This window comes from Oncorhynchus keta, chromosome 14, assembly GCF_023373465.1.
Source record: "Oncorhynchus keta strain PuntledgeMale-10-30-2019 chromosome 14, Oket_V2, whole genome shotgun sequence".
Lineage (NCBI taxonomy): Eukaryota > Metazoa > Chordata > Actinopteri > Salmoniformes > Salmonidae > Oncorhynchus > Oncorhynchus keta.
Window position 1 is genome coordinate 50541781 of NC_068434.1, and position 72089 is coordinate 50613869.

General features: G+C 43.6%; 2 pseudogenes; both read right to left on the bottom strand.

Annotated features, from left to right (window-relative positions):
- Window positions 1-9181: 9181 nt before the first annotated feature.
- LOC118394114 (spindlin-W-like) lies at window positions 9182-10922 on the bottom strand (annotated as a pseudogene).
- Window positions 10923-30946: 20024 nt separating this feature from the next.
- LOC127907377 (putative nuclease HARBI1) lies at window positions 30947-35190 on the bottom strand (annotated as a pseudogene).
- Between the last annotated feature and the right edge of the window lie 36899 nt (window positions 35191-72089).

Sequence of the window (72089 nt, forward strand, 5' to 3'; positions counted from 1 at the left end):
CCTGGTTCGGAGATGCGAGGGGGATGAGTGGAAGACAGCCTTCAACACAGCCAGTGGACAATATGAGTACCAGGTCATGCCATTTGGACTCACCAGCGCCCCCGCTGTCTTCCAGGCTTTGGTCAATGATGTGCTTCGGGACATGCTAAACCGGTTTGTGTTCGTCTACCTGGATGACATCTTGTTTTTTTCCCGATCTGCACAAGAACATGTACTCCATGTCAGACGGGTCCTTCAGCGCCTCCTGGAAAACCAACTATTCATGAAAGCCGAGAAGTGTGAGTTCCACCGCTCTTCTATGACCTTTCTGGGATATGTCCTTGCAGAGGGTAATGTTCAGATGGATCTTGGAAAGGTGAAAGTAGTGGTGGATTGGCCTCAACCAATGTCCAGGGTGCAGTTGCAACGGTTTCTTGGGTTTGCAAACTTCTACTCCCGTTTCATTCAGGATTACAGCACCATGGAGGCCCCCCTCTCGGCACTCCCCTCTCCCAAGGTACCGTTCAAATTGTCTCCAGCTGTCGACAAAGCCTTTGTGGACCTAAAGCATCGGTTCACAACAGCACACATCCTCATCCATCTGAACCCCTCGCGTCAATTTGTGGTGGAAGTGGATGCTTCGGAAGTTGGAGTGGGGGCCATCCTGTTCCAGCGATCTGCCCAGGACCAGAAGCTTCACCCCTGTGCCTTCCTGTCCCATCGTCTCAATCCTGCTGAGAGGAACTACGATGTTGGCAACCGAGAACTCCTGGCAGTGAAGATGGTGTTGGAGGAGTGGAGGCACTGTCTGGAAGGAGCAGAACAGCCATTCCTGGTCTGAACCGACCATAAAGCTTGGAATATCTCCGTTCAGCCAAGCGCCTTAACTCAAGGCAGGCCCTCCTGTTTACCAGATTCAACTTTACCACTTCCTACCGTCCTTGATCTAAAAATGTGAAGCCTGATGCTCTCTCCCACCTGTACAGTTCCTCTGCCACACCCTCGACTTCCGAAACCATTCTCCCTACCTCATGCCTTGCTGCCACTGTGGATTGGGGTATTGAGAACCTGGTTCTCACAACAAATGATTTACTTAAAAGTCATACAATGTGATTTTCTCGATTTTTGTTTTAGATTCCGTCTGTCACAGTTGAAGTGTACCTATGATAAAAATTACAGACCTCTACATGCTTTGTAAGTAGGAAAACCTGAAAAATCGGCAATGTGTCAAATACTTGTTCTCCCCACTGTACGTTACTTTAACCCACTAATTAAGAGACTCAGGAAAAAATACAGGAATTTATATATGAAATCCAGTCTTTATGAAAATCCGCTTGGAATAGCAGGCCTTGCTTCTTAGATATTTCATGTTGTTCTATTTTTTCTAGTAGTTGTCATATATTGCCTCCAATGTATCAACCATGTAAAAACACTGCCCAGGTATTCGGCCCGAGGATGAAATGAATGACGGTACAGACTAGGCCCGAGTCTTTCGTCCCAAATCTGGCAGCCTTAACTGAGCCAAAGCTAACATTTTAGGGACAGAAACGACCCAGCAATGGCCCAAATCTACTCCATTCAAGCCTCCTCCCCCACATCACAAATTTGAAATATTTCCATTTGTTCGTTCTTGATCTCGGTGAGCCTTTCCTGTGGGCCACTTGTACAAGCTCTGATTTTCCACCAGAGGTCACAATGTCCTTCTTAGTTGTCTGGTCTCCACTGGGCTGTTTCCTAAGAACAGCTATTTAGCTGTAACCGTGATTGTCTGAGACTGGAGTTTCCTTCTCCTCTTCCTCTAGTAGATGGTCAAAGTTCCAAACTTAACATGCGCAGCTGCAGACTGGCGGTGTCCTGGTCTGGTAAGTTAATTTTCTTCACCTCGTGTTGAGAGTTTGAGTTTCTAACCATTTCACATATGGACCACGGTCTCACGTCTTTCTGGTCTGATATGTTAATTCTTAGCCTGTCCTTTTAAGCACGAAGCTTTAGCCTGGCCAAAGGGGACGGCTTCGTCCGTCTGACACATCCTTCTGGCCTCATTCGGGGTGTGGCTACTTAATGTGCAAAGTTATCTCTTATGACTCCTAAAATCACATTCCTGTATTAACAAAAAAAATGTAATCCATTTTCATATCACATAGACAACGTATTGGATGGAAACTTGACAGATAAAGGGGGTAAACTTCCTAAGTTACAGTATTTGGTTCATACAGTTTTTAATAACATCACAAAATGAAAAGCATTAGTTTTCCACATCTACCCATTGACCATTTGTCACGCCCTGACCTTGGAGAGCTTTTTATGTCTCTATTTTGGTTTGGTCAGGGTGTGATTTGGGTGGGCATTCTGCTATTTTTGTCTATGTTATTTTCTTGTATTTCTTTGTTTTGGCCGGGTATGTTTCTAAATCAGGGACAGCTGTCTATCGACGGAACCATACTTGGGTAGCTTTTTCCCCCAAAATTTTTTGTGGGTAGTTATTTTCTGTTTAGTGTTTTCTGCACCTGACAGGACTGTTTCGGTTTCATTTATTTCTTTTTGTTATTTTGTTATAGTGTTAAGTTACAATAAAAAGGCATGAACACTTACCACGCTGCGCTTTGGTCCGATTCCTCTTCTTCAGACGATGACTCCCGTGAAACCATTTCCCACATTCGGATGTTTGTTTTTGGCTTGTAAAAGTCTGCGAACAACGACATTCCTTTAGTTCATACCAGAGACACAGAGACTCCTCTGCTGTATAAAATTCACGACCGCTGTGCGGAGGTGTGAAAAAGTGGCCAAGCCCTCCCCCACTCCTTCTTCTGTGGGTGAGAGAGGGCCTGGTTATTTGTCAATCATTGCCAAGCTGATCTGATCCTCACGTGTAGTCATGACAGTAATACTATTATATTAAATGTAGTAATATTGCAGCTATCAAGAGAACTATGAACAACATAAACATAAAAAATACATTTCATTTTAAAACTTGTATTTAAATAGATGAAATTGACTTTGTGTGGCTACCATCCCTCACCAGGTATTATGTATGTACAGTAGCATCTACAATTGAAGTCAGAAGTTTACAGGTTGGAATCATTAACTCGTTTTCAACCACTCCCCAAATTTCTTGTTAACAAACTCCTCCTTCCGGTGCCGACAGAGATGGCCGCCTCGCTTCGCGTTCCTAGGAAACTATCCATTTTTTTTATTTTTTTTATGTATTATTTCTTACATTGGTACCCCAGGTCATCTTAGGTTTCATTACATACAGTCGAGAAGAACTACTGAACATAAGAGCAGCGTCAACTCACCATCAGTACGACCAAGAATATGACTTTTGCGAAGCGGACCCTGTGTTCTGCCTTTCACCCAGGACAACGGAATGGATCCCAGCCGGCGACCCCAAAAAACGACTTCGAAAAAGGGGAAAACGAAGCGGTCTTTTGGTCAGACTCCGGAGACGGGCACATCGTGCACCACTCCCTAGCATTCTCCTCGCCAATGTCCAGTCTCTTGACAACAAGGTTGATGAAATCCGAGCAAGGGTAGCATTCCAGAGGGACATCAGAGACTGTAACGTTCATTGCTTCACGGAAACATGGCTCACTGGAGAGACGCTATTAGAGACGGTGCAGCCAGCTGGTTTCTCCACGCATCGCGCCGACAGAAACAAATATCTTTCTGGTAAGAAGAGGGGCGGGGGCGTATGCTTTATGGTTAACGTGATGTGGTGTGGCCAAAACAACATACAGGAACTCAAGTCCTTCTGTTCACCTGATTTAGAATTCCTCACAATCAAATGTAGACCGCATTATCTACCAAGGGAATTCTCTTCGATTATAATCACAGCCGTATATATTCCCCCCCAAGCAGACACATCGATGGCTCTGAACAAACTTTATTTGAATCTTTGCAAACTGGAATACATATATCCAGAGGCTGCATTCATTGTAGCTGGGGATTTTAACAAGGCTAATCTGAAAACAAGACTCCCTAAATTTTATATCGATTGCGCAACCAGGGCTGGAAAAACCTTGGATCATTGCTATTCCAACTTCCGCGACGCATATAAGGCCCTGCCCCGCCCTCCTTTCGGAAAAGCTGACCACGACTCCATTGTGTTGATCCCTGCCTACAGACAGAAACTAAAACAAGAAGCTCCCGCGCTGAGGTCTGTTCAACGCTGGTCCGACCAATCTGATTCCACACTCCAAGACTGCTTCCATCACGTGGACTGGGATATGTTCCGTGTTGCGTCAGACGACAACATTGACGAATACGCTGATTCGGTGTGCGAGTTCATTAGAACATGCTTTGAGGATGTCGTTCCCATAGCAACGATTAAAACATTCCCAAACCAGAAACCGTGGATTGATGGCAGCATTCGCGTGAAACTGAAAGCGCGAACCACTGCTTTTAATCAGGGCAAGGTGACTGGAAACATGACCGAATACAAACAGTGTAACTATTCCCTCCGCAAGGCAATCAAACAAGCTAAGCGTCAGTATAGAGACAAAGTAGAATCTCAATTCAACGGCTCAGACACAAGAGGTATGTGGCAGGGTCTACAGTCAATCACGGATTACAAAAAGAAAACCAGCACCGTCACGGACCAGGATGTCTTGCTCCCAGGCAGACTAAATAACTTTTTTGCCTGCTTTGAGGACAATACAGTGCCACTGACACTGCCCGCAACTAAAACATGCGGACTCTCCTTCACTGCAGCCGCTGCAGGCCCAAACGGCATCCCCAGCCGCGCCCTCAGGGCATGCGCAGACCAGCTGGCTGGTGTGTTTACGCACATATTCAATCAATCCCTATCCCAGTCTGTTGCTTCAAGAGGGCCACCATTGTTCCTGTTTCCAAGAATGCTAAGGTAACTGAATAAATATCCAATAAATGTCGTTCCACTTCATGATTGTGTCCCACTTGTCGTTGATTCTTCAGAAAAAAATACAGTTTTATATCTTTATGTTTGAAGCCTGAAATGTGGCAAAAGGTCGCAAAGTTCAAGGGGGCCGAATACTTTCGCAAGGCACTGTATATCCACAGTAAAATGAGTTATATAGCGAGTTCTATATGACCTGAAAGGCCGCTCAGCAAGGAAGGAACCACTGCTCCAAAACCGCCATAAAAAAAGCCAGACTATGGTTTGCAACTGCACACGAGGACAAAGATTGTACTTTTTCGGAGAAATGTCCGCTTGTCTGATGAAACAAAAATAGAACTGTTTGGCCATAATGACCATCGTTATTTTTTAAGGAAAAAGGGGGAGGCTTGCAAGCCGAAGAACACCATCCCAACCGTGAAGCACAGGGGTGGCAGCAGCATGTTGTGGGGGTGCTTTTCTGCAGGAGGGATTGCTGCACTTCACAAAATAGATGTCATCATGAAGGAGGAAAATTATTTTTAAAAAAAATAAAATAAAAATTATGTGGATATTTTGAAGCAACATCTTAAGACATCAGTCAGGAAGTTAAAGCTTGGTCACAAATGGGTCAAATGGACAATGACCCCAAGCATACTTCCAAAATGGCTTAAGGATAATAAAGTCAAGGTGTTGGAGTGGCCATCAAAAGCCCTAACCTCAATCCTATAGAAGATTTGTGGGCAGAACTGAAAAAGTGTGTGCGAGCAAGGAGGCCTTACAAACCTGACTCAGTTATACCAGCTCTGTCAGGAGAAATTGGCCAGAATTCACCCAACTTATTATCGGAATCTTGTGGAAGGCTACCCGAAACGTTTGACCCAAGTTAAACAATTTAAAGCCAATGCTACCAAATACACTCCATTGGTATTTAAACTTCTGACCCACTGGAAATGTGATGAAAGAAATTAAAGTTGAAATAAATCATTCTCTCCGCTATTATTCTGACCTTTCACATTCTTAAAATAAAGTGGTGATTCTAACTGACTTAAACTTGACCCCAAAAAAACATATGGGTCAGATGGTTTAGACCCTTTCTTCTTGAAGGTTGCTGCCCCTATCACTGCCAAGCCTGTCTCTGAACTTTTTAACCTGTCTCTCCTCTCTGGGGAGGTGCCCATTGTTTGGAAGGCATCCGCAGTGTGTATTTTATTTAAAGGGGGAGATCAAGCTGATCCTAACTGTTATAGGCCAATTTCTATTTTGCCCTATTTATCAAATGTGTTAGAAAACTTCAATAATCAACTGACTGGCTTCCTTGATGTCTATAGCATTCTCTCGGGTATGCAATCTGGTTTCCGCTCAGGTTATGGATGTGTCACCACAACCTTAAAGGTCCTAAAGGATGTCACCATTGCCCTTGATTCTAAGCAATGTTGTGCTGCTATTTTTATTGACTTGGCCAAAGCTTTTGATACAGTAGAACGTTCCATTCTTGTGGGCCGGCTAAAGAGTATTGGTGTCTTTGAGGGGTCTTTGGCCTGGTTTGCTAACTAACTCTCTCAAAGAGTGGAGTGTATAAAGTCTGAACATCTGCTGTCTTAGCCACTGCCTGTCACCAAGGGAGTTCCTCAAGGCTCGATCCTAGGTCCCACGCTCTTCTCAATTTACATCAACAACATAGCTCAAGCAGTAAGAAGCTCTCTCATCCATTTATATGCAGATGATACAGTCTTATACTCAGCTGGCCCTTCCCCGGATGTTGAGTTAAACGCTCTACAACAAGGCTTTCTTAGTGTCCAACAAGCTTTCTCTGCCCTTAACCTTGTTCTGAACACCTCCAAAACAAAGGTCATGTGGTTGGTAAGAAGACTGCCCCTTTTCCCACTGGTGTGATTACTACCTCTGAGGGTTTAGAGCTTGACGTAGTGACCTCATACAAGTACTTGGGAGTATGGCTAGATGATACACTGTCCTTCTCTCAACACATATCAAAGCTGCAGGCTAAGGTTGAATCTAGACCTGGTTTCCTCTATTGTAATCGCTCCTCTTTCACCCCAGCTGCCAAACTAACCCTGATTCAGATGACCATCCTTCCAATGCTAGACTACGGAGATGTAATTTATAGATCGGCAGGTAAGGGTGCTCTCGAGCAGCTAGATGGTCTTTACCATTCAGCCATCAGATTTGCCACCAATGCTCCTTATAGGACACATCACTGCACTCTATACTCCTCTCTAAACTAGTAATCTCTGTATACCCGTCACAAGACCCACTGGTTGATGCTTGTTTATAAAACCCTCTTAGGCCTCACTCCCCCATATCTGAGATACCTACTTCAGCCCTCATCCTCCACATACAATACCCGTTCTGCGAGTCACATTCTGTTAAAGTTCCCCAAAACCCACACATCCCTGGGTCATTCGTCTTTTCAGTTCGCTGCAGCTAACGACTGTAACAACCTGCAAGAAACACTCAAACTGGACAGTTTTATCTCTATCTCTTCATTCATAGACTCAATCATGGACACTCTTACTGACAATTGCTTTGCCTGATGTGGTGTTGTTTCTACTACCTTACACTTTGTGCTGTTGCCTGTACCAAATAATGTTTGCACCATGTTTTGTGCTGCTACCATGTCATGTTGCTACCATGTTGTTGTCATGTTGTGTTGCTACCATGCTGTGTTTTCATGTGTTGCTGCCATGCTATGTTGTTGTCTTAGGTCTGTCTTTATGTAGTGTTGTCTCTCTTGTCGTGATATGTGTTTTGTCTTATATATAATTTTTTTTATCCAATTACCCGTCCCCGCAGGAGGCCTTTTGCTTTTTGGTAGGCCGTCATTGTAAATAAGAATTTGTTCTTAACTGACTTAGTTAAATAAAGTTTCAATAAATAAATGACTTGAAATAGATAAGATGGTGGCGTACACTTTTGGATTACTTCATGGGGCAAAAAAGTATTTATTTTAATAACGGAGCATTTTCTAAATTCAAACAGATCCCCTGCAACTGGACATGGACATTTTGAGACATTTCCATGAATCAATGTAGAAAATTCTCTGTTCTACACCAAAGAGTACCTATCTATCAAGGCACCAGTCAAGACCCAGGAGGCAGATGGTTGGAGTCTTACAATGTTTAATAATCCAAAGGGGTAGGCAAGAGAATGGTCGTGGACAGGCAAAGGGTCAAAACCAAATCAGAGTCCAGGAGGTAAAGAGTGGCTGACAAGCTCGTGGTCAAGGCAGGCAGAATGGTCAGGCAGGCAGGTACAGAGTCCAGAAACAGGCAAGGGTCAAAACCAGCAGGACTAGAAAAAGGAGAATGGCGAAAACATGCTGGTTGACTTGACTAAACATACAAGATGAACTGGCACCGAGAGACAGGAAACACAGGGATAAATACACTGGGGAAAATAAGCCACACCTGGAGGGGGTGGAGACAATCACAGGAACAGGTGAAACAGATCAGGGTGTGACACCTATCCTGTAAATCCCAGTAATGGATACCAAAAATCGTTGGTTGAATCACATTATCTGTTGTAACAGTCTGTAGCTACAGATCTCTCCACTGAGACACACTGAACACAGATTTTGTTTTGTATGTTACTTTTACCATATAAGATTTTTGTTGAATACACAGTTCTCTTTTTGATTTAGCATTAAGTGTTGTACACTGGCCTATATTTTAGATGTTGACAAATACACATTTCTTGGATATATCTGAATGTCTAACATCTGTCTGGTGCTACAGAGCACTGTACAGCTTATATAAATATATTCTGTGAATCCATAAAGGCAGACTCATTTTGAGGTTTGATCAAAGATACTTTACTTCATGGTCCTTTATCCGGCTTCGGTACACTGGAAATGGTGTTTGGCATGGTGGGCTATGGAAACAGAGTGCTTGTGGCGGACAATTAGGGCCATTGGGAGCTGCTTTGAGAGGAAAGATATGTCAACAAAGTGAATTGAATGGGATGGGGGCTGCAGAAGTTGTGAAAAGTCTGTAAAAAACAGTTCTTACACAATATGTATTGTTACGTATGAGAGATTGAGGAGAAATGGGACCTTTTCATCGTTCTCATACACAACAATACATACGGTCTCTAAGCACAACCAAAACCCCCTTCCTCATCTCAAAGAATTATCTGTAAACCTCCCCAAGCCCATTGACTTTGACAGATCGTTCTTCTCAATAGTAGCAGGGGATTTTTGTAGCCGTTTCTTTGTATTGTGTTTTGAGAATCTGCAGAGAGAAGAATGAAGTGGTTGTGTCATTAATGCTATAGTCTTGATTTTATATCTTTCAGTGTCCATTGCAGTTTTTGTCCCACAATCTTCTTGTTCTACATAAGGTGTGTCCCCTCCCGCATGCGTGTGCAACCAAAATGCTGCCTCTTTGGGGCATTTTTCAGCAGGGCCTGTGGAAGGACACCAGATAACCTGAGTTTTACAGGGGGGGTAGACTAAATTGATGACATGTTCTGGAAGGTACTCTGTAGTCCTCAGGCTACATCGAACTAGCTGTAATCCCATAATACAAACACAAACCCATACAAACACTACCAAATTCATGTGTATACCATGCTTACTGTAAATCTCAGCCGTCAGCTTGTAAATAGTGTAAATGTTTTTGCCAATTTACCTTCACCTTGATTAGGTACCAGCTACAGTAACAGTCAAAAGTTTGGACGCACCTACTTATTAATGGGTTTTCCAAACGTTTGACTGGTACTGTACAACAAAACACACAACAATACACAATTTAATCCCCCCACTATTTGTATTGATCTCTATTAGACTGGCTAGCTTAGCACACCTAACATGGACATTTCAATATTGTCAGCTTGCTGTTAGATAGTTAGCATCACTAAATTGGCAGCAAGATTGCGAGCCAGCTGAGAACCAACTAACCAACCATAGACAATTTATACACATTCATCATTCCTACCAACACACAGAGAGTGAGTTAGCTAAATCAACTATTCTATTTTTATTAGCATTCCAGACATGGGTGGAATAGATGGCTACCAGATTGAGTTCATCTGATTTAACGTTAGTCGAAAACGAACAGACAAACATGTTTACTCTGCTGAATGTAGCTACCAGTCTAGTAGTGACTACCATGGCACAGGTGAAATTGATTGACAGTGTGTATCCAAAAGATAGATAGATATATGATTTAGCTGATAGCTTTCAGAGTTCAATACAGGACGGTAACGTTTGATAAAGTAGCTAATTTAACTAGTCCAGCTAACGTTACGTTTCCTCTAATCAACAATCTTCCATTTTGTTGTGCAGGGAGAAAACAATGGTATCACAGCACTTCTAAGCTGTCATCTAAATGGATTCCCTATCCATTCAGCCTGAAAATCCCTTTGATAATATTTGGTCACCGTAAGCATCATTCTTGATAGCCACAAACCACTGGCAGCATCAGTGTAAATCTCTGGTTGGTAGAACGGTGAAAGATTTCTAATTTTCTTGCTTGTTTGTAATGAGCACAGACAGACAGAACCACACACGGGCATGATGACAAACTTGAGTGAAAAACAAACAATTTTTTCCCCCAGATGTCCACATGTAGCAGGCGTTTGTGTTGTGCTTCAGCTAGGATGCGGAGGTCTTCGTCCTTATAGTCATCCCAGAGCTGGTACATGTAGAGCACAGGGTCCTTTTCATATGTGATGGGCCATCTTGATATGTGACAGGCATCATGGGCCATCTTGATCTTGTTGTTGACAACTTTCACTGTTAACCTATAGGTTGGACACTCGCTCATCATTGAACAACTAGATGCCATAGACGCAGTGGAAGCTGTCGTATTTGACCATGTAGAGGGAGGTGTTGACGATGCCGTTACACTTGGTCAGGTTGCCCTTTCCCTCCTGTTGTGCTCAATCAGCAGGCCCAGCAGGTTTTTAAGGTCCGAGGTCGATGACAGAGACAAATAAACTCTCACTCAGCCTCTTGGACGTAATTTCCATGAATTCACACAATCCCAGGTAGCCTAGTTTCCAGTGAGTAGACCACTTGCATTGTTACCTTGTAGTCCTACCAACAAACAATGTCACCCTCTCCTTCCATAACCTCTTTCAACTGCTGCCAGTGCAATTAGCTTTGAAATCATGTTGCACATGTCGTGACATGACTATCATTGATGTGATGACATGCTATTTATAGAATAATTACCTAACGTTTATTTATTACCCAATTAAATTAATCATGTAACAATTAAATAATTAGGAATCTGGGCACCACGGGAAAAGTTTGTTGAAGGAGTTACTGTTTCCCAAATTAACTCAAGAATATATCAGAATATATCGATATTATTACAGTCAATAATTTATAATTTCCTCATATCAGTCTCATTCTGAACATTGTAGACTCCATAAATCTGCACAAACCGGGGTCTCATTGATCATTCAGTACCACACAAATTGATTTGATTATTTATTTGCTAACAAGCTCAATTATAACATAAGATACACATACACACACAGTATAGGTTATTGATTAGAAACCTATATTTACAACAGGTCCCTACAACAGGTCCCCAACACAATATGACACGTTTTACACAAGATGGAGATTTAAAGCGAGGTAGAGCAAGAGAGAAAGAGAAACAACACTTGGATACATTTATAAACTACACTTAGTTTATCCCTAATACCTTGCCCCGAACTGCCGCTCTTCTGGGTAAGAAGGTGTCCGCCTCCTTCGGGTGGCCGCCTCCTTCGTTCTCAGGTGTAAGTCTCTAATTGTCCACAAGTTGTCACAATGTCCTTTCTCTTAGTTGTCTGTTTCCTTGTAGTTGTTCTGGAAGAGTGGTCTTCTGAGGATGGCTAATCAGCCATGTAGATTATCCCAGCATGGGGATGAAAGCAGTGTAGACGAACAATAACTTGAAAAGAATAACCTGATGGTCCTGCTTGTGTTGTCTTATTAAGGGTCAAAAATGTTCCGCCACTATGTTTCACAGCAGAGAAAACCCCCTAAATTATATTTTTTTCAACTTGAAATTGGACTTTTCCCAGTGACCCCAACATTAGAAAAAGTTCAACATTGCCTTTGCTCATATTATTCATGAAAGCTGTACACCACCAGGGTACAAAGATTTTTGACCCAGCAGCAATAAAATAATTTACACACCACAAAAACCACAAAGACACACACACACACACACACACACACACACACACACACACACACACACACACACACACACACACACACACACACACACACACACACACACACACACACACACACACACACAATGAGAAATTGAGATTGTGTGCTACTGATTGAACTCAGACAAAACTAAAAATCTCTTATACATGTGCAGCATCTCCACTTCATGACCCTACTCATGACTCAAGTTCACAGACAAAATACAAACAATTTCAGACAAAATTAACATTTCTTGAAAGCATTTTTTACTAATGGGGAATGCAGTCAGGGGCTATAAAGGTGATGCAGATGACAGTCCCCCAAGTTCTCTCTTTGCTGAAGCCATGAGTGCACGTTTCAGTGCCCAACAGGTCGCAGATCTGTTTTTTTCAGATGTCCAGGAGGAACAAGAGAACAATGATTTAGAAGGGAAGGAGGTATCTGAAGAAGAAGATGGAGAAGAATACAACCCAGAGCACGATGCATCATCTTCAGATGAAGAAGAAATCCCTCAAGCTGAAAGAGAGACATTTTTGTCAAAGAACAGCAAAATAACATGCTCTTGTCACCATATGACAACCAGGACAGGATGGCAGCACATGTCATAAGGATGACCCCAGGGCCCACAAGACATGCAGTTGCCCATGCCCAGGACATCGCCTCAACATTCTACATGTTCATCACACCAGCCATCAAAAAAATCATCCTGGAGATGACTGGAAAAGGATGGATGAGATTGACCTGCGTTCCTACAGTGGTTCCTCCTTTAAAAGTTACGAGCTTACATCTCAGACTTAGAGGTACCCAGCGTCACGGCTTCATTGCTCCAGACCATCACAATAGGGGTTAGAGCACTAATTATGCATTTGGGTCCCAAGGTTTTTATTTGACCAATCATATCGAGTGGTTCCAATGATGAATTTTACACGATCCACCCGTCCCTGGTGACTTTCTTCAGCAAAGATGGCTGACAAAACATTACGGGGGAAGCAAATTTAAGTAATTATAACATCATAACGAGTCAATTTAAAAATGTACAATTGAGAGGAATATATTAGTTAATGTAGAGACAAAAGATTGTGCATATTTTTTTGTCATGAAGTTAATTTACGAAAATCGCTATTTAGCTGACTAGCTAACATGAGCCAGCTAGCTAAATGGTGTAAAGACATGAGTATGACATTGTAATTCATGTAGTTTGTTTTAGGGACTCCTGAGAAAACCAGCAAACCAGGCTGTCGTCTTGGGAAACAGTGGATGTAAAGAATCTAGCTAGCTAAAGCATTTACTGCAAATTGAATGTACGATTGTGTAAGCTTGCCTTGCAATGCAGCTGAAGTAACATAGCTTGCTAACTATTTACTTGCTTAGTGTGTAGTGGAGGATAAAACAACTGTATGCCTATGGATGTGTAGCTAGCTACAGTATATAGCCGATCTGTGTATGGACCCTAAAACGTTTGGTATGAATGTTAGTTCAGAACCTATGAACCTCAGCTATCATAGTTGTTGTATCAACTTCAAGTCTGAATGGCATTAATTATGCCTATGGATTGAGTAGAATATAATAACTTTGTGCCAAGGATGCAAGTCCTATATACATGTACTGTATTTATTACCACGCATGAGATACCCACATTGTAGCCTTTACATTGAATATATTCACTGATCATGTACTCTTCCTCTGCAAAAAAATGTTTGGTTCAGGTATGAATCTGAGACGTTCTTTTTCAGTCATATCCAAAAACAGGTGTATCAAAGTCCATTCTTTGAATGATGCTGTGTCTGCATTACAATTACACACTTAAACAGTGTTTACCACTCCTGCTCCCGGGACATCAATGATTACACATTGCAACTATGCAATAGACTAGAAACATGATTGAAGTAAAGGCTGATTTGTAAATCATATATGCAGAAAAAACTATGCATATCTAACTCCCTTCATCTGCATTAATCTGAGGACACAGAATAGTACTTCAATGAGATACTTAATTTCAATGAGTGGAGAATGTGAAACGCTTTATTGAAAGAAGTTCATTATCCAGCTGTTATAAATACATAATACATGCATTATAATTATGATAATTGTAATATTATAAATACATGTTCAATGCACATATGGTGTACATTATAAAACAAGGAAGAAAGACGAGTTGGGGAGCGAGGTATAAAAGACAGAGGGAAATATGTAAGAACAGAGGCAGACAGCATATCATTCATGAATTACAGTGCTACCCTACTATTCTCTCCGTTCATCACAATTACAGTGTCTCTAGCGGTGTCTCCTAACCAGCCTTGGGTCCCCAGTTGGCCTGAAGGTTATCTTAAGAACGGGTGAGATGGCAATGATGGGACTGGCTTCCTCTCTCACATCAAAACATACCTGCAGATGAGAGACAGGTGGATAGAGAGAGCATGATTAAGCCTTATTTTTTTTATTCTAACAGGTCAGTCATCATAATCATCAGGAGGTGAAATGCAAAACTGATCTTGGATCATTAACTCTGGGACTACTACATCTCTATCTGTATTTGTGTATTTGTGTGTAGTGCTAAGACAAAAACAATAATGTGCACAGGTGTTTGGAGCATTCCGATATGCCACAGCTGGTGAGGTGTCAGGTTCGCCTTTGTGCTTAAAGGGTGATTATTCCAACTCTCTGAAATGCTGCAGATCTGCCCGCAGACGAGGTAGGAACACATATCCCACACAGAGGTGGATAGAATTCGATAGGTCAAGGTATACTTCTTCCTCCAAACTCTACTACAAGACAGGCAGAGAGGAAGAGAGAAAAATAACAGAACAGTTTAATTACCTCTGGTTGTGGATACTTGCCAGTAATAAAGCTTCCAAGGCCTGTTCCTCGGACAGTGAACATCTAGCAATATCTACATTTTCGACCCCTTGATCAGCTCACACTCTGAAAGTAAAGAAAATAGCTATTTTTTTTAGATATGAAAACGATAACTGAGATTTGTGTGATTTGGATTAATCCCCTCTACCACACGGAACCCCACTAATCTACTGACGGAACGCAAGAGGTGGCTGGCTAGCTGTCTAAATTGCCGTGACCCCCAACCAACCTCTCCACTCACTGGACCCTTTTGATCACTCGACTAAGCATGTCAATGTCAATATGTCTTGTCCATTGCTGTTCTGGTTAGTGTTTATTGGCTTATTTCACTGTAGAGCCTCTCGTCCTGCTCACTATACCTTATCCAACCTATTAGTTCCACCACCCACACATGCAATGACATCTCCTGGTTTCAATGATGTTTATAGAGACAATATATAATAATATATGCCATTTAGCTGACGCTTTTATCCAAAGCGACTTACAGTCATGTGTGCATACATTCTACGTATGGGTGGTCCCGGGAATTGAACCCACTACCCTGGCATTACAAGCGCCATGCTCTACCAACTGAGCCACAGAAGGACCACTATATCTCTCTCTTCATCACTCAATACCTAGGTTTACCTCCACTGTATTCACATCCTACCATACCTTTGTCTGTACATTATACATTGCTATTTTATCGCCCCCAGAAACCTCCTTTTACTCTCTGTTCCAGACGTTCTAGACGACCAATTCTTATTGCTTTTAGCCGCACCCGTATTCTACTCCTCCTATGTTCCTCTGGCGATGTAGAGGTGAATCCAGGCCCTGCAGTGCCTAGCTCCACTCCTATTCCACAGGCGCTCTCTTTTGACGACTTTTGTAACCGTAATAGCCTTGGTTTCATGCATGTTAACATTCGAAGCCCCCTCCCTAAGTTTGTTCTATTCACTGCTTTAGCACACTCTGCCAACCCGGATGTTCTAGCTGTGTCTGAATCCTGGCTTAGGAAGACCACCAAAAATTCAGAAATTTTAATTCCAAACTACAACATTTTCAGACAAGATAGAACTGCCAAAGGGGGCGGTGTTGCAATCTACTGCAAAGATAGCCTGCAGAGTTCTGTCCTACTATCCAGGTCTGTACCCAAACAATTTTAACTTCTACTTTTAAAAATCCACCTCTCTAAAAACAAGTCTCTCACCGTTGCCGCCTGCTATAGACCACCCTCTGCCCCCAGCTGTGCTCTGGACACCATATGTGAACTGATTGCCCCCCATCTATCTTCAGAGCTCGTGCTGCTAGGCGACCTAAACTTGAACATGCTTAACACCCCAGCCATCCTACAATCTAAGCTTGATGCCCTCAATCTCACACAAATTATCAATGAACCTACCAGGTACCTCCCCAAAGCCTTAAACACGGGCAGCCTCATAGATATCATCCTAACCAACTTCCCCTCTAAATACACCTCTGCTGTCTTCAACCAAGATCTCAGCGATCACTGCCTCATTGCCTGCATCTGTAATGGGTCAGCGGTCAAACGACCTCCACTCATCACTGTAAAACGCTCCCTGAAACACTTCAGCGAGCAGGCCTTTCTAATCGACCTGGCTGGGGTATCCTGGAAGGATATTGATCTCATCCCATCAGTAGAGGATGCCTGGATATTTTTTTTAAATGCCTTCCTATCTTAAATAAACATGCCCCATTCAAGAAATTTAGAACCAGGAACAGATATAGCCCTTGGTTCTCCCCAGACCTGACTGTCCTTAACCAACACAAAAACATCCTATGGCGTTCTGCAATAGCATCGAACAGACCCCGTGATATGCAGCTGTTCAGGGAAGCTAGAAACCATTATACACAGGCAGTTAGAAAAGCCAAGGCTAGCTTTTTCAAGCAGAAATTAGCTTCCTGCAACACTAACTCAAAAAAGTTCTGGGAATAAGAACACCTCCTCCCAGCTGCCCACTGCACTGAAGATAGGAAACACTGTCACCACTGATAAATCCACCATAATTGAGAATTTCAATAAGCATTTTTCTACGGCTGGCCATGCTTTCCACCTGGCTACTCCTACCCCGGTCAACAGCACTGCACCCCCAACAGCAACTCGCCCAAGCCTTCCCCATTTCTCCTTCTCCCAAATCCATTCAGCTGATGTTCTGAAAGAGTTGCAAAATCTGGACCCCTACAAATCAGCCGGGCTAGACAATCTGGACCCTTTCTTTCTAAACTTATCTGCCGAAATTGTTGCCACCCCTATTACTAGCCTGTTCAACCTCTCTTTCGTGTCGTCTGAGATTCCCAAAGATTGGAAAGCAGCTGCGGTCATCCCCCTCTTCAAATGGGGGGACACTCTTGACCCAAACTGCTACAGACCTATATCTATCCTACCATGCCTTTCTAAGGTCTTCAAAAGCCAAGTCAACAAACAGATTACCGACCATTTCGAATCTCACCATACCTTCTCTGCTATGCAATCTGGTTTCAGAGCTGGTCATTGGTGCACCTCAGCCATGCTCAAGGTCCTAAACGATATCTTAACCGCCATCGATAAGAAACATTACTGTGCAGACGTATTCATTGATGTGGCCAAGAATTTCGACTCTGTCAATCACCACATCCTCATCGGCAGACTCGACAGCCTTGGTTTCTCAAATTATTGCCTCGCCTGATTCACCAACTACTTCTCTGATAGAGTTCAGCATGTCAAATCGGAGGGTCTGCTGTCCGGACCTCTGGCAGTCTCTATGGGGGTGCCACAGGGTTCAATTCTTGGACCGACTCTCTCCTCTGTATACATCAATGAGGTCGCTCTTGCTGCTGGTGAGTCTCTGATCCACCTCTACGCAGACGACACCATTCTGTATACTTCCGGCCCTTCTTTGGACACTGTGTTAACAACCCTCCAGGCAAGCTTCAATGCCATACAACTCTCCTTCCGTGGCCTCCAATTGCTCTTAAATACAAGTAAAACTAAATGCATGCTCTTCAACCGATCGCTACCTGCACCTACCCGCCTGTCCAACATCACTACTCTGGACGGCTCTGACTTAGAATACGTGGACAACTACAAATACTTAGGTGTCTTGTTAGACTGTAAACTCTCCTTCCAGACCCATATCAATCTCCAATCCAAAGTTAAATCTAGAATTGGCTTCCTATTTCGCAACAAAGCATCCTTCACTCATGCTGCCAAACATACCCTTGTAAAACTGACCATCCTACCAATCCTCAACTTTGGCGATGTCATTTACAAAATAGCCTCCAATACCCTACTCAACAAATTGGATGCAGTCTGTGCAATCCGTTTTGTCACCAAAGCCCCATATACTACCCACCATTACGACCTGTACGCTCTCGTTGGCTGGCCCTCGTTTCCTACTCGTCGCCAAACCCACTGGCTCCATGTCATCTACAAGACCCTGCAAGGTAAAGTCCCCCCTTATCTCAGCTCACTGGTCACCATAGCATCTCCCACCTGTAGCACACGCTCCAGCAGGTATATCTCTCTAGTCACCCCCAAAACCAATTCTTTCTGTGGCCGCCTCTCCTTCCAGTTCTCTGCTGACAATGACTGGAATGAACTACAAAAATCTCTGAAACTGGAAACACTTATTTCCCTCACTAGCTTTAAGCACCAACTGTCAGAGCAGCTCACAGAGTACTGCACCTGTACATAGCCCACCTATAATTTAGCCCAAACAACTACCTCTTCCCCAACTGTATTTAATTTATTTATTTATTTTGCTCCTTTGCACCCCATTATTTTTATTTCTACTTGGCACATTCTTCCATTGCAAAACTACCATTCCAGTGTTTTACTTGCTATATTGTATTTACTTTGCCACCATGGCCTTTTTTGCCTTTACCTCCCTTCTCACCTCATTTGCTCACATTGTATATAGACTTGTTTATACTGTATTATTGACTGTATGTTTGTTTTACTCCATGTGTAACTCTGTGTCGTTGTATCTGTCGAACTGCTTTGCTTTATCTTGGCCAGGTCGCAATTGTAAATGAGAACTTGTTCTCAACTTGCCTACCAGGTTAAATAAAGGTGAAATAAAAAAATTAAAAAATATGACCGTTCAATCTAAAGTAGCAGATGTCATTTTCAGGATACAGCACAGAAATCTTAACACCAGACTGGTATTGTGGTTGTTCATTAGGTGATTGGAAATATGCAATATGTATACAAAATAATATACTTCCCTGTTGTATCTTGAAAAAAATCAGTTGAATTAGACGTGAAATTTTTACCTATTAACCTGCTTCATTGTTTCTTTATTATCAGTTGATGGAAGAACAACTCCAATTTCATACATCATTGAAAATTTGTCTACGAATAAGAATAAAAAAGTTAAAATAACTTCTTAGATTTGATGGAGACATTATACATCTTAGTTCCTTATCAATTTAAGATTTGTATCAATGTGGACGAGAGACAGGGGAGCAGGAACAGAGTATTTTTCGTTGCAATGAAGCTGGATCATTCTGGCAATGATACCTGCACCATCTACACGCTGCAAAGACTCCCTAACTCTTCGCCTGTCACAATGTTCGTAATAATGATCGAACCAAGGCGTAGAGTTCCACATACTTTTAATGAATAAAGTGAAACTTAAGCAAATACAAAACAATAAAGAATAAACGAATCGTGACGACAATGCAGTGCTAACGGGCAACTAAACATAAACAATATCCCATCACCCACAGGTGGAAAAAATGATACGTAAGTATGATCCCCAATTAGAGACAACGATAACCAGCTGCCTCTAATTGGGAATTACACAAATCACCAACATAGAAAATATAAACTAGAACAACCCCCCAGTCACGCCCTGACCTACTCTACCGTAGAAAATAAAAGCTTTCTATGGTCAGGACGTGACATCACCATTGTACACTATGGCCCATTGCTCTGAAACTTCCTTTGACCATTCTAAAGCCCGCATGGGGCATTCTTTCCTTATGGCGCTGACTTTCTGGTCTACCTCTTCATCTGACATATCAGAATAGCATTCCCTGACAGACATATTGTGTTCTTTCATACTTCTTTAACAAAAGCTAACTGTTACACTGTCATGAAATGTCATGAAATATGATTACATATTGACTATGAAACAAATAGGACATGGCCTGTTGCCATAAAATAAATTTAGATTAATTCAACTGAAAATGGCGAGTACAGGCGTTCGAAGCTAAAATCATTTGGTTAGCTTGAGAATAATAATTGCATGATTTATTATTCTATGGTATGTATGTATGTAATATAGTACAATGTTATGAACCGACACTGAATCGAAGGAGCTATGTAAAAGTTGGACGGAAGAATGCCATCATCACACAGTCCTTCTTCGTGGGTGTCCGCTATGACTTCCTTTGCGTCGGAAAGAACAGTATTGGTTGTAGCCAAACGGACACTCAAAAATTGCCAAAATGGAGGGTGGTTGATAGCAAAATTAAATTGGAGTTTTGTTTTCAAATACATTTTTTTGTTCTCAAAATATTTTGGGGGAATACAATGCATAATAAATGCTCTATCACAAAATATTTGACTGCAACATTTTTTTCTTCGTTTTTGCTTTCAAGAACATTTAAAAAAAAATAATAATAAAAAGTTTGAGTTTTGCACTCAACAACAAGACATCCATTTGTTGCAAATTGGGGAGGGGGGCAAATAGCTGAACAATAGACTATTCAACCTTTACTAAAGAATAGTCTAATAGCTAGGTGTGAAAAAAAATGTCCTATCACAGACCAGATTTGCCCAAACGACCAAGGGGGAGATAGAGCACTGATTATACTTTTGGTTCCCAATGCACTACTGTGTGTCTAACTGACAATGAATGGGCCATATAAACCAAATAATTAACTGATATTTGTGCACGACTTCAAATGAAACAAGCATTGAGCAGGTTTTGAACCCTCAACCTTCTTGCCCGAAGTCCAGCGCACTATCGACTGTGCACCAAAAGCATGGTCGAGCCGCAGAGTTGATAGAGCGCGTCCTCGCGGTAGCTTGCTACTCAATGTAATAAAGTCATGACTTTTCAAATAAGTTACCTGTCACGTTATGTTGGCTGACAATTAATTCGCAACGCTGTCTTTATGAACCATGTAGCATATCATTACAGCAGTATGTACCGGTATGTTAACGATCTACCTAACGTTAGTAGTTATACATCAAACTTGACATCTAGTTACCCAAAGTTTATTGACTTGATTATTCCCATCACAAATGGTATGGTATAGTCGTTGAGCGTTCTCAATGGACATTCGGGTGCTTTCATATATTTGCTCTGGCTATCTACTCAGAGTGCAGAATAATTAATTTACGGGCGCTCAACACCCGTTAAATATGGCCAGTGTCAGTAAACGTTGGCAAAATAGCATAATTAAATTGTTTCTAGCAACACAGTTACAGTCAACAGCGCTCTGGTTAACTCGAAAACTGCCTAACCAGCTCTGCTAGGGTGAGTAAAATGGTCAGAGTGGTCTCATTTGTGTCTGGAAGATTAGATTGGGTGTTTGATTGTCGTTCTAAGGCCAAAACACTCAAATCAACCCTACAAAGTGAGAGCGAAATGGTCTGAATTTACAAACTGACAATCTGACAACGCTCTGAATTTATGAGCGTCACGTTGTCCAGCGCCATATTTTCCGTTCCATCCTAACAGAAACCCAGAGGGTTTTTCATTTTCCATGGAATAGAAACACCATAATATTAATCTAATGAATTAATCAAGTAACAGTCAAAAGTTTGGACTCACATACTCATTCCAGGATTTTTCTATATTTTTACTATTTACTACATTGTATAATAATAGTGAAGACATCACAACTATGAAATAACACATATGGAATCAGTTAAGAACTAATTCTCATTTACAAGGACAGCCTACTAATTCCTCCCCGTCGGGGAATTGAACCCCGGTCTCCTGCTTTCCCTCCCCGTCTCTGGTAATGCCAATATGGAAGACTATCAAATTCTTCTCAAAGATACCCTCTGGTGGTCAAACTAGCACTAACTTGCAGTAACAGAAAAAGTGCCTGACAATTAAACGACGTGCCACAGAACGCTGCGGCAGCACTCAAGGTGTAGAATGACACAACTTTTAAAGGAGGAACCACTGTATGTAGCACGCGTCTGTCTATTGGAGCTGGCCAGTATGTCTAAGTAATTGTGTCAAATGCAGCTTTTTAAAAATGTGTCGTAAATGTAAATCTGCATAAACCTAATGTCAAGTTAAAGTGTACTGTTAGCTAGCTAACGTTACCTGGCTGGCTCGCTAGCTGATGTTATGTATGCTCTCCACTTTCTGGAGGACTGAGTTTTGAAATCAGTGAAATTTGAGTATGATAGCTAAGGAGATGGAGTGATATAGAGTGGTATAAGATATCTGCTCCATTTTTGGAGCACATGTTGACAAAATTTTGGGGAATCACTGGAGGGGAATATTGATCAACTGAGAATCTCAGTGTACAGCTCAATAAAACAATAGGCGTTTTGTTACATTTAAGTCTTTTGTGATGTATTTAAAGTAATTTTGAGACGCAAACTCAAAAATGTACAAATATAAACTATATCTGATGTGATACTGGTGTAAAGAGACAGAGAAACAGATCGGTGAGACAGACAAAGGGAGACAGAGATTTCATTTTCAATTTTCTTTTAAAACCCTTTATTTTCTTTTAAAACTTTAGTACAGAAAAGTTTACTATGCAATATTGAACTTACAACACAGTTTTTTACCAAACCTTTACATGAATCACACATATTATTATCACACAATACTACACTTTAATACCCAATACATTTTTATATAATTATTTTTAATTGTAGGACAGATTAATTTTGAAATGTATTTTTCTTAGAAAAGAAGGCCTTGGAGTCAGACACACACACACACACACACACACACACACACACACCCCTTGGAGGAAGAGATATTTCATTAATTGAAGGTAAATACAATTTTCTTTCAAGCCCATCATTTTCTTCTAAAACTTTAGTACATACAGTGGGGAGAACAAGTATTTGACACATTGCCGATTTTGCAGGTTTTCCTACTTACAAAGCATGTAGAGGTCTGTATTTAAAAAAAATCATAGGTACACTTCAACTGTGAGAGACGGAGTCTAAAACAAAAATCCAGAAAATCACATTGTGTGATTTTTGAGTAATCTTTACTCAGTACTTTGTTGAAGCATAGTTGGCATTGATTACAGCCTCGAGTCCTCTTGGGGATGATGCTACAAGTTTGGCACACCTGTATTTGTGGAGTTTCTCCCATTCTTCTCTGCAGATCCTCTCAAGCTCTGTCAGGTTGGATGAGGAGCGTGGCTGCACAGCTATTGTCAGGGTTCTGTCTGCGCCACTCAAGGACATTCAAAGACTTGTCCCAAAGCCACTCCTGCGTTGCCTTGGCTGTGTGCTTAAGGTCATTGTATTTTTGGAAGGATGAACCTTCGCCACCAGTCTGAGATTCTTGAGAGCCCTGGAGCTGGTTTTAATCAAGGATTTCTCTGTACTTTGCTCCATTCATCTTTGTCTCGATTACATTAAATCAAATGGTATTTGTCACATGCGCCGAATACAACATGTGTAGTTGTAGACCTCACAGTGAAATGCTTACTTACAGGCCCTTAACCAACAATGCAGTTTTAAGAAAAATAAGTGAGGTAAAAAATTGTTCAGTAAAAAATTTAAATAACAAAGAATTAAAGGGCAGCAGTAAAATAACGTAGCGAGGCTATATACAGGGGGTACCGGTGTCACACCCTGATCTGTTTCACCTGTCTTTGTGATTGTCTCCACCTTAGGTGGAGACACCTCTAGGTGTCGCCCATCTTACCCACAAACCCTGTGTATTTATACCTGTGTTCACTGTTTGTCTGTTGCCAGTTCGTCTTGTTTGTCAAGTCAACCAGCGTTTTTTGTCTCAGCTCCTGCTTTTCCCAGTTTCTATTTTTCTCACCCTCCTGGTTCTGACCCTTGCTTGTCCTGACTCTGAGTCCGCCAATCTGACCACTCTGCCTGACCCTGAGCCTGCCTGCCAACCTGTACCTTTGCCCCACTTCTGGACGTGCTTCTACACCTGCATTGCTTGCCGTTTGGGGTTTTAGGCTGGGTTTCTGTACAGCACTTTGAGATATCAACTGATGTAAGAAGGGCTATATAAATACATTTGATTTGATTATTGACCCCTGTCTGCCTTGACCTGTCTATTGCCTGCCCCTGTTGGATTATTAAACCATTGTTAATTGAACGTTGTCTGCATCTGGGTCTTACCTACAGTTGAAGTCGGAAGTTCACATACACCTTAGCCAAATACATTTAAACTCCGTTTTTCACAATTCCTGACATTTCAGGCAAGTAAAATTTCCCTGTCTTAGCTCAATTAGGATCACCACTTTATTTTAAGAATGTGAAATGTCAGAATAATAGAGAGAATGATTTATTTCAGCTTTTATTTCTTTCATCACATTCCCAGTGGGTCAGAAGTTCACATACACTCAATTAGTATTTGGTAGCATTACCTGTACATTGTTTAACTTGGGTTAAATGTTTCGTGTAGCCTTCCACAAGCTTCCCACAATAAGTTGGGTGAATTTTGGCCCATTCCTCCTGACAGAGCTGGTGTAACTGAGTCAGGTTCGTAGGTCTCCTTGCTCGCACATGCTTTTTCAGTTCTGCCCACAAATTTTCTACAGGATTGAGGTCAGGGCTTTGTGATGGCCACTCCAATACCTTGACTTTGTTGTCCTTAAGCCATTTTGCCACAACTTTGGAAGTATGCTTGGGTTCGTTGTTCATTTGGAAGTCCCATTTGCAACCAAGCAACCAAGCTTCAACTTCCTGACTGATGTCTTGAGATGTTGCTTCAATATAGCCATTTTTCCACCTCATGATGCCATCTATTTTGTGACGTACTCCAGTCCCTCCTGCAGCAAAGCACCCCCACAACATGATGCTGCCACCCCGTGCTTCACAGTTGTTCTTCAGCTTGCAAGCCTCCCCCTTTTTCCTCTAAACATTACGATGGTCATTATGGCCAAACAGTTCTATTTTTGGTTCATCAGACCAGAGGACATTTCTCCAAAACATATGATCTTTGTCCCCATATGCAGTTGCAAACCGTAGTCTGGCATTTTTATGGCGGTTTTGGTGCAGTGGCTTCTTCCTTGCTGAGTGGCCTTTCAGGTGATGTCGATATAGGACTTGTTTTACTGTGTATATAGATACTTTTGTACCTGTTTCCTCCAGCATCTTCACAAGGTCCTTTGCTGTTGTTCTGGGATTGATTTGCACTTTTCACACAAAAAAAGTACGTTCATCTCTAGGAGACAGAACGCGTCTCCTTCCTGAGCGGTATGATGGCTGCGTGGTCCCATGGTGTTTATACTTGCATACTATTGTTTGTACAGATGAACGTGGTACCTTCAGGCATTTGGAAATAGCTCCCAAGGATGAACCAGACTGGTGGAGGTCTACAAACTTGGCTGATTTCTTTTGATTTTCCCATGATGTCATCCAAAGATGCACTGAGTTTGAAGGTCGGCCTTGAAATACATCCAAAGGTACGTCTCCAATTTACTCAAATAATGTCAATTAGCCTATCAGAAGCTTCTAAAGCCATGACATCATTTTCTGGAATTTTCCAAGATGTTTAAAGTCACAGTCAACTTAGTGTATGTAAACTTCTGGCCCACTGGAATTGTGATACAGTGAATTATAAGTAAAATAATCTGTCTGTAACAATTGTTGGAAAAATTACTTGTATCATGCGCAAAGTAGGTGTCCTAACCTAACAAAACTATAGTTTGCTAACAAGGAATTTGTGGAGTTGTTGAAAAACGAGTTTTAATGACTCCATCCTAAGTTTATGTAAACTTCAGACTTCAACTGTACATACCTGATAACTAGTATAGAGTCAATGTGCGGGGGCACAGGTTAGTTGAGGTAATTGAGGTAATATGTACACTACCGGTCAAAAGTCTTAGAGCAGCTACTCATTCAAGTTTTTTTTTCTTTATTTTCACTATTTTCTAACATTGTAGAATAATAGTGAAGACATCAAAACTTTGAAATGACACATGTGGAATCATGTAGTAACCATTCCTCAAATAGCCACCCTTTGCCTTGATGACAGCTTTGCACGTTCTTGGCATTCTCTCAACCAGCTTCACCTGGAATGCTTTTCCAACAGTCTTGTACGAGTTTCCACATATGCTGAGCACTTGTTGGCTGCTTTCCCTTCACTCTGTGGTCCAACTCTTCCCAAACCATCTCAATTGGATTGAGGGTGGTGGATTGTGGCGGCCAAGTCATCTGATGCAGCACTCCACCACTCTCCTTCTTGGTAAAATAGCCCTTACACAGCCTGGAGATGTGTTGGGTCATTGTTCTGTTGGAAAACAAATGATAGTCCCACTAAGCCCAAACCAGATGGGATGGCGTATCGCTGCAGAATGTTGTGGTAGCCATGCAGGTTAAGTGTGTCTTGAATTTGAAATAAATCAGTGTCACCAGCAAAACACCCCCACACCATAACACCTCCTCCTCCATGCTTCACGGTGGAAAATACACATGCAGAGATCATCCGTTCACCCACACCTTCTCACAAAGACACTACGGTTGTAACTAAAAATCTCCAATTTGGACTCAAGACCAAAGGACAAATTTCCACCGGTCTAATTGTGTCAGGATTTGGCCAGGGTTGTTCCGGGTTTTTGGTCACTAGATGCCCCCATTGTGCCTTTTGACCTTTTGTTTTCCCTTGATCCCCATTATTATTTGCACCTGTGCCTCGTTTCCCCTGATTGTTTTTAAACCATTTGTTTTCCTCAGTTCTTTGCTCTGTGTTTGTATGTTAGCACCCAGCCCTAGAACTTTGTGAACTCTTGTTGATCCCGGTGGACTCTCTTGTGGAATTCTGTTTTTTGTTCTTGTTTGTTTGTTTTTGAGTATCTTTTGAGGCTTTTTGTGCTTTACCTTCCACCTTGTGGATTTACCTTTTTTGTCTTGGAGGATTACCTTTGTTCTTGTGGAATTCCTTTTGAGGTTGTGGAGTTACATGTTTTCCTGAAGAACTTCACTTTTTACTTCATTAAATACACCGTCTCAAGTACTGCTGTGTCTGCCTCATCTTCTGGGTTCTGCCGACTATTCGTGGCTCAGTTGGTTAAGTGACTGTTTCTCACTCCGGAGACCCGGGTTCGTAACCGGGTCCTGACAAATTGCTTGTGTTTCAGGGCCCAAACAAGTCTCTTCTTATTATTGGTGTCCTTCAGTAGTGGTTTCTTTGCAGAAATTCGACCTTCAAGGCCTGATTCACACAATTTCTTCTGAATGGTTGATGTGTCTGTTACCTGAACTTTCTGAAGCATTTATTTGGGCTGCAATTTCTGAGACTGGCAACTCTAATGAACTTATCCTCTGCAGCAGAGGTAACTCTGGGTCTTCCATTCCTGTGGTGGTCCTCATGAGAGACAGTTTCATCCTAGCGCTTGATGGTTTTTGCGACTGAAATGTTCCATATTGACTGACCTTCATGACTTAAAGTAATAATGAACTGTAATTTCTCTTTGCTTATTTGAGCTGTTCTTGCCATAATAAGGACTAGGTCTTTTACCAAATAGGGCTATCTTCTGTATACCCCCCCTACCTTGTCCCAACACAACTGATTGGCTCAAACGCATTAGGAATGAAAGAAATTCCACAAATGAACCTTTTACCTGTTAATTTAAATGCATTCCAGGTGACTATCTCATGAAGCTTATTGAGAGAATGCCATGTGTGTGCAAAGCTGTCATCAAGGCAAAGGGTGGCTATTTAAAGAATCTCAAATATAAAAATACATTTTGGTTTGTCTAACACTTTTTTGCTTACTACTTGATTGCATATGTGTTATTTCATAGTTTTGATGTCTTCACTATTGTTCGACAATGTAGAAAATAGTAAAAATAAAGAAAAACCCTTGAATGAGTAGGTTTTATCTAAAACTTTCGACCTGTAGTGTACATGTAAGTCCAGTTAACCTCTTGCTCCTAACTGACACGCAGGCGTCCCATCTAGACATATGGAAATGCAAATGCGCTACGCTAAATGCTAATAGCACTCTTTAAAACTCAAACGTTCATTAAAATACACATGCAGGTTATTAATATATAATAATAATATATGCCATTTAGCAGACGCTTTTATCCAAAGCGACTTACAGTCATGTGTGCATACATTCTACGTATGGGTGGTCCCGGGAATCGAACCCACTACCCTGGCGTTACAAGCGCCATGCTCTACCAACTGTGCTACAGTATTGAATTAAAGCTACACTCGTTGTGAATCCAGGCAACAAGTCAGATTTTTAAAATGCTTTTCGGCGAAAGCATGAGAAGCTATTATCTGATACCAAAAGACCCGCAGGGGACGTAAACAAAATAATTAGCATAGACGGCGCTACACAAAACGTACAAATAAAATATAAAACATTCATTACCTTTGACCATCTTCTTTGTTGGCACTCCTAGATGTCCCATAAACATCACTATTGGGTCTTTTTTTCCGATTAAATCGGTCCATATATAGCCTAGATATCGATCTATGAAGACTGTGTGATCAACGAAAAAAATAGCGTTTTATAACGTAACGTCATTTTTTTAAATTAAAAAAGTAGACGATAAACTTTCACAAAACACTTCGAAATACTTTTGTAATGCAACTTTAGGTATTAGTAAACGTTAATAAGCGATCAAATTGATCACGAGGCGATGTATATTCTATAGCTGTACGTCTGGAAATAATGTCCGGGTAAATCTCAACCAAAATATCCGGTCGGAGACCAGATGAACTGCGCTGCCTTGTGTCTGTTTGACCAAGTAACAAATCGTAGGCAAATGACAAGACTGTTGACATTGTGTGGAAGCTGTAGGTATTGCAACCTTGGCCCCATTTAATGTGGTTCACGTTTAACAATTGGTGGCGCATGGATATATTTTCCCATTTTCAGTGATCAGATTTTCCTACACTTTTCGATGAAATGCACGTTCTGTTATAGTCACGGCCGTGATTTAACCAGTTTTATAAACGTCTGAGTGTTTTCTATCCACACATACTAATCATATGCATATACTATATTCCTGGCATGAGTAGCAGGGCACTGAAATGTTGCGCGATTTTTAACAGAATGTTCGAAAAAGTAGGGGGTAGGAGTAACAGGTTAAAGTGACTATGCTAAGATAATAAACAGAGAGTACCAGCAATGTAAAAGGGGGATGCAAATAGTCTGGGTAGCCATTTAATTCGCTGTTAAGGAGTCTTACGGCTTGGGGGTAGAAGCTATTAAGAAGCCTTTTGGATCTAGACTTGGCTCTCCGGTATCGCTTCCCGTGCAGTAGCAGAGAGAACAGTGTATAACTTGGGTGGCTGGAGTCTTTGACCATTTTTAGGACCTTCCTCTTACACCACCTTGTATAGAGGTCCTGGATGGTAGGAAGCTTGGCCCCAGTGATGTGCTGTGCCGTTCGCACTAACCTCTGTAGTGCCTTGCGGTCGGAGGCTGAGCAGTTGCAACCAGTTAGGTTGCTCTCAATGGTACGGCTACAGAGGATCTGAGGACCATGCCAAATCTTTTCAGTCTCCTGAGGGGGAATTGTCATGCCATCTTTACGACTGTCTTAGTGTGTTTGGACCATGTTAGTTTGTTGGTGCACCAAGGAACTTAAACTCTCAACCTACTCCACTACAGCCCCGTCAATGAGAATGGGGGTGTGCTCGGCCCTCCTTTTCCTGTAGTCTGCAATCATCTCCTTTGTTTTGTTCACGTTGAGGGAGAGGTTGTTATCTTCTTGAGGGCCGGGGGCAGTATTCGGAAATTCGGATGACTGACGTGCCCAAAGTAAACTGCCTGTTCCTCAGGCCCAGAAGCTAAGATATGCATATAATTAGTATCGGTAGTATAGGATAGAAAACACTCTGAAGATTCTAAAACGGTTAAAATAATGTCTATGAGTATAACAAAACTGATATGGCAGGTGAAAATCTGAGGAGAATCCATCCAGATTTTTTGTTAGGTGTCTGCCCGTTCAAATGCTTGTTTATGGGAAAATCAAAGGAATACCTCCCAGATTGCCATTCCTAGGGCTTCCACTAGATGTCAGTCTTTTTTTTTTTAAATTAGCTCGAATTTGTAGTTTTTCTAGGTGGCTCTCATTTTGACTGTACTATTGGTGGCGAGCGTGGATAAGGGCTCACACTTCGTTATTTATCTCCAGTAATGAACATACTATTCTCCACCTTAAATTGTATTGTTTATTTACATAATAGGGTACCTGGGGCCTGTTGCACAAAACTAGGATAAGGGATTAAGCCAGGATATCTTGGTGATCCTGGCTCAATTGATCCGTAATCCGGTTGCACTAAAGATGGATAGGGGGCAGGAGGATATTTTATTGGTATAAATTACCATGGAGATTTATTCTGTGGAGCTAGCCTGCTCCAGACCAGGCTAAATTCCAGGATCTATTTAATCTCATCCCTAATGTCAGTCAGCAGTCACCACAAATGGAAACCAATAGTTATTTCACTGCTCACTATACATTGTTATCACATATAACTAGACCCACTGTCATTATTTAAACGTTTGTGATCATTAATTTCAATGATTTTGGATAAAAATTATTTTTAGATGTTGCTATCATTAGATAATTTACAGTTTCCCATAGACTATATATAAAATGATAGAATATTAGGGCCACAGAGGGAAAAAAAAGACAAGTCATAATATTGTAACCAGTTGTTTTAAAGGAGGACAGTTGTTAAAATGACAGATGCGGGGCATTTCGTGAAATTGTACTTCAGTATGGTTTCATAAACAAAGACATGCTGATGTGCCAGAATATTAAGTATCACATTGTCATAAGTATCAAAACTGTAAAAACAATATGTAGCTTTTCTGCAGAAAGAACCAACCTCATAAATTTATGACTTTATCCTTTTTCTTCAGTGTGGCCCTAGTACTCTGTCATATAAACAAATACACATTCCATATGAATATAAAAACACAATGTGTAACATTATGTTCCTTTATTGAATAAGGACAAAACAAAGCAGGTAAACCATCAGCTCCTTTCGAAACTGAAGTCACAGTGACTCTACAAGATGGAAAGCACAGAATCCAAGCATATTATACAAAATGATACATACACATTCAAAGGTCTGTATATAACACACCCTGCATGTCTGCACACTAAAATAAATGCAGGACAAATCCATACACATCAACTGAACAGACAAATGAATGGATGCAGTAGCCTCCCTGCAGCCTTGTATTACACACAGTATACCGCACAAACATCATAAGAGGCCAAATTCGTAAAAAACGAACCCAAAAAAACCCAAATTCCTCTGCCACCGCAGGACATATTTAACCAAAATTGAAAGCACACATACTAACTAAAATAATTCAACACATATTGGTCCCTCAGCAGCCGACCACTGTCGTCATCAGGGAAGATTGCCGGATTGTCCCAGTCCATGGCTGGTGGCACTCTGGGGGCCCTCTCCTTCCTCAGGCAGGCCACATTGTGGAGGACAGCACAAGCCACAGTAATATCACATGCCCTAACAGGGCTGACCCTTAATTTGTGAAGGCAGTGAAAGCGTGCCTTCAGGAGGCCAAAGGTCATTTCAACTCTGGCCCTGGTCCTGGCATGGGCATGGTTGTAGGCCTGCTGTGCTTCCTGGGGGTCTGTGAAAGGTGTCAGGAGAAAAGGCTGGCAGCCATACCCCTGTCTCCCAGCAACACACCAGAGAATTCACCTGTCAACACAAAATCTCATCATTACTACCTCATAAACACAGTGATATTCTTGACACAGCCATGATGGTTATAAATAGGGGTTGTGTGGCTTACCTTGTGATAGGCACTGATAGATTTCAGAGGCCCGAAAGATTCTGGAGTCATGGACTGAGCCAGGCCATTTTGCCACAACATTGCTGATCACACAGTCAGCATTGCAGACCATCTGAAATCATAAAATGAGGAATATTACACCAATCAATGCACATCACTGGCAATGCAGAGTGTTCGTCAATGGACAATATCAAAAAGTTATGTTCACCTGAACATTAATGCTGTGAAAGGATTTCCTATTCACAAAATCGGCCTCATGGGCACCTGAGGGGGCTTTTATCCTTATGTGTGTGCAGTCCACTGCACCAATGACATTGGGGAAACCTGTCACACAAAGTAATGAGTATCCTACTATGTGTTAACAGTTGTCCTGTAATTTGTAGATCCTCTTACCTGCAATCCTATAGAACTCCTCTTTGATGTCACAGAGTCTTCTGTGGCCAGGGAAGGAGATGAAGACATCTGCTAATGCTTTGATAGCCAGACACACACTCCTTATTGTGCGGCAAATTGTGGCCTTGTTCAGCTGTTCTGCATCCCCCACTGAGTACAGGAAGGCTCCACTAGCAAAAAGCGCAAGGCCACACAAACCATTTGCTCCACACTCAGTGCATGGCTCCGTGCAGTGCGGTGCTTAATCCTGGGACCCAGTAGTCTGCATAGATACCTGATGCCATCTGCAGAAAACCTGTATCTTTCATATAGATGGTCGTCAGGGAAGGCCAGTGGGTCCAACCGGTCCCTGAAGACCCTTTCTCGCCTGAAGGCTCTCCTCAGCACAAGTGCTTCTTCATCCACCACATCTCGCACGAATGGGCATGCCATTGTCAGAGCAGAAAGGAACACACAATTTTGGGCCTTCATATAGGCTAGTGGCCACACCTGGTGCTGGGGGTGGGCAAAAGAGGGCGATGCCTTATAACGATGACTTGGTTGTACTGATTGCTGGGAAAATAAAAAAACCTTAGAAAGATGCCACCGTCCTGTGTGCTCACAATAAGAGCTCATATGTCATGGCTCACTTGACTTTACGAGAATATACCTAATTTTTATTTTGAGCTGTGTCATCTTCTTGGAGCTGGGGGAGGAAATACAAATAATGATTAATACATTTGTGTTACAGTTAGCATACAGTGTACATTGAAGGCATATCTCACCTCCCTCTCAAGTTTTTTTATTTCAAGGTCCAGTTTCCTAATTGTCCTCTTTTTATTTCGGACTCCAGTGCAAGATTTTCCATCTTTTTCTTCTTGTACTGAATGTCTATGTCTGCCAGTTCTATTTGGCGCCGGAGGTGGTTGCCATACAACTTTCTGATAGCTTGTGAGCTCTGTGAACACAGTACAATTAGCGCAGCTGGAATTTGGCAGGATGTGGTGTCCTTTTATTAATACGCACTATGTTGCCAGGCTGGTTTTCCCACTGTATAGCATCTGGGTCCTGTAAAAGAAATTAGATTTTTTTGATTTTGATGAGGACTCCTCACCATTGTAGAGTAAATAGTACTTTCACAGTCTTACCATGATACCTCATGCCTTCTGGAATCCAGAGAGATGGTCTCCTCCTCATCATCATCGTCTCCATCATGTGCTGTTGCTGCTGCACTGGGGCCTTCACCCTATCACATTTAATCGGATTCATATTGAAGCTAGTAGACAAGACATGCCAGGCCTACAGTATGCCTTTGATGGAGTACTCACTGGATCAGCATCGTCTGGTGCTTGTGCTGGTGGCTCTAACAGGAACACAGTGCTGCCAGACACTGCAAGGCAATAGGTAAACCAAAGTCAGACAGTCCAAATTGATTCAATATGAATGTGGTTGTATCCCATGTAGAGATGGAAGGACATACCTTGAATGAAGCGGGTGGCATCTTGGGAGGAACCTATGCTCGTCTCTTTCCCCCAGGGATCCCCTCTAAGACGGGCCTGCCTTTATTTAGCTCCAAGGCCATGTCCTCTGCTGGGGTAAGGTCAGCCTTTGGTGACCCACCACCCGTGCCTTGTCTGTGGGTATTCTTTTTCACTGCTAAAACAGTACAGACAATGTGTGAGCAGGCACCTTCTGGGTACAATATATGCTTGTGCTTTGTTAAATATTAGTCAGGGACCATACCATTCTGCAGAATGTTCTTGTATTTGATTTTGACCTGCTGCCATGTCCGTTTTGGCCCGTTCATGTTTAATCTACACACACACACACACATTTAATGGAGTCACACTGCAAAAAATTACTTGGTATTTTTGTCTTGTTTTCAGTAAAAATATAAAAAAAAAAAACTTAAATAAAGATGTATTTTCTTGATTTGCTAAATGACCTAGCAAAATAAGTATAGTTTAGACAAAAAAATATAAACTTTAAGTAAATGTGTGCTTAAAACAAGCAAATAAAAAATCTGTCAATATAATAAAAATTCTCTTGAAATAAGTTTACTTTTTCCATAAACACTTAATTTTAGAAAAGTTCTCGTTTCACTGGCAGATTTTTTTGCTTATTTTCCTAGGTAATTTTGCTCAAGAAAATATTCAAGATGTTTTTTAGATATTTTTTTTTTACTGAAAACAAGACAAAAATACTAAGTAAGAAAGACATTTTTGCAGTGCAGTGAGCAACCGACCTTGGGTCCTTTGAAAGGCGCTATATAAATTAAAGTGATTATTATTATAGCTCATCTATTTATTCAATTAAATTTTATTTATATAGCACTTTTCACAATTGTTTCATTCTGTCAAAGCAGCTTTACATTAATGAAAGCAGGAGAAACACAAAAAACGGTGGACAACATAAGAAGCAGAGTACAACGGCTAAGATTAAACCGTACTGAGCGTAGTAACGTTAAATAATAATGTAAGGCTTTAATAATAATTTATCATAGCTTTATACAGTGTGATGGACTTACTTTACACAATTTCACTCATATCTGCAGTGCATTTCAATTAAAAATGTAACCGTTTCATAATTACAGTACAACTGCGTTTTGGAGATGTGAATTAAATATTTGAATTGTAATTGTGATGTTTCAGCGGAGCGGTGAGTGTGTAATTGTGCACTACTTACGCATTCAGGCGGTCTGCAATACTTTGCCACGCTTTTTCTCTTTGCTTTATCACTGTGGCGGTGTTGCCTTTCTTCTTAATTATATCTTTTACCTCCTCGTATGCCTCCATGAGGATTTGTGCTTCCGACGGGGAAAAGTACGCGGCTCTAGTTGCCATGGTAAATCAGTTAATCTGTGATCTGTGGCGGGGTCTATTTGAGTGAGCCGTGAGCGCGCACCTATCCAGGATTGGTTTCACCTGGCTTAATGAATCCGTGTCTGCTCATCCTGGCTTGGTCTTTGTGCAACCAATTAAGCCTGGACGCACATGTTTTGGCTTCATTGAGCTCAGCTGAGTCATTTATCCCGGATGTCTTAATTCTACTTTGGTGCAACAGGCCCCTGATGATTGATTAGAAACGTTGTTTGACTTGTTTTGACAAAGTTTATTGGTAACTTTTGGGATTCCTTTGTATGCATTTTGAACGAGGGAAACAGGTGAATCAAGCGCGCTAACTAAACTGACTTTTTTTGGGATATAAAGAATAACTTTATCGAACAAAAGGACCATTTGTTATGTAGCTGGGACCCATAGGATTGCAAATAGAGGAAGATCTTCAAAGGTACGTCAGTTATTTTATCGCTATTTCTGACTTTTGTGACGCCTGTGCTGGTTTGGAAAATGTTTTTAATGCTTTTGTGTGTGGGGCGCTGTCCTCAGATCGCATGGTATGCTTTCGCCATAAAGCCTTTTTGAAATCTGACAAAGAGGCTGGATTAACAAGAAGTTAGGCTTTTAAATTATTTAGGACACTTGTATTTTCATGAATGTTTAATATTACGATTTTGTATTTTGATTTTGGCGCCCCCCGATTTCACCGGATGTTAATGGGATTTCCACACTAAGAGGTTAACCTGGCACCACACGGCCACGTCTAAGACCTCTTCCCTACATGCTGTCTCCTTGTTGTCGGTGATCAGGCCTACCACTGTTGTGTCGTCAACAAACTTAATGATGGTGTTGGAGTCATGCCTGGCCATGCAGTCATGAGTGAACAGAGAGTACAGGAGGGGACTGAGCACGCACCCCTGAGGGGCCCCCGTGATGAGGATCAGCGTGGCAGATGTTGTTACCTACCCTTACCCCCTGAGGGCGGTCCGACAGGAAGTCCAGAATCCAGTTACTGAGGGAGGTTTTTAGTCCCAGGATCATTAGCTTAGTGATGAGCTTTGAGGGCACTATGGTGTTGAATGCTGAGCTGTAGTCAATGAATAGCATTCTCACATAGGTGTTCCTTTTGTCCAGGTGGGAAAGGGCAGTGTGGTGTTCAATAGAAATTGCGTCATATGTGGATCTGTTGGAGTGGTATGCAAATTGGACCGGGTCTAGGGTTTCTGGGATAATGGTGTTGATGTGTGCCATAACCAGCCTTTCAAAGTACTTCATACATACAGACGTGAGTGCTACGGGTCGGTAGTCATTTAGGCAAGGTTACCTTGTTGTTCTTGGGCACAGACACTATGGTGGGCTGCTTGAAACATGTTGGCATTACAGACTCAGTCAGGGACAGGTGGAAAATGTCAGTGAAGACACTTGCCATTTGGTCAGCGCATGCTTGGAGTACACATGCTGCTAATCCGTCTGGTCCTGCGGCCTTGTGAAGGTTAACCTGTTTAAAAGTCTTACTCACATTGGCTGCGGAGAGCGTGATCACACAGTCATCTGGAACAGCTGATGCTCTCATGCACTCTTCAGTGTTGCTAGTCTTGAAGTGAGTATAGAATTAATTAAGCTCATCTGGTAGGCTCCTGTCACTGGGCAGCTCACAGCTGTGCTTCCCTTTGTAGTCTTTAACAAGGCTAGGCTTCCCGCTATTGGGACAACTTCCAGTGAAACTGGAGGGCACTTAATTCAAATAAATCATCTTAAAAATTATGGATATTAAACATTTAGGTACACACAAGTGTCTTATATCGTTTAAAAGCTTAAATTCTTGTTAATCTAACTGCATTGTCCAATTTACAGTAGGCTTACAGCGAAAGCATGCCGTTTGATTGTTTGAGGATGGCTCCCCACATCAAAATATTTTTCCACCGGCACTGGTTTCATAAATTCACAAATAGTGATTAAATATTCACTTACTTTTTGAAAATGTTCCTCTGATTTGTCATCCAAAGGGTACCAGCTACAACATGTAGTGTCGTTTTGTTAGATAAAATCCTTCTTTATATCCCTCAAAATATGTTTCTAATTCATTCTCAGATACCCTAAAATGTAATTAAACTATAATATTTCATACGGAAAGAAGTATGTTCAATAGGAAAACAATATTAGCAGGTGTATGTCTTCTTCGTCACACGTGCACACACTGATTTCCAAGTCTGAGTTCCTGTATCAAAACTCATTATTCTTCCTTGTTTGGGAAGAAACAAGCCTGAAACATTTAAAAGATACTACTGACACCCAGTGGAATCCATAGGAATTGCATACTGGGAGCTAGATTCAAATGTTTTCCTATACGTTCCATTGGAAGAGTATTGGCTCTTAACAAATAATCATTTCCGGTTGGTTTTTCTTTGGATTTTCTCCTACCATATCTATTGTGTTATAGTCTCCTACATTATTTATAACATCTCTACAAACTTCAAATCAAATCAAATCCAATTTTATTTGTCACATACACATGGTTAGCAGATGTTAATGCGAGTGTAGCGAAATGCTTGTGCTTCTAGTTCCGACAATGCAGTGATAATCAACAAGTAATCTAACTAACAATTCCAAAACTACTGTCTTATACACAGTGTAAGGGGATAAGGAATATGTACATAATGATATATGAATGAGTGATGGTACAGAGCAGCATACAGTAGATGGTATCGAGTACCGTATATACATAAGAGATGAGTGTGTAGACAAAGTAAACAAAGTGGCATAGTTAAAGTGGCTAGTGATACATGTATTACATAAGGATGCAGTCGATGATGTAGAGTACAGTATATACATATGAGATGAATAATGTAGGGTAAGTAACATTATATAAGGTAGCATTGTTTAAAGTGGCTAGTGATATATTTACATAATTTCCCATCAATTCCCATTATTAAAATGGCTGGAGTTGGGTCAGTGTCAATGACAGTGTGTTGGCAGCAGCCACTCAATGTTAGTGGTGGCTGTTTAACAGTCTGATGGCCTTGAGATAGAAGCTGTTTTTCAGTCTCTCGGTCCCAGCTTTGATGCACCTGTACTGACCTCGCCTTCTGGATGATAGCGGGGTGAACAGGCAGTGGTTCGGGTGGTTGATGTCCTTGATGATCTTTATGGCCTTCCTGTAACAACGGGTGGTGTAGGTGTCCTGGAGGGCAGGTAGTTTGCCCCCGGTGATGCGTTGTGCAGTCCTCACTACCCTCTGGAGAGCCTTACGGTTGAGGGCGGAGCAGTTGCCGTACCAGGCGGTGATACAGCCCGCCAGGATGCTCTCGATTGTGCATCTGTAGAAGTTTGTGAGTGCTTTTGGTGACAAGCCGAATTTCTTCAGCCTCCTGAGGTTGAATAGGCGCTGCTGCGCCTTCTTCACAACGCTGTCAGTGTGAGTGGACCAATTCAGTTTGTCTGTGATGTGTATGCCGAGGAACTTAAAACTAGCTACCCTCTCCACTACTGTTCCATCGATGTGGATAGGGGGGTGTTCCCTCTGCTGTTTCCTGAAGTCCACAATCATCTCCTTAGTTTTGTTGACGTTGAGTGTGAGGTTATTTTCCTGACACCACACTCCGAGGGCCCTCACCTCCTCCCTGTAGGCCGTCTCGTCGTTGTTGGTAATCAAGCCTACCACTGTTGTGTCGTCCGCAAACTTGATGATTGAGTTGGAGGCGTGCGTGGCCACGCAGTCGTGGGTGAACAGGGAGTACAGGAGAGGGCTCAGAACGCACCCTTGTGGGGCCCCCGTGTTGAGGATCAGCGGGGAGGAGATGTTGTTGCCTACCCTCACCACCTGGGGGTGGCCCGTCAGGAAGTCCAGTACCCAGTTGCACAGGGCGGGGTCGAGACCCAGGGTCTCGAGCTTGATGACAAGCTTGGAGGGTACTATGGTGTTGAATGCCGAGCTGTAGTCGATGAACAGCATTCTCACATAGGTATTCCTCTTGTCCAGGTGGGTTAGGGCAGTGTGCAGTGTGGTTGAGATTGCATCGTCTGGACCTATTTGGGCGGTAAGCAAATTGGAGTGGGTCTATGGTGTCAGGTAGGGTGGAGGTGATATGGTCCTTGCCTAGTCTCTCAAAGCACTTCATGATGACGGAAGTGAGTGCTACGGGGCGGTAGTCGTTTAGCTCAGTTACCTTAGCTTTCTTGGGAACAGGAACAATGGTGGCCCTCTTGAAGCATGTGGGAACAGCAGACTGGTATAGGGATTGATTGAAACTTCAGAGTGTTTCCTTTCCAATGGTACCAATTATATGCATATCCTGGCTTCAGGGCCTGAGCAACAGGCAGTTAATTTGGACACGTCAGTCAGGTGGATATTGAGAAAAATAGACCCTAGCCTGAAGAAGAATCCATCTTCAGTTGTTCTGAGCTGCCCTTCATAATGTCATTGAATCCCTATGATAGACTCAATTACCTGATGCTGGTTTAAAATGTTTGGATGTAGCTTATTGATGTCCTATACATGTGCTCCTGGATAGCACAACATTTTTACTCCAGGGACTGACATTTCTCCCAATTGAACTGCCCAATAAAAAGGCCGGAGAAGGGAATTGAGAAATCCGCCTATTCACACCCCTCACACAATTCGTTGAGCATTTCACGGGCCCACAAGAAGCAGGATAGCGTACACCCACTGCTCCCGGCAATAGGTCCAGACCTCCCACAGCAGGCAGTGCTCCGTCAGATCCAGTGAGAGGGAAAGGAGCCGAACTCGATGACGAATCTGCTGCTGGAGTCAGCGTAGTTGGAGTTAGAACCGCCGTCGCAGACACAGGCAGTCCCAGCGATGCAGGCGCAGGTAGATCATGCACCAGTGCAGAGAAGCTATTCCTTATGTCAGTCTGCTCCGAACTTTTCTCAGTCACTCCCGTCTTCTGCTGCTGCCTTCGGTTTCCACTTCTTTTGACATTCTTCTTGCTGTTCTCTGCTCTCTACTTCACTACAGGAAGCCACACAGGAAGACTTGGAGACTATTCCTTCCATCCAGCTGAGATAATCAATGAGAAAAATGTCTTCACAATAATTGCCCAGAGGCCAATGGTCATGAACCCAGAGACCCTTAAGGACATTGTCTAGGGGGTCCTGGGACGTTTAACATTTGACGAGTCCCCCTCTACGGAGAGGACTGATAGCCCCTCCAGCGCCCTATGACCCTGTTCACTGACATCAGGAAAGACCTGCAATGTGGGTATTGCAGCCACATTTGGTTAGGTATGAGCAATGTTTTCAGCAAAGAGGATGTCATGAACGACATTGTAGACACTGCCACCAACAGACTGTCGCTACGCGTGGAGTCGAACAGCATGGCTCAAGGCATGGCATCCCTGATTATGTTGGCTGCAGGAGCATGAAGGGCCCGACTACCGCATGCAGGGCCCCCGAGCCCCGACCTCCATCTGAAATTCTGGGGCTCCAACCTAAAACCGATTTTTGTTTTGGGAAAACATAATTTGGGGTGGGGAAATAGCTAACTACTTGCATTTCAACACAATTTGTGAAGAAAAAAATGTGTGGTTTTACAATGCTATTTTACACATTTTGTCATGAGGCTAATAGAAATGTTGCCATCTTAAAGCTAATTTCCTGTATTTCTACACCTTTTGCCATTGGTCAGAGAGGATGACTGTGCTGTGTTATAGCTCATCTCATGCTATTGTTTACATTTTGCCATGAGGCTGAAAGAAAATGTTGAATTTTTAAAGTTAATTTCCTGCTATTTTACACATTTTGCCACGAGGCTGCAAGAAACACAACCCAAAAGAATCGGGGCCCCGGGGCATGTGCCCTGCATGTCCATTAGGTAATCCTGTCCTGGGAGTATGTTTGACCATGCTAGCATGAAGAGCTTTGGAAGTGGAAGCTATTACACTGTGGGAAGAGATGTAGACCCCACTAAGAGGCTCCTGGAACAAGGGTTTAGAGTGGACATCACTGGGGTGAACGCGGACTCCCGGCCGCAAACCTAAATCTATGTTGGAGGATCTGGGTGGGCAGCTCTGGTTCTGGATGCCGACCCCCTTCTTTACACTGAGTCCGCTCTTGTAGCACTGACCCGTGGATCATCGCCGGAGGCTTTGGACTGTGGATCCTCGCCGTAGGGTACCCTTGCTGCGTGGATCATTCCAGGATGTTGTGGACTGTGGAGGCGCACTGGAGGTCTGGAGTGTAGAGCTGACACAACCAGGATATCGCGTAGGAGGTCCAAAGAGGTATTATGCAGACCAGGAGCGCTGAGCACCCTCCTTCTTGGCTGGATGCCCCTTCTAGCCCGGCCAATGCGAGGAGCTGGAATAGAGCACACTGGGCTAGAATAGCGCACTGGAGACACGCTCCAGACAGACACTGGAGACACGCTCCAGACACATGCTCTACCGCATAACACGGTGCCTGACCAGAAACACGCTCCCCACAGTAAGTACGAGGAGTAGGCTCAGGTCTCCGACCTGACTCATACAATCTCCTCGTGTGCCCTCCTTAAAAAAAATATTGAGGCTGCCTCTCGGGCTTCCGTGCTAGCCATGTACCTTCATATCGTCTCCGGTATTTGTCCTCCTAGTATCACCGTTCTGCTTTCACTACCTCTAACTCCTCCTCCTCCGACTGTGTCCAGGGTCCTGCTCCATCTAATATCTCCTCTCAGGTCCATTTCCCCATTAAGCGCTGTTCCTCCTTATCACACTACTTGGTCCTGGTTTGGTGGGTTATTCTGTCACGGTCGTCATAAGGAGGAGACCAAGGCACAGCGTGATAAGCGTACATTCCAATTTATTAAACGAATGCAACACTGAACAAACTATACCAAATAACAAAACAAACCGTGGAGCAATATGACTAGTGCGAACAGGCAACTAAAGATAGAATAACAACCCACAAACTATCCAAGGAATATGGCTACCTAAATATGGTCCCCAATCAGAGACAACGATAAACAGCTGCCTCTGATTGAGAACCAATCTAGGCAACCATAGACATATAAACACCTAGACTAGAAACCCCTAGACATACAAAAACCCCTAGGTCGTTATATAATATTAGGGTTTGTGCCCAATAATCATGTAAAACTAATTGTACATGTAAATATCCCACTGCCATTGGGTTTCCATGGATTCAGGTTGATCAGGTGGAGGAGTATTGCTATATTGGTGATCTTTGAAGTCATTGGTGAACACTAGTTTGTCCTAATCATGTGCATAACTAACTGTATGGACTTATAGTAGTTTACTACAATCAGACCTGGGTCCAATACATATTTAAAGTATTTGAAATACTTGAGGTGGGATTGATTTGGCTTGCCTGACATGCAGAATTAGCACTCTGGGGACTATTCCATTGGTTCCAATGTGCCTGATAAGCTAAATCAAGCATACTCCTAGTGTTTGAAATACATAGCCTTTTCGACCCAGTTCTGACTACAATAATTTATGTGACAACAATATGATCAAATTCAAACACAACAGAAAATCTATTTTTGTCTAATATTCAAGTTAGTGGATAAACATGATGAATTACTTTTTAACAATTAGTCTAATGGAGGCTTCCAATAGAGTCTATACCTCATCTCGGTCACCAGAGGGCACTTACGTTTTGTTATTTGGAGCCCAGATTGACTCCTTAGTAGGCCCACTGTAGTTTACTACATAGAAATATAATTGCATTCTAGTTCTATGGTTTACTACTCCTAGGATTCACTTTAATTTGCAGTTATAGTAAGGAACACAAATATTCCAAATAACAAGAAAGTTAATACATGATGTTTTGAACATGAAGTTTTTTGTCAACACTGTCATAGTCTAAATCTATTACCCCAAATCTTACTGATATGTGGACGATTGCTGCACTGTTATCTTTACCTTTTCTCGTTCCTCTGCATTTACATCTAATACATTTGTCTATCCCAGTATATGACTCATGATTATCATGATTTCAGAGTCTTTCTAACCTAATTCTCATAGTGGATATAAGCACTGTTTTCGATTGAGACTTACACCTTTATCATTTATATTCTAAAGGCGTAGTATTGATTTTAACCACAATAACAATTTCACCAATATTTTCTGTGTGGAGCAACCTGTCTCTATTGACCTTACCATTATGGGGTCTTAATATTTGCTTCTATGATTGTGAAGACATTTTTTAAAAATCAATTGGTGAAGAAAATAAACTTAACTATATCTAATGTAGTTTTTAACAAGATGATAGGCTCATTGAATGAAGACGTTTCTTTGTGGGTGATGATTTAGAGCAATGAGTGCTTTGAGTGCAATCTAAAGTGATGGATTTCTTCCCCAGGCATCTTCAAATACAAACCACCTTCTACATCTGTTTTTTAAAATAAAGTAAATGTAATTTTACATTTTGAAGGTTTACTTGAAACACTTTCATATTTCACTGGAATCTAACATCACATGTGAGAGGACTGACCCCTCAGCTATTAGCCTGTTTCCTCCTAATTCTAGTATAATGGAGTGGTAATAACAAGATGGCATAGCACTGACACATTCTGTTTGCATCCTTTGTCTGTCCCCTTTTGCTTTCCTTTTGTTCCCTCCTTCCTGGAACTCAGAAGCACCTCAGGGCATCAAGAAGACAAGAAGACATATGTCTCTGCAAAGAAAGAATACTTTGTAAACAAACTATGAGGATGCTATTTCTCACTGTGGGGACATTGTGGAAAGAAAGCAGGCGTTATCATGTGATGTGAATGTTCAAGTGAGTCCCTACCATATACTTGATAAAGTAAACACTAATATTCAAGACAAGTTTGTCCACCCCTTCCCCTCCCCCTTGAAGATCCTAAACACAGAGCTCAAAATTGACAGACAGTAGCCTACTTTTACCACCTTGCTGAACACATGCATGCAGGTGGTGTAGTGAGTGACACAGGGTCTGAGAAAGGTGCTATACAAATCCTATGTAGTATAGTGAAGTGAAGAAACGTTCCGAAGAGAGAGAAAAGGAAGCACTGCTTGGCTTATATACAATATATCCAAAGGGTGCTCATTGGATTCAAGGGTCTGAAAAGACAGAGAACAACATTAGTTGTGGCTCTTAAAAAAAACGTAAACCTGAAAGCCTTCAACAACAAAACCAAGGTACTCCTATTGTGATCTACATTTTAAGCACTTATTTATTACACTTATACTCGGATAAAGAAAGTGTCAAAACGAGACGGTGGTAAGCCAACTGAATAAAGTTTCTTTTTAATTTGGATCGCAAAGAGAGTGCCTTAATTGTTTTTTTTTGTCGTAGGCTTTCAGTTGGACTGTTTTCCAAGATACAACTTTTGTTGTTCTGAATCTGTATAAAGGTTAAACATTTTTTTTTAAACAATTAGGACAGATATTCTGAATAATAGGCTACTTAAAAAAGCCTTAGATGAAGACCGTTTTGCCATTGTATACTTTCCAAATAGGATAGCATGGTATGAACTTTAATGTCCCTCAGAGGAAATGGTCTAAGACACACAGTATTGCTTTAAAACAAACAATACAGCATCACAGGTGTCAGGGGCACAAGCAGAGCAGCGCCACCAGGAACCAGGAAGAGATTGGGCCCTGGTCAAAGGAAGTCCACAATAAAGCGAATAGGGTGCCATTTGGGAAGCATGCAGCCATTGTTTGTGGGGATTAGCTCCTTCTGCATATGGGCTTTATTCCCCAACTCTTTTCCCAGAGATGGACACACACGCTCTGTCTAGAAGCTCAAAGTGGAATCCGGGCACATCAGTCAGTCAATTGGGTCATAGGTTTTACAAAAGGCTGCAGGGTCACCCTTCAAATCCTCATAAGAGGCGGCCTTTCCCTCTGTGGCTCTGCTGTGGCCCTACAGTCCGGGCCTGGGAAGAGCTGAGGACGCACAGACACTGACTTGTCATTGGGAACAGCCCTGCTAATTTCCAATTTCATGGGAGCTAGAGTCAGGGGCAGGATGGTCAGCCCCAGCATGGCCCCTGTGTATGCCAGCTCTGCAGGATCCATTGTTGTCGGACAGCCCTGCCGCAGGGTGCCATGTGTGGTGAACACTTTTCCCCGTGACACCCAAGTGTCACCACCAATAACTAACTGTAAGCTACAAAGTCAGTATGAGGTCGCCATGGAAGAGTTTATTAGGGACCTCGGTGGGGTTGTCATGGTTTGAATGGGAACAGGGGAAATAAGTACCAAGATGTCTTTGATGGAGGTTATTTCACTCATTCTGTGTCTCAATCAGCTGTGTGTCTTCAGAGTTTACATCAAATAGCTGTCTGACCAATACAACCCAAATGATAATAGCCATAGGCCTACATTTTCATTATCAGGCTTTCAATGTTTGTTAATTTCATCCTTCAATTTTTTTCTCCCAAAAACGATACCTCAATGGGGTTGCCTCAAAAACCTCAACTTCTTTAATTGTGTGATAGGAATACATCATAGGAAGAGGGCTAGCTAGAGTTAACCATCATATTTCAGTCGAAAACAATGTGTTTAGTGATCACTTGACATGCTATTTCTAATTATTATCAGGCCACTGGACACAGGTCAAAAGCTAGTTTTGATTTACATTTGGTTGAGTTGTCAACTAACGTGAAATCAACATGAAATAAAATATACATTTCACCATGCCATTGGATTTAAGTTAAAAGTTGGGTGAAAAAAATATTAAATTCCCTTACGTTGATGACTTTGCAAATCGAATCCGTTTTCCAAGTTGATTCAACGTCATCACATAGAAACAGTGCTTGGATGAGAAATAACGTTGATTCAACCAGTTTTTGCACAGTGGGAGATGACTTCTGTTAAACAGGCCACAGACCTGTGGACCAGTAACACACGTTCAACTAGTCTTTACGACAGCCTTATGATCAAAGGGGCTTCTTTGATCATAAGGCCAACCTGTGGTTGTTCTTTAGGAGAAGAGAGAGAGGGCCAGAGTAGGAAGAATAGGTAGCAGGGTTTAAGGGAGGATATCAAACCAAGCTGAATGTAGTTCCATTGTTTTTGTTATGGGCTGATTGAGATGTCGCTGACATGGAAAATGACTTGCACATGGCCCTGAGAAATTCTGTAAATGTAAATGCATGATTGTGTGTGTGTGTGTGTGTTAGTGAGACAGAGAGGAGAGAAGAGAGAAAAGAGAGGAGAGAGTGTGTGTATAGATGTGTGTGAGAGAGAGCTTTTACTCAACTTACCACATGTTTAAGGAAAAGAGCTGGACTTCACGCAGACCGCGGACATCTATAAAATCTGTTAAGGAAGAGAGGACTTATTTAGAGTCTGACATAAAGAGATTACTGGCTGTGTGTGTGTTTGTATGAACATATAACCAATAACCCCCCCCAAGAAAAACAACCATGCCCACACCCCATATAGGCCCCCTCAGATCAGACCTATGCCCCTCATGCCCAACGCATGCCCCCCACTCCCGCAAAGAGGGCCCTCACATTAAAGTCACACATACACCCAGGCCGTAAGCAGGCAAACAGGCACTAGCGACTCCTGTGGTAGGCCGGGCGCAGTGCACATGGTCGCCAGATATACAGTGTTTCCTCCGACACATTCTTACACATTCCCACTCTTACACCAGCCCAAGCCAATGCCATGTACCAGATGCTCAGTAGGCTCTGTTCACACTTACTGGTCTGAGGCCAAACCACACAACTAACAACACTGGACACTTTTCTTTCTTTTTTTTACCCATTTTTCTCCCCAATTTCGTGGTATGTAATTGGTAGTTACAGTCTTGTCACATCGCTGCAACTCCCGAATGTCGAGAGCTGTACGTCCTCTGAAACACAACCCAACCAAGCCACACTGGTTCTTGACACAATGCCCTCTAAACCCGGAAGCCAGCCACACCAATGTGTCGGAGGAAACACTGTATATCTGGCGACCATGCCACAGGAGTCGCTAGTGCGTGATGGGACAAGGACATCCCTGCCAGATAAACCCCTAACACGGACGACGCTGTGCTCCGCCCCATGGGTCTCCCGGTCGCGGCCGGCTGCGATAGAGCCTGGACTCGAACCCAGAATCTCTAGAGGCACAACTAGCACTGTGATGCAATGCCTTAGACCACTGTACCACTCGGGAGGCAACACTGGACACTTTATGGAACACAAAGCCTTCACTATCTCATCCTGGAATATCCGAGGCCTGATGTTATCTGCCTTTGGCCTAAAGAGCAGGAACCTGGACTTCAGAAGTACAGACATTGTCATGCTACAAGAAACATGGTATAGAAGAGATGGACCTACTGGTTGCCCTCTAGGTTACAGTGAGCTCGTACCAAACTACCAGGAGTAAAACAGGGAAGGGACTCAGGGGGTATGCTAATTTGGTATAGAGCAGACATAACTCACTCTACTAAATTCATCAAAACAGGAACTTTGCATTTGTCTAGAATGTTTTTTTATATTTTTAAATCTCAACAGAGAAAAATATCATCCTGTGTGCTACCTATACCCCCCACTAGAATCCCCATACTTTAATGAAGACAGCTTCTCCATCCTGGAGGGGGAAATCAATCATTTCCAGGCCTAAGGATATATACTAGTTTGTGGTGACCTAAATACTAGAACTGGACAAGAACCTGACACCCTCGGCACGCAGGTGTCATAGTTCTTCTAAAACAGCGGGTTTGGTAAAGTGGGTTTGGCCTATTTTAAAGATTCCTGGACGGCTCTCCAGGCGTCCTTCGAGCGCTGCACCCATTTCTCCACCGCAGGAGCCTCGGTCTGGCTTTGATGCCATGGAGCCAGGACCGGCTGGTAGCCCAACACGCACTGGAACAGAGACATGTTAGTAGAGGAGTGGCGGAGGGAGTTCTGAGCTAGAGCCGCCCATGGGACGTACCTCGCCCACTCAGCAGGCCGGTCCCGGCAATACGACCTGAGAAACCTACCCACATCCTGGTTTACTTTCTCCACCTGCCCATTACTCTTGGGGTGGAAACCCGAGGTCAGGCTGACCGAGACCCCCAGCCGTTCCATGAACGCCCTTCAAACTCTGGACGTGAACTGGGGACCCCGATCAGAAATGATGTCCTCAGGCACCCCATAGTCCTGGAAGAAATCGGTAAACAGAGTCTCCGCAGTCTGTAGGGCCATAGGGAGACCGGGCAACGGGATGAGACGGCAACGACCAGGATCGATCCACAACAAACAGGATCGTGGTGTTTCCCTGAAACGGGGGAAGGTCGGTGAGAAAGTCCACCAACAAGTGCGACCACGGCCGTTGTGGAACGGGGAGGGGCTGTAACTTCCCTCTAGGCAGGTGTCAAGGAGCCTTGCTCTGAGTGCACACCGAGCAGGAGGAGACATAAAACCTCACATCCTTTACCAACGTGGGCCACCAGTACCTCCCCCTAAGACTCCGCACTGTCCTCTCGATCCCAGGATGACCTGAAGAGGGTAGTGTATGGGCCCATCGAATCAACTTATCACGGACACCAAGAGGCACGTACTGAATCCCTGCTGGACACTGGGGGGGTGCAGGTTCCAACCGTAACGCCCGCTCGATCACCGCGTCCATCTCCCATACCACCGGTGCCATCAGACATGAAGCTGGAATGATGGGAGTCGGCTCGATGGGCCGCTCCTTGTGTCATAAAGGTGGGAGAGCGTGTCAGCCTTCGTATTTTGGGAGCCAGGCTGATATGAAATCGTAAAACGAAAATGGGTAAAGAACATGGCCCACCTGGCCTGACGCAGATTCAGTCTCCTCGCTGCCCGGATATACTCAAGATTACGATGGTCAGTCCAGATGAGGAAAGGGTGCTTGGCCCCCTCAAGCCAACCTTCAGAGCCTTGACTACAGCTAACAACTCCCGGTCCCCCACGTCATAGTTCCGCTCCGCCGGACCGAGCTTCTTCAGAAAAAAAGCGCATGAGGCGGAGCTTTGGTAGCGTGCCCGTGCGCTGTGATAGCACGGCTCCCTCCCCAGCCTTGGACGCGTCCACCTCCACTATGAACGCCAAAGAGGGGTCCGGATGAGCCAGCACGGGAGCGTTGGTGAACAGCTCCTTCGCCCCCCCCCAAAACCCCGGATAAACCTCCGGTAGTAATTGGCAAACCCTAAAAACCGTTGCACTTCCTTTACTGTGGTCGGAGTCGGCCAATTACTCATTGCTGTAACGCGGTCACACTCCATCACCACCCCAGTGGTGGAAATGCGATAACCCAGGAAGGAAACGGTTTGTTTGGAGAACACACATTTCTCAGCCTTGACGTACGCGTGTGGCAGAATAGATCAGTATGTCATCGATATACACTACCACCCCCTGCCCACGCAGGTCTCTGAGAATCTCGTCTATGAAAGATTGGGAAATGGCTGGAGCATTCTTCAACCCATACGGCATGACGAGGTTCTCATAATGGCCAGATGTGGTACTAAACGAGGTTTTCCACTCATCTCCCTCCCGGATACCCATCAGATTATACACACTCCTAAGGTCCAGTTCTGTGAAGAAACGTACCCCGTGAAATGATTCCACCGTCGTGGCGATGAGAGGTAGCGGGTAACTAAACCCCACAGTGATGGAATTTAGACCTCATCAATGCACGGATGCAGAACTCCCTCCTTCTTCTTCACAAACAAGAAGCTTGAGGAGACAGGTGACGTGGAGGGCCAAATGTACCCATGTCCCAGAGATTCAGTGACGTATGTCTCCATAGCCACTGTCTCCTCCTGGGACAACGGGTACACGTGACTCCTGGGAAGTGCAGCGGTTACCAGGAGGTTTATCTCGCAATCCCCTCGTCGATGAGGTGGTAATTGGGTCGCCCTCTTCTTACTACAGAAGGCGATAGCCAAATCGGCATATTCAGAGGGAATGCGAACAGTGGAAACCTGGTCTGGGCTCTTCACCATCTTCACACTGATGGAAACTCCTATGCACCTGCCTGAACACTCCTCTGACCACCCTCGGAGAGCCCCTTGTCTCCATGAAATCTCCGGATTGTGATTAGCCAGCCAGGGAATTCCCAGCACCACTGGAAATGCAGGTGAATCAATAAGGAAGAGACTAATCCGCTCCTTATGATTCCCCTGCGTTACCATGTCCAGTGGAACCATGGCCTCCCTGACCCTATTGGTTGGCTATCTAAGGAGTGCACAGGGGGAAAGTTTGGTCTAACGACACCAGGGGAATCCCTAGCCTTAACGCGAGCCCACGATCCATAAAGTTCCCAGCTGCGCCTGAATCGACTAGCGCCTTATGCTGTAGAGAGGGAGAAAACCAGGGGGAAAAAATAGTAAGAACATATGGCCAACAGGGAGCTCTGGGTGAGTCTGGTGCTGACTCACCTGGGGTGAACGGGGAGTGCTCTGCCTGCCTTCCCGACTCCCAGACGAGCTCCTCCAGCACCGCTCGGCAGTGTGTCCTCTCCGACCACACCTGGTGCAGGAGGAGCCTCCTCCTCCAGTCCCCCACGACGCGGCCCTACCTAACTCCATGGGGATTGGAGCGAGAGGGCCTGGAGGTGGAATCAACAGGGCCCGTTCTGGATGCCTGCGGGCAGCCAGCAGGTTGTCCAATCGGATGGACATGTCAATCAGTTAATCGAGGGAGAGGGTGCTGTCCCGACAAGCTAGCTCCCTGTGGACATCCTCCCGGAGGCTACAACGATAGTGGTCCATCAAGGCCCTGTCGTTCCACCCCACCCTGGCGGCCAAGGTCCGGAACTCTAGCGCAAAGTCCTCGTCTCCTGTCGCAGGTGGAACAGCCGTTCACCCGCCGCTCTGCCCTCTGGTGGGTGGTCGAACACGGCCCGGAACCGGCGGGTGAACTCGGGGTACTGATCCCTCGCCGAATCTGGGCCATTCCACACTGCATTGGCCCACTCCAGGGATCGACCAGTCAGACAGGAGACGAGGACGCTCACACTCTCCACCCCCGAGGGAGTCGGAGGAAACGTAGCCAGGTACAGCTCCAGCTGTAGGAACCCCTGGCACCCAGCCGCCATTCCATCATACTCCCTGGGGAGCGCCAGACACAGGGCACCGGATCCGGACGCTGGAGGAGGGGTAGGTGGTGCTGGCGGAAGCGGAGCTGGGGGTGATTTAGGGAGGTCACTCCTCTCCCATCGGTCCATCCTCTCCATCATCTGGTCCATTACCGACCCGTTCCGGTGGAGAATGGCCGTATGATGGAGTACTCGCTCCTCCATCGATGGGAGAGGAGGTGTCGCTGCTCCTGCTGACTCCATTTAAAGGGTCAGAGTTCTTCAAGAACAGTGGGTTTGGAGTCAGGTGCAGAGAGCCTGGGGGTTCGAATAAATGTATATTTTTTATTCCCGGGAAAACGGTCACGCCAAAAACACAAGGCGCATTAACTGACCAACCCATACACAGGACCCAAAACTGTCCGGAAAAATAAGATACAAACGAACATCCACAAACTAACAGCATAGCAGTCCCGCACAAACCGAGGCGGGCCTAACAGGCTTAAATAGACAAAAATCAAGAAACACAAAAAGGAACAGGTGCAACTAATAAGACCAAACGAACAGAAAAGGAAAAGGGGATCAGTGGCAGCTAGTAGACTGGCGACGAGCGCCAAGCACCGCCCGAACAGGTAGGGGAGCCACCTTCGGTGGGAGTCGTGACAGCAGGGTGACAAACACCTACCTGGAGGAGACAGCATTCCCTCCCCCATATGCCCCCCCTAGGCACAACTTCGACAACATAACCAACAAAAACGGGTCACAACTCCTGCAGCTCTGTCACACGCTGGGTATGTACATAGTCAGTGGTAGGCTTAGGGGGGACTCCTACAGTAGGTAGCTCATCTCTTGGCAGTAGTACTGTAGACTACTTTATCACTGACCTCAACCCAGGGTCTCTCGGAGCGTTTAGAGATCACAGCAAAATCACAGCAATACTCAATCATGATGAAAGCCAAAGGAACTGAATAATATTAAGAAATGCTATAGATGGAAGGAAAGTAATGTGTAAACCTACCAAAAAACAATTAGGTAACAGCAAATTCAATCCCTTTTAGACAATGTTTCACTGTAATAGTGAACGTGTAAACTTGGCGGTAGAAAACCTAAACAGTGCATTTAATCTCTTAGCTTCCCTATCAAATCTAAAAAGCAAAAAAACTAAGAAAATTAACAACAATCTGTTAATCCTACCCCCTACTTTTTCGAACATTCTGTTAAAAATTGCGCAACATTTCAGCATCCTGCTACTCATGCCAGGAATATAGTATATGCATATGATTAGTATGTGTGGATAGAAAACACTCTGACGTATCTAAAACTGGTTAAATCACGGCTGTGACTATAACAGAGCCTGTGTTTCATCGAAAAGCGCAAGAAAAACTGATCACTGAAAACTGGAAAAAGTATCAATGTGCCACTTGCATGTATTGTTTATGGGAAACCAAATTACATGGGGCTGAGATTGCAAGTCCTACAGCTTCCACACGATGTCGCCAGTCTCGTCAATTGCCTGGGCTTTGTTTCTTGGTCAAACGAGTAAGAGAGAGCCCATTCCTTCCGGTCTCCGACAGGATGTTTTGGATGAGAAATTTTCGACCATGAGTTCAAGACGTGGAGCTATTGAATACACATCGCCCCGTGATCAATTTGATAGATTATTAACGTTTACTAATACCTAAAGTTGGATTACAAAAGTATTTCGAAGTGTTTTGTGAAAGTTTATCGTCAACTTTTTTAATTTAAAAAAATGACGTTGCGTCTTTTTTCCTGGATCACACACTCTTCATAGATCGATATTTAGGGTATATATGGACCGATTTAATCGAAAAAAGACCCAATAGAAATGTTTATGGGACATCTAGGAGTGCCAACAAAGAAGATCGTCAAAGGTAATGAATGTTTTATATTTTATTTCTGCGTTTTGTGTAGCGCCGGCTATGCTGATTATTTTGTTTACGTCCCCTTCAGGTATTTCGGGGTGTTGCATGCTATCAGATAATAGCTTCTCATGCTTTTGCCGAAAAGCATTTTAAAAATCGGACTTGTTGGCTGGATTCACAACGAGTGCAGCTTTAATTCAGTACCCTGCATGTGTGTTTTAATGTACGTTTGAGTTTTAACGAGTGCTATTACCATTTAGCGTAGCGCATTTGCATTTCCAGATGGCTAGATGGGACGCATGCGTGTCGGGTCGACTTAAGAGGTTAATGAAGAATGCAAAGACCTAAGAAAGAAATTGAGAAACCTATCCAACCAAAAACATAGAGACCCAGAAAACCTGACGTAGGGCCTTCTCTATGGTGAATCACTAAAACAATGCAGAAATACACTACGGAAAAAGAAGGAACAGCACGTCAGAAATCAGCTCAATGTAATTGAAGAATCCATAGACTCTAACCACTTTTGGGAAAATTGGAAAATAATAAATTGTCAAACCCTGATGTCATGTCTAATCAAGGTGGGTGGAATCAGGCGCAGAGAGCAGATAGCGATATAAATTTTATTCTCCGGTGAACAAAATAAACACGGTCAACCCAAATACACACAGGGTGAAATTATCCAACACAGGATAACAGACTAACCGGAGAATAAGAAACACAATAATACCGACAGACGAAATTAATGACAAAATAAACAATCCCGCACAAAACAAGGGCGGGACAACCTACATTATATACAGACACTAATTAACTAAACAACACACAGGTGAAACCAATCAGACAAAACCAACAGATACACGAAAAGGGATCGGTAGTGGCTAGTAGGACGGTGACGACGACCGCCGAGCACCGCCCAAACGGGCAGGAGAGCCAACCTCGGCGGAAGTCGTCACACCTGATCTGTTTTACCTGTCCTTGTGATTGTCTCCACCCCCCTCCAGGTGTCACCCATCTTCCCCGTTATCCCCCGTGTATTTATACCTGCGTTCTCTGTTTGTCTGTTGCCAGTTTGTCTTGTTTGTCAAGTCAACCAGCATTTTTGTTATCAGCTTCTGCTTTTCCCAATCTCTATTTTTCTCGCCCTCCTGGTTTTGACCCTTGCTTGACCACTCTGCCTTCCCTGACCCTGAGCCTGCCTGCCGTCCGGTACCGTTGCCCCACCTCTGGTTTGCTGACCCCTGCCTGCCTTGAGCTGTCTATTGCCTGCCCTTGAGCTGTCTATTGCCTAAAACCTTGTCAATACGAAGTGTCTGCGTCTGGGTCTCACCTTGATTCCTGATAAAACTCTTTGTGTTGTTGTTTGTTATCTATCCAAAACAAAGATGTATGGATAAACCACTTCTCCAATCTTATTGGCCCTATATCAAAGAACAAACAGCAAAAACCTATACATGATCGTAGACTCAAATAGACTCCAATTACATCGAATGAACTACAGGACAATATACAAGCCCTCCAAAATAGCCTGTGGTGTTGATTGTATACTAAATGAAATTATAAAATATACACATTCCATTTGGCTATACTTAAACTCTTTAATGTCATCCTTAGCTCTTGACATCTTCCCCAATATTTGGAACCGAGGACTGATCCACATAAGTGGAGCAGACTCGTACATTTCCTCAGTGAAAGTAATGTAGTGAACAAATTGTATTTTTTTCCAAATTACCATACAAAATTACCACCCTGCACACCCTAATTAACAAGCAAACAAACCAAAACGAAGGCTAAGTCTTCTCATGCTTTGTTGATTTCAAAAAAGCTTTTGACTCAATTTGCAAATTGATTGAAAGTGGTATTGGGGAAAAACATACATTATAAAATCCATATACACAAAAAACAAGTGTGCGGTTAAATTTTGCAAAAAACACACACATTTCTTTCTACATGGCCATGGGGTGAGGCAGGGATGCAGCTTAAGCCCCACCCTCTTCAACATATCAAGGTTACATTTTTTTTAAACATATCAATGATTTGGCGAGAGCACTAGAATAGTCTGCAGCACCCGACCTCACCATACTAGGATCTGAAGTCAAATATCTTACTGTTCGCTGATGATCTGGTACATCTGTCCCCAACCAAGGAGGGCCTACAGCAGCACCAAGATCTTCTGCACAGATTCTGTCAGACCTGGGCCCTGACAGTACATTTCAGTAAGTGAAAAATAATGGTGTTCCAAAAAAGGTCCAGTTGCCAAGACCACAAATACAAATTCCATCTAGGAACTGTTGCCCTAGAGCACACAAAACACGATACATAATTTGGCCTAAACATCAGCGCCACAGGTAACTTCCACAAAGCTTTGAACGATTTGCGAGACAAGGGAAGAAGGGCCTTCTATGCCATTAAAAGGAACATAAAATTTGACATACCAATTAGGATCTGGCAAAAAATACTTGAATCATTTATAGAACCCATTGCTCTATGGTTGTGAGGTCTGCTCATCAACCAGTAATTCACAAAATAGGACAAACACCAAATTGAGACTGCATGCAGAATTCTGCAAAAATATAATTTCTCAATGTAAAACACCAAATAATGAATGCAGAGCTGAATTAGGCCGATATCCGCTAATGATCAAAATCCAGAAAAGAGCTGTTAAATTCTACAACCACCTAAAAGGAAGCGATCCCCAAACCTTCCATAACAAAACCATCATCTACAGAGAGATGAACCTGGAGAAGAGTCCCCTAAGCAAGTTGGTCCTGGGGCTCTGTTCACAAACACAAACAGACCCCACCGAGCCCCAGGACAGCAACACAATTAGACCCAACCAAATCATGAGAAAACAAAAAATAATTACTTGACACATTGGAAGAATTAACAAAAAAACTGAGCAAACTAGAATGCTATTTGGCTCTTAACAGAGCATACACAGTGGCAGAATACCTGACCACTGTGACTGACCCAAACTTAAGGAAAGCTTTGACTATGTTCAACCGCAGTGAGCATAGCCTTGCGATTGAAAAAGGCCGCCATAGGCAGACCTGGCTCTCAAGAGAAGACAGGCTATGTGCACACTGCCCACAAAATGAGGTGGAAACTAAGCTGCACTTCCTATCCTCCTGCAAAACATATGATCATATTAGAGACACATATTTCCCTCAGATTACACAGACTGACAAAGAATTTGAAAACAAACCCAAGTTTATTAAACTCCCATATCTATTGTGTGCAATACTGCAGTGTGCCATCACAGCGGCAAGATTTGTGACCTGTTGCCACAAGAAAAGGGCAACCAGTGAAGAACAGGCACCATTGTAAATACAACCCCTATTTATGTTTATTTATTTTCCCTTTTGTACTTTAACTATTTGCACATGATATGGCATTTGAAATGCCTTTTTTCATTTGGAAGTTTTGTGATTTTAATGTTTACTGTAAAACATCTGTATTGCTTATTTCAGTTTTGTTTATTATCTATTTCACTTTCTTTGGCAATGTAAACATATGTTTCCCATGCCAATAAAGCCCCCTTAAATTGAAATTGAAATTAAATTGAAATTGAGTGTGTGTCGAGATAGAAAAATTGACAGCTAACCCTTTACTCTCTCCCCTCAAATTCAAATGGTGTGTGTGTGTGTGTGTGTGTGTGTGTGTGTGTGTGTGTGTGTGTGTGTGTGTGTGTGTGTGTGTGTGTGTGTGTGTGTGTGTGTGTGTGTGTGTGTGTGTGTGTGTGTGTGTGTGTGTGTGAACGTGTTTAACTATACTTGTGGGGACTAGAAGTTTGACTAACTGGGGACACTTTTAGGGGGTTAAGATTAGAATACATGTTAGGATTAGAATTAGGGTTAGGAGCTAGGGTTAGTTTAAAAATTAGGAGTTAGGGTTAGGTTTAGGGTTAAGGTTTTGGGGTTAAAGTTAGGGTTAGGTTTAGGGTTAGGGGTTAGGCAAAAAACTATTTTGAATGGGACTGAATTGTTTGTCCCCACAAGGTTAGTTATACAAGACTGTGTGTGAGTGTGTGTGTCTCCTCTCCTGGTTTTTAAATGATTTGTCTAGATCTCCATTCGTTTTTATATTGTTCATCAGAGTCAAAATTAGAGCATTTCTCAACATTTCTCTCATCTGTATTTCAGCTGTTCTTTCTCTCTCTCTGTCACTCTAGCTTTTGCTCTCTCTCTCTCCCTTTACCTTCTTTTCTTCAGGCTCTCTGGGATTCAATTGATAGGCAATGAGGCAGCTAATGCGCAGAAAGATAGAAATTTACTTGCTTTAAGTTCATGCTGCAGCCTTTTCTCAAAGAGCACATTCAGCTGCCCGGAGCACAACAATATGAGGCCATAGAAATAAAGTCTGCAAGGAGCTTCGTTGCGGCTACATGATGGTTCAGTTCACGGCCCATTTACCCCCAATGCACCCCGCTTTCTCCCACTATATTTTTATATTTTCCTCTCTTTCAGGGGGACATCTCCAGAGCAGGCCCTCCTGCGGGGAGGTCTCAATTAAATGCATTGATATAAACTTAGAACAATTTGTCTCTTGAACGGTTTCAAATATTTTAAAATTTGAAGAGAGAAGGTAGCGGATAGAAAGATTGCAAAGCAGATTGGGCGGTATAGGTATAACGCTTGTCAGTTCTGGAATATTTTTTAGGAAAGTGATTTTAATGTCAATAAAAATAGTACATTTGATTTGTACAAAATGCATTTTGTTGAAGAACAATCTCAATGTGCTAAAGAAAAAGTAGTACCAGAAAGTGTGAATAGTACAAAGATGTATGTGGGTGGAAAATACTTATTTGATGGAGCTCCTGATGAATAGGAGCTGCATAAAAAACAACCCATGCCATGCTTTCATCCTAGATACATTCCCATTCCATAAAAGTTTAGTAGTGACTGCCCTGATAAGATTGAGGCTGTCCAATTATGGACACCTTTAGCTTCAGGTTTAAATGAGATCAGGTGGGTATGAATGACCCCATGTATGAAGTGGTCCAAAGTGGACCAGGTAGATACAGTATCTAATCTTATCTAATTTTGTGTTTTCCAGATTTTCTCTGCATCTCCTGCTTTACTCCTGCACCACTTGACCACAGTCTAACCCCTTGCTGTGAAGATACAGTGCCTTGCGAAAGTATTCGGCCCCCTTGAACTTTGCGACCTTTTGCCACATTTCAGGCTTCAAACATAAAGATATAAAACTGTATTTTTTTGTGAAGAATCAACAACAAGTGGGACACAATCATGAAGTAGAACGACATTTATTGGATATTTCAAACTTTTTTAACAAATCAAAAACTGAAAAATTGGGCGTATTCAGCCCCCTTAAGTTAATACTTTGTAGCGCCACCTTTTGCTGCGATTACAGCTGTAAGGCGCTTGGGGTATGTCTCTATCAGTTTTGCACATCGAGAGACTGACATTTTTTCCCATTCCTCCTTGCAAAACAGCTCGAGCTCAGTGAGGTTGGATGGAGAGCATTTGTGAACAGCAGTTTTCAGTTCTTTCCACAGATTCTCGATTGGATTCAGGTCTGGACTTTGACTTGGCCATTCTAACACCTGGATATGTTTATTTTTGAACCATTCCATTGTAGATTTTGCTTTATGTTTTGGATCATTGTCCTGTTGGAAGACAAATCTCCGTCCCAGTCTCCGGGGGGGGGTAGGTAGGTAGGAGGGGACATGGGGAACAGGTACTGACTAGTGGTGGCTACTGGGTAGAATCTCTTGGCCAGTATGTTACTTTTAACCATGATGCTCCTGCTCACTGCCCACATCTGAGTGATGGAAAGCAGGGAGAACAGGTCATGGCTCTGACGGCTGAGGTCCCTGATGATCTTCTTGGCCTTCCTGTGACACCTGGGGTTGTAGATGTCCTGAAGGGCAGGCAGTTTGCACCCAATGGTGCGTTCGGCTGAGTGTACCAACCTCTGTAGTGCCTTGGAGTCAGCGGCGGCGGAGATGCCATACCAGGCTGTGATGCATGCTCTTGATGGTGCTCTTGATGGTGCTCCTGTAGAACACTGTTGAGTGCCTCTTGGACAGGACACATTTCTTCAGCCTCCTTAGGTAAAGAGTCGCTGCCATGCCTTCTTCACCACGGTGTCCTTGTGGTTTGACCATTTCAGCTCCTCTGAGATGTTTAAACCAAGGAACTTTAAGTTTTCGACTGCTTCCACAGCGGCCCAGTTCATGAGGATGGGGGCGTGCCCAGCCTAGTTCCTCCTGTAGTCCACAATCAGCTCCTTTGTTTTGCTGACGTTGAGGGAGAGGTTGTTTACCTGGCACCACACCATCAGTGTGCAGACCTCCTCCCTGTAGGCTGTCTCGTTGTTGTTAGTAATCAAGCCTACTACTGTTGTGCCATCAGCAAATTTGATGATGGAGTTGGAACTCTGTGAGGCCACGCTAGGCCGTCAGCAAACTTGATGATGGAGTTGGAACTGTGTGAGACCACGCAGTCGTGGGTATACAGGGAGTACAGGACGGGACTGAGGACACACCATTGTGGGGCCCTGTGTTGAGGATCAGTGTGGAGGAGGTAATGTTGCCTACCTTCACCACCTGGGGGTGGCCCGTCAGGAAGTCCAGGACCCAGTTGCAGAGGGAGGAGTTCAGTCCCAGGGCTGTGAACTTTGTGGTGAGCTTAGAGGGTACTATGGTATTGAAGGCTGAGCTGTAGTCGATGAACAGCATTCTCACATATGCATTCTCACAGTGTGCAGTGCAATGGCGATTGCGTCATCCATGGATCTGTCTGGGTAGTAAGCGAATTAGAGAGGGTCGATTGTGTCTTTGACTAGCCTCTCAAATCACTTGATGATGATGGAAGTGAGTCGTCATTCAGTTCAGTAACTTTCAAGGTGTTCTGCTCGTCCGGTAGGGCGGCATTGGTGTCTGCGACGTGACTGGCTTTCTTTTTGTAATTTGTGATAGCTAGAAGCCCCTGCCACATACTCCTCGCATCCGAATTTGTCCTCCACTTTGTCCCTATACATTACAAAGATTCCAATGTACATTTGCTCCACACAAAACATTTGTATCCAGCATTAGTATTATCTCTCTTGAGTATAACAATTCATGAAAAGGGACAGATGCACTTTTAGGTTTGGATATGCAACCATGGTTTCTATTGAAATACATGATTTCGAAAGATCAAAATATTTCACTCAGATTCATTTACTTTAAAAGTAGTCATTCAAATGTGTGCTGAGGACTGTTTTTGCGCTCTTTTATCAATGCTATGTTGATGAAAACAGAGTCTTGGGTCCATGTCCAATTGCAAACTAGAAACCCGCTTAAAAATATATCCCCTGGCGAATCTGTTCTGGTGGGTTTTTTTTTTCTTTGCATGCTTTTTTCATCAATGAAAAATAATTCAAAGAGATATTCGAATCTCCCCTTTTACCTCTTAAACGGCGCTTTGGCCTTTTCTTTGTGCTCTTTTCTTCTGTAGACCATGAATTCCCATAAAACGATAAAGAGAGAAAAAAACGGCAGGCAGTCATTTTTCCTACAACTGTGTCGACTTCTCCATTGTGTGGCCTTCTCTTTCCTGGAGCAAAGAAAAGGGCAAAAACTCCCTGTGATTCATGCTGATCCACAGAGACAGACTGGCTGCACCCAGAGAGACTCCTCATGGTAGCCGCATTCACTACGCCACTTCATTTATTGGAAGTTTTAATCTAATTATTAACTATTTGGGGGATAAAGTGCTTTGTGTCTGTAATAGGCTGGTGGTATCGCTGCACTCTCGTGGCAATGAGAGTTTAGCGCCGGCAAGGCCGGGACAGAGGAGTGGGGGGTGGGTGACTGGGGGGCGATCAGGGTTTTGACAAAGCCCTTGTCCAAAAATATTTTGTCAAGTCTTTTACGTGTCATTCTAACAGGGCTTACATTTAGCCAGTGAAAGGACACTAGAAAGGCTGCTTTAAGGCTTGATTGGCAACTGCAAGCACGCTAAATGCTAATGAGACCCAGATGGATAGAAGATTATCACATCGTTTTTTTTCTCACTCTTTCTTTCTCAACACAAAAGTTTTCTCCGTCTCCTAAATCCCCCTCCACCATACACACAACCTCCCCAGTCCTCCACCCCCGCTCCCACCCTAAGCCCCTTTTATTGCTCATTTCATACTATTAATAAGCAGGCTAATGGCACCTCTCTTTTCACACTGAATGGAGACAGTAATTAATTCATGGGCTCAGGTTCCTTGATCTGGTCAGTGTTTGGGGTGGGGGGGTGTCAAAGTGAAGCGAGAGAGGAGAGGAGAGGAGAGGAGAGGAGAGGAGAGGAGAGGAGAGGAGAGGAGAGGAGAGGAGAGGGAGAGGAGAGGAGAGGAGAGGAGAGGAGAGGAGAGGGAGAGAGGAGAGGAGAGGAGAGGAGAGGAGAGGAGAGGAGAGGAGAGGAAAGGAGGAATATACACGCTGACAAGAAGTTCAGATGGGATGTGCTTTAGACCGGGAGTATATAGGTTTGTATATGGCTTTCCCCCCTCACCCCCCAACACACACAAACGTAAAAAGAAGCCCCATTTGTTGGGGTTAGGGCCAATTCATAGAGACTTGCACACAAGTGCACACACACTTTCATTCAGTCACACACACACGCATACAGACCCTGCTGCTGTGCGGGGCTGCAGGGACAGAAGGTGCAGAGGCATATGACAAAGCCTGGCATGAAATTCAATTAGGACAGGCCCTGCCTGCGATTTCACAGCCTTCAAATGAGAGAAAGGCTTTTGATATATTGCTACTCGTATTTAAGGCCCATCTAAGCATTACCCTCATTAGCAGACAGCCCACCTCCCAATCCCCCTTTTTCTGCACCTCCACTCCCCTGTTCTATTCTCAGTCCCTCTCAGAGGCGGCCTGGTGTGAGTGTGTGAGTAAGTATGTGTGTGTGTGTGTGTGTGTGTGTGTGTGTGTGTGTGTGTGTGTGTGTGTGTGTGTGTGTGTGTGTGTGTGTGTGTGTGTGTGTGTGTGTGTGTGTGTGTGTGTGTGTGTGTGTGTGTGTGTGTGTGTGTGTGTGTGTGTGTGTGTCTGCGTGCATAATGTGCATGTGTGTGTGCAGAGTTTGGATACAGTTTTAATCATGTGGACCTGTGCTCACAATGTAACATATCTGGAAAGGACCATTGAGGGACTGTTTTGCAACATGAGTAAAATAATCTATTTATGAGTCTACAAATAAAATAAACCATACTTGTATAGATACAGTAAACAAGGTCCTTGATATACCAAAATGGTTTCATTACGATTCTTTTTGCATTTGTATGTGGAATGGCTGCATGCTCTTCTAGACTATAGTCCATGACACATAGTTATGGCGCTCTGTCGCTCTACAGTAGTCCTATTCTAATCTATCACATGTTCCTGTAGCTTTCACCACTGTGTGTACATTTTCAATTTCTCAATCCACCTTTCCCTGACCCTTTAAAGAGGATTTAAAGTGGATTATTTGGTCTAAAGGCCACTTCACTGGGATGGGTACAAACATTTTATAAACAAGCTGAAGTGAGAAAGTGTCTAGTGTCACACATCAAATTGGGTGGCAGAATAATGATGATGACTAATAAAGCGTTTGAATATCGTAACTTTAATTTACGTCTAGTTATTTGTTATGAGAACACCTACCCCTCACATCGAGATGAGTAAGTCACTTGTGCCTGTAACCCTAACCCCTAACCCCTAACCCCTCCTTCCCCCGATGCCCGTACCCCACCCCAGGTGGCCCTGGATAGGATCCATCTCCCTGTCTTCTCCTCAACTCTCACCCTCGCCCGTCTCACCCGTCCCGTCATGAATACAGCTGCAACCTTCTTTCCTAAAAGAGGAGCCAGAGTCCCAGACAGACCCTTTCAGAGCAGACGACTTCCCCAATGCTATAGCCCTTTTCTTCCACTTTGGACCTGTGTGCATCGTGAGAAGGATGAGGTGTACGTGGACCAGGGCTGGAGATGAAAGCAGGATTAGCATGGCAATGAGGGTGCTTCTCCACCACAACCAAGGCCTGAGTGCTGATCTGGGATCAGTTTTGTCTTTTAGATCATAATGAATAAGATTATATGGACAGGGAGGGATTCTACTCTGAGATGCTTTGTGAATGCGGGCCCAGGTCCCCCTGGTCCATTTAATCTTTCTCACTATGATCTAAAAATGTAAATTGATCCTAGATCAACACTCGTAATCTGAGATGCTTTATGAATACAGGCCCAGGAGCTGTGCACACGTATGAAACCAGAGGCAGAGAAGGAGAGAAAGATACTGACATTAGCCTCTACATGCATGCAGTAAGTCGAAGGTACAGGAAGTCTATTTCATGTTTTTTTTATTATTATCCACTTGAAAACAAATCCACTTGATAATCAAAATGTCATGAACATCTCATGAACAAACATTTCATGATTTCGTAATATATTTTTTTAACTCATCCACTTGACAACAAATTCGACTAACATTTTGTCTTTTTGCAAAGTCACGGCCAGTTACCATGTATGAGTGCTTTATTCATAGGATATACAGCATTTAAAGACAACCCTTAACAGCGTATAAACTTCATGGCGGTTGAAGCTGCCTTTCCCCAGTGTATTGTGTATGGTGAGAGATGGAGAGAAGAGTGAGAGTGTTGTATAGCATGGGGGGGTTAGGATTGCTAAATGAGTGTGTGTTTAGAAAGACCCCATGAATGTTATGATCCTTCAGCCACCCTCAAATGAATTGGTTCACAGTTACTCCCCCACCTCCTTTTTTATTGTTCAGGAGCCATTGGCCCCAACTGATGACTGGGAAGCAATTAGGACTGGCTTGAATGTTAGCAGGTACTGGCAGCTGTCCTTTGTGTGGGTCACAATTTGTGTGTGTGTGTTAGGTCTTCTATCCTTGTGGGGGCCTAAAATCCCCAAAAGTCCCCACAACGATAACAAAACAAGGAAAATTCTCCCTCATGGGGACATGAGTACAAAGGTTATTTTAAGCCTAGGGGTTAGGTTTTGGGTTAAATTAGGGTTAGGATTCAAATTGGGGTTAGGGTTAGGATTAAGGTTAGGGAAAAAAGGATTTTGAATGAAAATACATTTTAGGTCCCCACAAGGATGTGTGTGTGTGTGTGTGTGTGTGTGTGTGTGTGTGTGTGTGTGTGTGTGTGTGTGTGTGTGTGTGTGTGTGTGTGTGTGTGTGTGTGTGTGTGTGTGTGTGTGTGTGTGTGTGTGTGTGTGTGTGGAGGGCGATTGGGGAATGCACGTTCATCTGTGTGTGTGGAGGGCAAGTGGGATTGGGGGGGGGGGCAGACTTAGCCCATCTGTTTGCCTGAACCCCCACAGCTGGGTCTCTTGTTCAGGGAGGCGTAAGGGGCCGACGGGGATCACTCCTCCTCAGTGAAAAATAAAATATATGACAAAAATCCAGGGAGGGAACATTCCCATCCTGACATCCTCCCCTCCTTCCATCTCAAAAATATCCGTGCCCCTAACCTGAAAACAACTGCAGGAACGATTGTCTGTCCATCAAAGCATTGACCTGCTGAGGCTGAGCAGTCGTGAGCAATGTAACTTCTCAGCAACGTAACCTCTGAGCAAATTTCAGGTCTTCTGTGCGCGAACATAAATGCTGTGAAAATTCTGTGCTACTTCAAAAACAATGGAGAAAATGCATCCCATAACATGTTAACATGGAAATAGTTGTTATATCATTCAGCCTACAGCAGCAGCCAATGAGTTGTGTTCAATGCCTACATTCCATGAGGCTTTTGAAAAATAAACATGCTTGACATTAACCTGTTTATCCACTTGTCCTTCAGACAAGGAGGTGACTGAAAATGTTGTTGTTTGATGCAAGAAACCACTTTACAAAATAAAATGCATTATTATTCCCATAGCATTAAGTATGCCAGCCTCTGCCTATTGGCTAATTAGCTTACTCAATACTTTCTCAAAATACAACACTGCCCCTTTAAGACAAAGAAAAGCTATTTCCCTGACTATTTCCCTGGCTACTGTGTGGCAGTCTCGGGGCTACTGTGTGGCAGTCTAGGGGCTACTGCGCACACAGTTTAGAGGGAACATTGACCGTGAGCAGGGCTTGTGAGGAGAACGGTAACCCTTAGAAGACTGTCACTCTCCCAGAGTTGTTTCCTGCAACATTTCTCTATCTATCGGGCAATCATCTCAATAGGTTAATCTCTCAAACAAACACCTCCACTGTTTGGGCTCCTCCATTGAAGTGGTTGACAGCTAGTGTGTTGGGTCAAAAGAAATAATCTTCATTTTGAAATAGCTGTCTGTTGTCATGAGGTTTTAGACATGTATGAGAAGAGGCTTGGGCGTAGTAAGCATCGGGGCCGACCGCTCTTGTCTAGTCGAGCGACTGATCGGCATTAACTGCTCTCTTTTGGTTTTATTGGTTTATAAATGGACTCTTTTCATCTTTTCATCCTTTTGTGTGGTGCACGTGAACATGCTTGTATGAGTTTCTGTGTGTGTGTGCATGCGTGTGTGTTTGTGCGTGCTCATGTGGATTTGTCTAGATTGCAGGCAGAAAGAAGGGAAGGGGAGGGAGGGAGGGAGGCTCAGGGCAGGGTTCTCTCTTTATAATGAAGGCTTCTATCTCACAGCCAATTAAGCCTCTTGTTGGTTAATGAAAATTAATCCCAATAAGATAATGTTGTTTCAATCTGTTTTTGATCTGCTCATTAGAAGAACTATGAAGCAAATAAAAGAGACATTTTAGTGTATGGCAGATCTGCTCTACACTGCTCCCCCCTGTGGCACATTCTTCATAGTCTCGCTCCATACTACTAATGACTCATCATACTTATTATGGTGTTGAAACTATTGAAACCTTTTTTTGCCGTTTGCATATAGATTTATTCATTTATTCATTATGATCAGTTTTCAGGTTTCTCTAAACAGCCACTACTTCAGCTAACATTAGCTACCACTAGCTAAAAATCAAGGGGAGAAATCAACTCCATATTTTGTTTGATGTTACTTAATGAGCTTGACCAGTTAAAAAGCAATGCACACATCACATGCCCCTATCACTGTCATTGATTGTGTGATGGCTAAAGTTACACAACAAATCTCTCCCCAAAATTACACTTACAGTGTTAAATCAACACCGAAAGTGTTGAGTCTGTGGACCCATTTTGAAACTGCAGCAGTGTTAAATTAACACACCAGTGTAAAGTCTTACTCAAATGTTTCCCAGAGTGTCTTGCCTTTCGAGTAAATTATAGTTATCACCCATGACTGTATATGTCAGTGACAGAAACATGGTTGTTGCATTCATTCATTTTCGGTCCAATGGACTTCACCAAGTGATAACCTAAGCGAATATGTTATCATAAAATACAAAAATATTTAACACAATACCATAGGTATTTCATAAGGGCCTAGTAAGCAACCTGTAAGTTACTGTAAAAAAAAAAAAAAGAAGTACATCAGGCCTTCAAGTCACATTATGCTGGCTTGCAAGATGATGGGTAATTCCTATTGGAATTTTTTATTACCCGCAACTCGTTTTTTATCAATGTACTGAATGACTGCATTGAATGACTGCATTGAGAAGGATAAATTATGAACTGGAACTGTCTGCGCATTATGCCCTGAATATATTCTACCATGCCCAGAAATCTGCTCCTTTTATTCTCTGTCCCCAACGCACCCTCATACTACTCCTCCTCTGTTCCACGGGTGATGTGGAGGTAAACCCAGGCCCTGCATGCCCCCAGGCACCCTCATTTGTTGACTTCTGTGATCGAAAAAGCCTTGGTTTCATGCATGTCAACATCAGAAGCCTCCTCCCTAAGTTTGTTTTACTCACTGCTTTAGCACACTCTGCTAACCCTGATGTCCTTGCCGTGTCTGAAGGCCACCAAAAATTCTGAAATTACCATACCCAACTATAACATTTTCCATCAGGATAGAACTGCCAAAGGGGGAGGAGTTGCAGTCTACTGCAGAGATAGCCTACAAAGTAATGTCATACTTTCCAGGTCCATACCCAAACAGTTCGAACTACTAATTTAAAAAATGACTCTCTCCAGAAATAAGTCTCTACACTGTTGCCGCCTGCTATACCGACCCCCCTCAGCTCCCAGCTGTGCCCTGGGCACCATTTGTGAATTGATCGTCCCCCATGTAGCTTCAGAGTTTGTTCTGTTAGGTGACCTAAACTGGGATATGCTTAACACCCCGGCAGTCCTACAATCTAAGCTAGATGCCCTCAATCTCACACAAATCATCAAGGAACCCACCAGGTACAACCCTAAATCTGTAAACAAGGGCACCCTCATAGACGTCATCCTGACCAACTGGCCCTCCAAATACACCTCCGCTGTCTTCAACCAGGATCTCAGCGATCACTGCCTCATTGCCTGTATCCGCTACGGTGCCGCAGTCAAACGACCACCCCTCATCACTGTCAAACGCTCCCTAAAACACTTCTGTGAGCAGGCCTTTCTAATTGACCTGGCCCGGGTATCCTGGGAAGGACATTGACCTCATCCCGTCAGTTGAGGATGCCTGGTCATTCTTTAAAAGTAACTTCCTCACCATTTTAGATATGCATGCTCCGTTAAAAAAATGCAGAACTAAGAACAGATATAGCCCTTGGTTCACTCCAGACCTGACTGCCCTCGACCAGCACAAAAACATCCTGTGGCGGACTGCAATAGCATTGAATAGTCCCCGCGATATGCAACTGTTCAGGGAAGTCAGGAACCAATACACGCAGTCAGTCAGGAAAGCTAAGGCCAGCTTCTTCAGGCAGAAATTTGCATCCTGTAGCTCCAACTCCAAAAAGTTCTGGGACACTGTGAAGTCCATGGAGAACAAGAGCACCTCCTCCCAGCTGCCCACTGCACTGAGGCTAGGTAACACGGTCACCACCGATAAATCCATGATTATCGAAAACTTCAACAAGCATTTCTCAACGGCTGGCCATGCCTTCCGCCTGGCTACTTCAACCTCGGCCAACAGCTCCGCCCCCCCCGCAGCTACTCGCCCAAGCCTCTCCAGGTTTTCCTTTGCCCAAATCCAGATAGCAGATGTTCTGAAAGAGCTGCAAAACCTGGACCCGTACAAATCAGCTGGGCTTGACAATCTGGACCCTCTATTTCTGAAACTATCCGCCGCCATTGTCGCAACCCCTATTACCAGCCTGTTCAACCTCTCATTCATATCGTCTGAGATCCCCAAGGATTGGAAAGCTGCCACAGTCATCCCCCTCTTCAAAGGGGGAGATACCCTGGACCCAAACTGTTACAGACCAATATCCATCCTGCCCTGCCTATCTAAGGTCTTCGAAAGCCAAGTCAACAAACAGGTCACTGACCATCTCGAATCCCACCGTACCTTCTCCGCTGTGCAATCTGGTTTCCGAGCCGGTTACGGGTGCACCTCAGCCACGCTCAAGGTACTAAACGATATCATAACCGCCATCGATAAAAGACAGTACTGTGCAGCCGTCTTCATCGACCTTGCCAAGGCTTTCGACTCTGTCAATCACCATATTCTTATCGGCAGACTCAGTAGCCTCGGTTTTTCTGATGACTGCCATGCCTGGTTCACCAACTACTTTGTAGACAGAGTTCAGTGTGACAAATCGGAGGGCATGCTGTCCGGTCCTCTGGCAGTCTCTATGGGGGTGCCACAGGGTTCAATTCTCGGGCCGACTCTTTTCTCTGTACATATCAATGATGTTGCTCTTGCTGCGGGCGATTCCCTGATCCACCTCTACGCAGACGACACCATTCTATATACTTCCGGCCCGTCCTTGGACACTGTGCTATCTAACCTCCAAACGAGCTTCAATGCCATACAACACTCCTTCAGTGGCCTCCAACTGCTCTTAAACGCAAGTAAAACCAAATGCATGCTTTTCAACCGCTCTCTGCCTGCACCCGCACGCCTGACTAGCATCACCACCCTGGATGGTTCCGACCTTGAATATGTGGACATCTATAAGTACCTAGGTGTCTGGCTAGACTGTAAACTCTCCTTCCAGACTCATATCAAACATCTCCAATCGAAAATCAAATCTAGAGTCGGCTTTCTATTCCGCAACATGTATGTCCTCCTTCACTCATGCCGCCAAACTTACCCTAGTAAAACTGACTATCCTACCGATCCTCGACTTCGGCGATGTCATCTACAAAATTGCTTCCAACACTCTACTCAGCAAACTGGATGCAGTTTATCACAGTGCCATCCGTTTTGTCACTATAGCACCTTATACCACCCACCACTGCGACCTGTATGCTCTAGTCGGCTGGCCCTCGCTACATATTCGGCGCCAAGACCCACTGGCTCCAGGTCATCTACAAGTCCATGCTAGGTAAAGCTCCGCCTTATCTCAGTTCACTGGTCACGATGGCAACACCCACCCGTAGCACGCGCTCCAGCAGGTGTATCTCACTGATCATCCCTAAAGCCAACACCTCATTTGGCCAACTTTCGTTCCAGTTCTCTGCTGCCTGTGACTGGAACGAATTGCAAAAATCGCTGAAGTTGGGGACTTTTATCTCCCTCACCAACTTCAAACATCTGCTATCTGAGCAGTTAACCGATCGCTGCAGCTGTACATAGTCCATCGGTAAATAGCCCACCCAATTTACCTACCTCATCCCCATACTGTTTTTATTTATTTACTTTTCTGCTCTTTTGCACACCAGTATCTCTACCTGCACATGACCATCTGATCCTTTATCACTCCTGTTACGTTCTGACCTTTATTTCTGTTGTTTTTGTCATTATTTAGTATGGTCAGGGCGTGAGTTGGGGTGGGCAGTCTATGTTTGGTTTTCTATGATTTTGGGATTTCTATGTTTCGGCCTAGTATGGTTCTCAATCAGAGGCAGGTGTCATTAGTTGTCTCTGAGAATCACACTTAGGTAGCCTGGGTTTCACTGTTTGTTTGTGGGTGATTGTCTATGTTGATTTCTTGTGTCAGCATAGTTCTCATTAGCTTCACGGTCGTTATTTTGTTTATTGTTTTTGTATAGTGTTTCAGTGTTCAGTGTTTTCTTTATTAAAATTCATGATGAACACATACCATGCCGCATTTTGGTCCTCCGATCCTTCTCACCTCTCCTCTTCAGATGAAGAGGAGGACGACCGTGACAGAATCACCCACCAACCAAGGACCAAGCGGCGTGGTAAAAGATAGCGTCGACAGCAGCAGCAACAGCGGCCAGCATCACAGGACTCCTGGACATGGGAGGAGATATTGAACGGAGAGGGACCCTGGGCACAGGCTGGGGAATATTGCCGCCCCAAAGCAGAGCTGGAGGCAGCGAAAGCTGAGCGGCGGCGATATGAGGAGGCAGCACGGCAGCGCGACAGGTAAGAGAGGCAGCCCCAAAAAAATTTGGGGAGGGGGCACACGAGGTGTGGGGCTAAGCCAGGTAGCAGACCTGAGCTCACTTCTCGTGCGTGTTACTGGTCAGGCACCGTGTTATGCGGTTAAGCGCACGGTGTCGCCAGTACGTGCCCATAGCCCGGTGCGCTATAGGGCAGCCCCCCGAAAGTGTCATGCAAGTGTGGGCATTGAGCCAGGGCATATGGTGCCTGCTCAGCGTGTCTGGTCGCCGGTACGCAGTTTTGGTCCAGGGTATCCTGCGCCGGCTCTGCGTACTGTGTCTCCGGGGCGCTGGGAGGGTGCAGTGCGTCCTATGCCTGCGCTCCGCTCGTGCCGGGCAAATGTGGGAGTGGAGCCTAAGGGAGAGGGGCGCTTAATAGGCACTAGATCTCCCGTGCTTACCCACAGCCCGGTTCAACCTGTGCCTGGACTCTGGAGGGTCCGGGCTAGAGTAGTGATCCAGCCTGGGGGAGTGGTGTCAAGGCTGCGCACCAGAGCTCCAGTCCTTCAGGTGCCTCCTCCTAACACCAAGCCTCCTGGAGGTCTCCCCAGCCTGGTGGGTCCTGTGGCAGCCCCACGCACCAGGCTGTCTCTCTGTCTCCCTACAGGTGTTCCCGCCTGTCCGGCGCTGCCGGAGTCTCCCACCTGTCAGGCGCTGCCAGAGTCTCCCGCCTGTCTGGCGCTGCCGGAGTCTTCCGCTCCAGAGGCGCTGCTGGAGTCTCCCGCTCCAGAGGCGCCAGAGCCCCTCAGTCCAGAGGCGCCGGAGCCCCCAATCCGGCGCTGCCAGAGTCTCCCGCCTGTCCGGCGCTGCCAGAACTTCCGCCCCTCAGCCCACAGTCTTTATGAATTGTGTAAGCAAATTAAATTATACACCATTAGAGCTGTAGGCAGCATTATTGTTGAGAGTGAGTTCGTGTGATTCCTTTTTACCAAGGATCTAGAAAGATTGCCTCCGGTGTTGCTTACTGACTAAGGATCAGTGTAGAGGATGAAGTATTACATTTCTACCGCTAGCACATATGGGCCAGCCAATTATGAATTTTTTTGAAAATATATTTGTCCGAAGCAAATTATTATCTCTCTGTCTTTCGCTCTCCAGATGCGTGGGTATACACAGCGAATATTTCTTTATGTTATCGCTTATTCCGGTAACATTGCTAGCAAGAAACACTGATTGGGTTGAATGTGAGACGCCGTTAGTAAACCCAATATGGAGGAATCCAATGTGATTTCAGCTTTCAGGGCAAAAGGGTCCCGCCTCTACTGGAATCCCTTGTGGGAGGGGCAAGTGACACGTTATGGTGAAGATACGGCAGTAATGTTTTTGTGAAAAACATTCCAATGTGAGGGCCAATGTCTTCTCACATTCTTCTCACAACTGGTTACACTTCAATAATATCCAACCAATCTCAACTGATTGGATATCATTGTCTCATTCGATTTAACAAGGAAGTTACATTGCCAAACAAACCTTTTACCAGGTTCATCATTCAGATAAGTACCAAATAAATTTGTTTCAACCAATGAGACATTTTAAACTTGTCAATTTTACCTAGCGACACTTTGTTGAATTAAAGTTGAATTCCCAGATAGCCTTTACAGAATTATAGCATTATATTATTTGCTTTTGCAAATACATTGACTCCCACATTAACTCCCACATAACTGATCCTGTATTGATGATTCATTAACTTCCATAAATAGATAAAAATTGTTTTTGCAGCTTCCAACGACTCAAAACCGAAACTTTAAAAAAATATTCAAGGGTGAAAAGGTGATAAATTACGATCAAACCATAGACCGGTTGCCCGCTAGAAGCTCTGCTAAGAGATGTACAAAGCACCAAACATTTTAGAAAGTGGAAAAAGATGAGTCACCATGAATAGTCGTGGATTTGCCAGACAACAG